Here is a 72,089-nt window from a genome sequence, read left to right as displayed (position 1 = left end):
GAAAATTTAAACTTTACATTTTCCGTCGGTCTTATTACACGATGTAACTACAGAAGAGTCGAGTTTTAAATAGGAAAAATATCGAAACTCTTTGGTCATTTTTTTGAGAGAGATGCTAATGGTCTTGTCCGGTTATGCTAAAAGTGGTACCGCCAGACCCGGAGATCGGCTGAATGGATTTGAAAACTGTAAAACTCAACTGTTTAACTCTGGGGGAGTTGTAAAATGAGCCTATTTCCAAAAAAAGTGGAGTATCCCTTTAAGGAGCACATTGGTTTGTTTTGTTATTTGATTTTTCAATATGGGTTACATAGCTGAACGTGGACTAGTCTAGATGTTGCAATGAGTTTGAATGACACATCACTATGAATAGGATAGGCTACCTGATCAAATTGAATGCCTTGTTGCTTGATTTTAGTGTTCTGTTTTTTTGTGATTGACTCTGTACCTTCAAATAAAACTTTTTTCAATTATTCCTTAAAAAGGTTGTTTAAAATAAATAAGAATTTTTAATAAAACTTGTTGTGAGCTTATTGGGAACAGGGGTGTGCTTAAAGGGTACAAAACGTACCCATTAAGCACAGCCAGACTTTTTATATTTAATGATGTACATCTTAATTGAAATACTTTTGTCATTTAAAATAAAATGAAATATTATAGTGTGAGAGATTAATATTTTATTTTAAAATAACTTCTTGTACTAAAACCAATATCTTGTGCACTAAAAATGTCTCAATGTAGATTTTGGTGAGCTTAATAGGTACGTTTACCCTAGTAATTATATTACTATGTATGTACCAATACTAATGCTCGGACACCCTCGGTCTCTCTCGCGCGCAGTTCGCTTCGCTTTTGTCCAGTCCGGCGCCTCATACAACTGGACAGCGAGTCAGCGACAACTACAGCAGCGGCGGAGGAGGTCGTTTGACGCACACAGAGGGATTTGATGAAATTTTTTTTTTTTTAAATATCGATACTAGAGGTTGAAATATCGATACACTATCGTGAAAAAAAAGATCGCGATAGTTAGCTGTATCGATATTTTTGCACAGCCCTATTTTACATTTAGGAACTTAACAGTATTTTGCATTCAAGGAACATTTGATCGGTTTATGCATTCTGGGAATCAAACCCATGCTGGTGTTGTTAAAGCCTGCTCTACTCTATGAGTGACAGAAGTGTTTATCTCTAGCCTTGCTCAGTGACTGATATTGTAAGTGTGTCGCAGTAAAGGTGACGTCAGCTCGTTTACACAAACTAAGAGCCGAATTAAAATCATTTTTTGCAGCATGCAAGGCTCAACTTGTATTCGACCCAGAGCAATCTGTCGGACCTGTTCTTTATCAAATGAAATCAGACTCTAACATCACTATTGTAAATATTACGATATGAAATAGCACCCAAACAAGTTTCTCAGACTGAGTACTCGCCTTTGGTTTGATAAGTTTGGGTTTAAAATACACTAAATATTCAGAAGTATTATCTATCTCACTGCACTGACACCATCAGATGAGGACAACACTGAATTAATTTTGTAATTGAACTTTGCACTGTTATTGAACTGAATTGAGCTGAATAATGACTTCACCGTCTTCGCTAGAGCTTTACAGCTGAATATAAGTCATTTCATAACTGAACTTTGCACTGCTACTGAACTGAACTAAATCAGCATTGAATCAGAATTGAGCTGAATAATGAATTCTGAAGAGCTGATTTTAGCTGAATCAAGTTCATTTCATAAATGAGGAACTTTGCACTGTTATTGAACTGAACTGAATCAACATTGAACTGAATTGAGCTGAATTATAACTCTGTCTTTTTAGAGCTGCTTTAGTTGAATTGATTCACTTCATAACTAACAAACTTTTACAACATTCACACTGTTATTGAACTGAACTGAATCAACATAGAACTGAATTGAGCTGAACAATGAGTCTATAATCTTTTTAGAGCTGCTTTACGGGTGAAACTTTGTTTGTTTCATAAGTGATGCATTCTGCAACATTAACACCGTTTATCACTGTGAAGACGCTCTGAAACAATCTGTATTGTATAAGCGCTATATATATATAAATGTGACTTTACACACCTTAAAGTTGTAGGTGGACAGTGGCCTCTTCTGCGCCTCCATCTTCGGCTGTTCTGGGATCAGTTTTGCTCCCCCGTTCTCTCTGTACGCGCTGTAGAGACACGACACGGGTCTCTGGGTGGATTTATCGTCCATTCTAGCGACGCCGAGCCGTTCGTGAACAGTTCTAGGCGCGAGTAAAATGTCCCGAGGCATGAGCATCGGTTGCTCCCTGAACATCGTCGCCTCGTGAATCGATTTGGATCTCGTCCGTGAGTCGTTTGGGTCTAACGTGAAGCTCTTCTTGTGGTCAGGCTGAGGACTTCCACTCTCACTCTGGACCTGTCGGGATCGGGAGCGCCAGTCCAACACCGGCTGACCGCTTCCCAGATTCGCCTCGTTCAGTTCCTGATACTCGTACGTCTCTCCTTCCACTACCTCTCCCAGACGGCCCAGAGACTGAGCTCGTTTCCGCAAAGACGGGCTGGTTCTCCTCAAGGAGTTGGAGCTGGTGACCGAGAGTCGACTCATCTCCGCGATCGCTGCAGAAATGTAGTCCTCGTGTCCGATGAAACTGCCACGCACGATGCTCTGGAAGAGAGAGGAAACACGCCATCAAAACTGACTCTGAAAGACTGAACTGACTTGATCTGAATAATGACGACACTATTGTCTTTTTTTAGCTGAATCGAATTCGTTTGATAATTGAACTTTGCACTGCTGTCGAACTGAATTGAATCGAATTGAACAGAATTGAGCTGAATCAAATTTGTTTCGTGATTCATGAACTTTGCAGTGTTGACGGTTATTGAACTGAACTGAATCAACATTGAACTGAATCAAATTTGAACTGAATTGAGCTGAATCAAATTTGTTTCGTAATTCATGAACTTTGTAATGTTGACGTTATTGAACTGAATCAACATTGTAGAGCTGCTTTACAGCTAAAGTTTTATTAGTTTCATAATTGATGAATTGTACGACATTAAAACAGTATTTTCCTGTTTCTCACTGTGAAGCTGCTTTGAAACGATCGGTATTGTATAAAGCGCTGTATGAATAAATGTGACTTAATTCATGTTCCTTGTGACCCAATTCTTTCATCTTGTTTCAATCTAAAATACATCACATCACATCCACTTATCCGGCAGAACAGGTTGTAGACAGCGTTTAATGTTGGCTTTATTATACATCATTGACTGGTAAATTGGACAAATCATTTAATTTAATCTCTTAGTAGTCAGTTGCATTGATGAGCCTTTGTATAACAAAATATGTTCTAAGAAAGTTTTGCTAACATTCTCATTGAGTTATAAAAACATAATTTCTGAAGGTTTTCTGAACATTCAAAATGTCCATCATTTTTAAAACATTTCAAAACATATTTTTATTGGTTATGTGAATGTTAAGTGAACATTACATTTTGCAAACATTATGGGAATGTTACTTTTAATTTAATTAAATGTAATTTTAATTTTAAATAATCATTTTTGACAAAAAAAAATTACATTTTCTTTTTTTTAAAGAATTTGTTACTTCATCGTAATTGTACGAAACTTGGTAAACTTTCTATGTGAATAAACAAAAATAAAAAAATCATCATTTTCATTGATTTTCTCATAGTTTTAGAATAAAATGTGTTTTAGAAAAAAAAATATTTTCACAGCAATAAATGTAAAATTCTATAACTTTTTAAGTTCACTTTTTAAAACGTTTTTCACTACAGCAATAATCTGCCAAGTTTCGTCTTTAAAAAGAGACCAAACTTTCAAGATTTACGACAGTTAAAGTTGGAAATTTCATTTCCGGGTCTATGCTCAAAAAGTCAATAAACGGATAATAAATACTGCAGAAATATAAGTACCATAAAATCCCATAAAAACGTCATGCCTTTGAAGATTACAGTTGTTAGATCTTAATATACATGCAATTCTTCATTTTTAGGGATCATTTTAAAGAATTATATTCTATAAACTCCAGAATTGTCTTCATTAAGGATATATTTTAAAAGTTTTTTAGAGTTCTAAGTTTTTCCCCTCAAAAAATGATGCTGTGAAATGATTTGCTTTTCACCCCATTCTAACTGACGTTTCCATACATGCAAATACGCCGAAATCTCATATTAACCAGGAGATAGCAGATATTTTCACAACAAGACCAATATTCAGGACCATTTGCATCTCATTTGCTTTTTCAGGATCTCAGACATTCGCCCTAAGTCATTTGGTGGGATGATGCAGCTCCTCCTAGAGCCGATCATTAAATAACAGCAGCGTCGAGCAGGTTTATCAGGTCAACATTAGCGAACAGAACGGCTTAATGTCACTTTCTTAAAGCGTTTGAATGGAGCAGCGGATACGTGAGAACTCTGGGGAAAAGTAACAGAGACGAGGGTTTAGATATAAACATTGAGACAGAACCTGTTTACCAGACATGTGATTATTAACCGGAGCCGCAAACATTAACGAGAAACAAACTTCCTCAGGGAAAACATGTTCTGCTGAAAACCACTTTTAAAGAAATTACAGCAGATGCTGCAAAGAACGTGTCTCAGTCTAATTTCACAGCAAAATCAAGAGACATTATATATTTTGCCTGATATTTTTGCTTAATTGTCTTAAAATATTGTCGATAAGTTTTGCAAACAAAGCTATAATTGTCTTTATGCAATAATTGAATTTTTTTTCTTTTGACTTTGGAGTGAAATGAGATCTGGCCATGAGAATCAACGACCTAGTAACTGTATATAATAACTGCATAATAATGATACAAATAGAACGATATTAATGAAATATCTATGCAGTGAAATGTTTTGCAAAATAATATCAACTATATCATTTCTTGGCTGATATTTTTGTCACTAAGTTTGGCAAATAATTAATGCAAAAAAAAAATGTTCAAGCATCAATTTTGGATTACACACACACGTGATATGTAGGCCTATGCATGTATGTATGTATATGTATGTATGTATGTATGTATGTATATGTAGGCATGTATGCATATATATATATATATATATATATATATATATATATATATAACTAACGTGCACACACACACACACACACACACACACGTGATATTCTGTAATATTTTTTCTGATATTCACCTACCTAGTAACTATTTACAATAATTGCATAATAATGTTAAAAATTGAAATATCTATGCAGCGCTGTAATATGAAATGCATATTTTTTTTACTTATATTTTTGCCTAATTGTCATAAAAAGTCACCAAGTTTTGCAAATAATGCAAAAATATATATAATGTAATTTAACCATTAATTAATTAATTACATATATTTATATACATATATATTAATTATATATAATATAATTGCTGTGTGTATAATTCAAACTACTCTATAGTTTATCTATATATATATAAACATGTTAATTAATTATGACTAAATGTCAAAAACATATAATAAAATAGCTCTGATACTCTGATATTGTGAAACACGTCTTGTCTTGAGCACGCTTCACTTTACCTTCTTTGGTTTGAGATAGATCTGCGTGATTCTGGACGGGTCCACCACAGGTTTGGGTCTCTTGAGTGTTTCTATGATGCTCTGCCATTGGGGCGGCAGACCGACGAAACATCCCTGAACCGGGTCGAAGGACGTGTGCACCCTGTGCTCGAAGTTCTTGGGTGTGGAGATCTCCAGCCTCCTCTTCTTCTTCTTCTTCCTCAGGAACATCCCGACAGCCTGTGGGAAACAAGAGTTGGTCCCATCGTGAAACGACACGCTCAGTTTCTCCAGCAATGCCATCGCATTCACAACATGCACTACATGTCCAACTGAAGAGAGAGAGAAAAAAAAAGAAGAAAAAAAAGACTCAAAAGGGGGCGGGGACAGGTGTGACACGTGCTGTCAATCGGACACCTGAGGACACGCCCCCTTTCTAGCTCTTTCAAACCTGACACCGTGAGCGTCCTGTTACACGGACTCTGAAGTGAGACGGTTGTAGATCGAGTCTTTACTAATGCATATTCAGTGAACCACCGGAACCAAACTACGAGTGACAGGCTCAATATTCCTGCAGGTCATACTGAGGTCATATCAGCCAATGAACGCGACCACAGAAAACAATGTCCTGACTTTGGGTACATTGGATTTCCCAAGCCTGAATCTATTTAGCCCTATATAACCCTGTATTATTTATGATACACACATTTCTAAGGTTTCACACACTCTCCGACAGTCCTTCTGTGTCTGATTGATAGTTTAGACTCTTTTATCAAGTAAAAGTCTTTTAGCTTTCCTTCAGCTCGAGCTTCACGTGTCTTTCTGTGTCGAATCTGCACTGATTTGTATCAAGTAAATGCATAAGAATAACTTATAGATTGTTAGTAATATTTCATCTGGACTGAAGCAGCTTCGGTTTACTTGATTATCCATCATCATTTATTAGAAAAATCATGAGTATCAAATATGATCATCAGGCTTTTGAGGAGGGTTTATTTGTTCATCTGTCAATCATCATTGCATTACATTGCATCATATGTTTTGATCATAAAACTAAGCATTTAAATATAATCTTACTAAGACATTATTGGCAGATATTTACATGCATTTAATGCAAGTATCTGCTACACTGTTATCACTGATTTACATTACAAGCATCAGAATTTCATATTAGTATATGTCCATATAAATATCAGCATCTGCACCAGATTGCATATTTTTGCTCAGTTTGGGCCTCTGAATACTTCTTTTCCCTCCGTATCCGTATACCATATGAGCTATAAAATGATCAAATATGATACAAAACATTTTTGTTTTTGTTTGACTAATATATCAAATGTGAGGCTTTACAGGGTTAATATCTCTGTCGTTTTTGGTAGACATTAGTTCTCTGTTCTACATTAACTCGATCAATCACTTCACCAGCGTGGATGAACATATTGATCTGATCACCGTTCGACTATTATTCCTCAGTAATAGTTATGTCCCCCGGTGACCATCAACATCTGTCCTGATGCATGAAGTGAATGGAAACAAATTTATAAACCTCATGCAGAATGTGTACAAACATAAGATATAAAAGATGTTATTTTTATGTAGTAGTGCACTGTAAAAAATGGCCGTTTGTGAAAATAAATGCTTTTACGGCCAACACCGATTATCGGCCGATACATCGGTGCATCTTAAGTAAAATCCTCTTCAGTTATCTTAACATAAATCACACAGTTAAAAACTGTAAATGGTTGAACATCACAATATATGTAACTTTATCATAAAATACTGTCAAATTTGCAAAATGCAAGAAAAAACTATGAATTACTGTATAATTTATGGTGAAAAGGACATTACCAGAAGTCCCAGCATGACTCATAACATACGATTATATTTTATTTAAATAGTTTAATCTTATTTTTGATATCAGTAATGTACATTAGGGTGTTTTGAGTCATTCTGTTAATGTTTATTGCTTTATTTAAGAGTCATTTGTGCTACTCTGATAACACATTTTCATGTGTTTTACAACCTGCATTATTATGAAAAGCTATCATGTGTGTCAGTTATCTTTCATATCAAATACCCTAATCAGAGCAGAACTAAATAAAAACGAAACGCATTATTATTATGATCCCTCTCCTTTCTTAAAAATGATCAGCTTTTTGCAGGTTCTTCAAGGGTTTTGCAAACATATGCAGTTAATAAACTACAAATGCACAAACAGAAGCCAGTGGATTTCCATAAATGACAGTGTGTGTCTGTAAACTCCTCCTGTATGAGCTGTCAATCAATATTTGCCCAGTAGAGAACATTAAACAGTGAGCAATAAATACGCAAAATAACCAGATAAGACGTCATGAACACATGACAATCAATTTCATTTTTTTTTTATCCATTTTGTTATCCGTAAAAAAATATCTCCAGCCACTGTTATCAAACAAAATGTGAAGCATGTATTTCTTTATGTTTATTAGACACTGTTTTCAACTAAAAACTGAAAAATGTACGTAGTTTGGACGTTAATTTACACGACAACAGCGGTTTTAAAACGGGTTTCAAAGTGCAAGTTTTTGGAAACAACACCGATATCATGTGTGTGAAGTACAGAAACAGTGGCATTGTGCTTGTTACGTGTTCAGTCTATATTCTTTACAGAGTGACATCGCCATCTACTGGCCTGGCATGAATAATACACTGCTTTTTAATCGTTCTCACGGATCAGTGTGAATGGAGATGGTTTTCACAACGTTATCGTCTGTACGTGAAAATCCAAAGGAAAATCGCTTTAGTTTTTAGTAACATTCACTGATGCTCTAGAACAGGGGTGCCCAACCCTGCTCCTGCCGATCGACTGTCCTACACAGTTCATCTCCAACCCTAATCAAACACACCTGAAGCAACCAATTAAGGTCTTCAGGATCGCTTGAAAATTAAAGGCAGGTGTGTTTGATTAGGGTTGGAGATGAACTGTGCAGGAGCAGGATTGGGCAGCCCTGCTTTAGAAGGAAACTCCATGCATTAAGAGCAGGGGGTGAAAACTTTTTGAATTATAGGTAAATTATAATTAATTTGTCTTCTGGGAAACATGTACGTATCTTCTGTTGCTTCCAAAGGGCCGTACTAAATTAAAAAATATACATATTTAAACAAAATAAGAAAAATTTGGACATCTTCATCCTGTTCAAAAGTTTTCACCCCTCGCTTCAGGAACATCAGTGAACGTTTTAATAGTTGTGTTTGAGACCCTCAGTTGTCCTCAGTGTGAAAAGATAGTCACTGCTGGGAAGGGTTCAAATGTTTAACTTCTCAGGACAAACAAGGGGACTCGAGAACAACCATCACCAAAGATGAGGAGACCGTCGTGGATCATCCAGATAACGACACACAGGATTAAGACACAAGGGTTCATAAACTTTTGAACGGGATCATCTTTATAAATATCTATTTTTATCTTGTGGACTATATGTAAACATCTTTTATGTACAATATCTTATTCAGGACAGTACTAAATAAAAAAAGCATGCATTTTATATGATTCCTCTTATTTTGTCAAAATTATTCACATTTTCACAGGTTCTGCAAATATAAACACACACCCGTTCATCTGCTCGTTAACACACATATCTCATCAGCCAATCACACGGCAGCGTGTAGAAACGGTGAAGACGATCTCAAACTGAGCATCAGAATGAGGAAGACTGAGTATTTAACTGAGTATTTCAGAAACTGTTGATCTACCGGGATTTTCACCCACAAGAATGACCAGAACAAGAGACAATACCCAGTGCATGAAAGTGCCTTGTTGATGTCAGAAATCTGAGGACAATGATCAGACTATTCATTACAACACACACACACACTGGGTCAGCCGATAGAAAGGCAACAGTAACTCAGATAAGCGCTAGTTATAACCGAGGTCTGCAGAAGAGCATCCCTGAACACACAACAAACCAATATACCTATATCAAAAACACCAGTATTTCAACAAATCAAAAACAATACAAAGTAAAACTGAAGCCTGTTTTCATAGTCTGACCTGTGCAGTTGTGTGTGATTTCCCTCAGTTCAGCTCATTCATCTCCTCTACCAGTGGACCCTGATCAGGACAGAAACACAACATATGAGTGAGAAGAAGAAGTCCTCCATCCCGAGTCAGAGTCCGGCGTCGCTGTGCTGTTTGTTCAGCGGGTGTGGAGAGAAACACATGACAGATGAGGAGCGTTCGCACACGCTGAAGAAATGCTGCTACTCCTACACTGCCTTGGGTTCCTGCAACACGTCGAGACACGATCGCTCTGAAAGAGCCTTTAAATCTCAACATGCCATGATGGATCAGATACCAGAGCTTACAGAAAACATTTAGGGCCTTTTGATTCAGAAAACCCTAACTCAAGGGGTTTGCAGATATCTGAACTTTATGCCTTCGGCCAAAATGCATGTCAGTATACAACATTAGACAGGTCGGGATTGGGAACACCCATTTTTGCCATGTTTACTCAAATTGTGTAAGAAATCAGGAAGTCAGTATTATTTAACAAGTCATATCCTTTATAACATGGTTGAGAAACAGTATGTGCAAAGATTGTGTCATTTATAATTATGGGGCATTGAGATTTCTGTGTTGAAATGCTCATTAAATTATGGAAGCTTGTTTCTGGCATGGAATAAAAAAATATTGCAACTGACTTTTTATCTCATAATTACTTTTCTTCTAGAATTTGCGAGTGTATATCTGGCAATTCTGGGAAATAAGTCAAAACTGCGAGTTTGTATGTCTTATTTCTTTCAATTCTGACTTTTTTTCCTCAGAACTGTGCGATATAAACTTGCAACTGAGAAAAAAAGTCTGAATTATGAGATATCAACTCAAATCTCAAGAAATAAAATTGCAAGTTATAAACTCATAATTGCAAGGAAAAGAGGGAATTGTAAAATATAAAGTCATAATTGCAAGAAATAAAGTCATAATTGCAAGTTATAAAGGCATTATTGAGATATATAATGTCATAATTGTGAGATATAAAGTCATAATTTCGAGTTATAAGGTTAGAATTGCGAGAAAAAGACAGAATTCAACTCAGAAATGAACTCAGAATTGTGAGAAATAAAGTTGGAAATGCAAGCAATAAACTCAATTGCGAGATAAAGTCAGAATTGCGAGAAATAAAGTTGGAAAATTGTGAGAAATTAATTGCAAGAAGATTTTTTTTTTAACTACATGCAAAAACATGTAAATCGAAAATATATCTATTTTTATGTCATATTATTCACCATATTCTTAAAAAATAAAATTAGCTGGAACGTACAGTAAAAACTTGTGTGTTTAGCAGATTTATCCAGAGCAACTTTCAAAAAGAGGAACAAAAGCAGTTTGTGAAAGAGCTAACAATATTCGTAATATGAAATGCCTGGTTTATAAACTCAATCCTGCTTTCCTCTACAAACGTGCGTTTCTGACTCTCTCTTGATGAAGAATGGCACACTGAGATCTAATGTTCCTGATCGAGTAGAGCTGCAGAAACGAATCATTCAAACGAGTGAAGACTCTGTCCGTCACATCACCAGAGATACGCCCTGGAACTCGTCTCAGAGATATTTACACTCACCAAACGGGTTCAGGACTTCATTATGTGCTTTATAACGGTTATCCATTCAGATGGGTGCTTACTTTATATCAAACCCTAAAATATTGATGCAACATTGGGAAAATAAGATTTTAAAATGGACATAAGTTGCAGAATTTGAGTTTTGAAAATCACTTGACTAGTTGAATTTGCAATATGTGAAGTTCCAATAACAAGAAGCATTTTTTTTTCACTCTCGCAATTCAGACTTTTTCAGAATTTGACTTTTGAAAATCACTTGACTATGACAATATGTGAATTTGCAATAACAAGAAGTTTTTTTTTTCCATTCATATATTTCTCATAATAGTGAATTAATTGTCAACAATCAGAGATTTTAAGATGCAATTGCACTACAGTTACTCCATATGTGGAAAATATAATCTTACATCCAATATAGGTTATAAGTAATAAAGTTATGTAAAGAAGGTTTAAAATTCACCTTATGTTTTCCTCTCTTCATCAAGTTCATGCCAGATCCATGTCCAGGAATGTCATGCTCTGTTTAGACAAGTAAAAGATCAGCCTTAACAAAACCACTACATCCTTATGCATTATTATTCACGTTGGGTTTGTGCAGCCTGATCAAGACTCGCACCACAGAAACGAAACAAGCAAACGAATGTTTCAATGCTTGCATTTACTGTTATTTACCATCACTTACAGCTCAGACTTATTTACTCTAATCTCATTAAAGCATCCAGGTCACCTCAGAATCAAAAGAAATGAAAAAATAAATTAGATTTTGCAAGAAAATTCTGTCTTTTAGGACCATTTTCATTTATGCATATACAATTATTTCAGTATTTTTATTTTACTTGAGTTTTTGTCCTTCTATGATAATAACATAAACATTTTCATTACTAAACATCTATTAATGTCTTGTATTGCATAAATGCATAAAGCACTAATGCTTACAATTGTATGGACGCTTGTTTCTGCCACTGAATAATAATTAAAAAAAGGTAATTGCAACTCTTCATCTTACAATTCAGACTTTTTGTCTTGCAATTCTGACTTTTTAAAATTTGAATTCTGACTTCTCACTTCTTGCAACTTACAAAGTTATAAAGTTATGAAAAGAAGGTTTAAAATTCACCTTAGGTTTGCAATCCTAACTTTTTTTAATCGAAATTCTGACATTTTATAGCAATTCTGACTTCTGATTTTTTTCTATCACAATTCTGACTTTTTTTCTTGCAATTGCGAGTTTATATCACGCAATTCTGAGGGGGGGAAAAGTCAATTGCGTAAACACAGTCAATATTTTAACACTGAGTCTGAAAAACTAGTGTGACCAACTTTCAAAAAAATAATAATAAATAAATAAATAAATAAATAAATAAATAAATAAATAAATAAATAATATATATATATATATATATATATATATATATATATATATATATATATATATATATATATAGTCTAAAATGTTCATGCAACAGGCCACTTATTGTAAAGTGTTACCAGTTATGTATTTATTTTGTTTTTGAGGTGAAATATGACCCAGACCTAATTAAGAAAGAGAAATTAAAGCACCTTTGTTGCACTGAAACAAATATCTGCCCCTGAGGTAAGAAAAATAATATTGTTCTCCTTTTTTGGATAACAATTATCCTGTGGTGAAGTCTACAGAAAAAAAAAAATGTAATTTCTACATGAAAAATTTAGTTCAGGCAACAATGTAATTTTTTTTTTACCAGTTTAAAAAAAAGAAAAAGAAAAAATCACTAAATTAAGCTTGCAGAAATCAAAGCATATTATATCAACATTATTAAATTAAGTAAGACCTACTCAACTTTTCTGATACTGGTGTTCCCGTTATGCACTGGGGCATAAATACTTTTAAATTTTCTTTGTTAATTTTACTTAACCTAGTTAAGCAGAGTTTACTTAATTCCATATGTGAAATTAACTTTAAAAAATCTCAGTGCAAAAACTTAAAAACTAAATTAGCGAAATTAAAACTAAGAAAAGCGAAATTAAAACTAAGTAAATATTAGGCTACTTGTTTTCCAGTGTGTTTTAAGCATAAACTCACTTAATTTTGATCAAACTTCAATATGTTCAGACAGTCATTTTGCTTCTCCAGTAAATGCATCTTGATGTTAGAATATCTAGATATTTGCATATGGAAAACAAGACAAAAATACTGAGGAAGAACATCCGTTTTTGCAGCGTGATCCTTCAGGATTGGAAGTGAATGAACCGGAAAGACGAGGACGAAGCCTCACCGTTTTCTTCAACCACATGATCTTCAAGAGCTCGTTCTCCTCAACTCTCCAGCCCTCAAAACCCCACGCTTACTTTCTTCTGTCAGCAACAAAGTCCAACACCATCCAGAGATCTTAACTTAGACCAGACAGAGAGAGAGAATCAAAGAAAGAGCGTTGAATCTGTCTTACCTGGAGCTGAGGATCGCCGTGACGCTCATGAAGGTCTCTCTCTCTCTCTCTCTCTCTCTCTCTCTCTCTCTCTCTCTCTCTCTCTCTCTCTCTCTCTCTCTCTCTCACACACACACACACACACACGGTTTCTCCCATCATCAGCATGTAGGTCTGCGTGCTGCTGCATGTTCGCAGGTTTTGGGAGCGTCTCTCGGCGATGTGAGTCACCGACAGACGTGTCGTGCTGTTCTCCTCATGTGGGTCAGATCCACATCAGACTCGCTTCATGAGGAGTAAAGCCGCTCTAAAGCCCGTTCACACCGGAGTCGATAACGAGACAGAGTTCACGACACAACTATACAGATAGTTGATGATATATCATCAAAAGCGAAGCAATTTTCAACTGTTTTCATAAGTTGGTCAAAACTTCCGTCGTTAACAACACAGTTCAAGTCAAGTCACCGCTATTTATACCGCGCTTTTTACAATACAGAGTGTTTCAAAGCGGCTTTACAGAGATAACAGGAAAATAATGCAACAAAGTTTGTTTCCAGAAGAAAGTAGCGTAATAATTCAGTGATGGTTCATTTTTATTGTAAAAAAGTTATTAATTTAGTTAATTTATATATATATATATATATATATATATATAGCGGCTCTGGAGAAAACCGTGATGTCATCGTCCAGCTCAGTTCAGTTCTCATATAATGCTGTCAATGCAGGAGATCATATTGTTGAATATAAATAACACTGAATACACTTCAAGGGAACTTGCGTCCATGGTTGGCTAACGATGCTTTTGGGGAAACGCCAGAACAATTATTTTTCCTCAGCTAATAACAGCCAATCAGAATCCATCCTGCTCAGTCCCACTGAAGTGCCTTGAAATGTTATTCAGGGTGTTGATGTAATTCACACTGAAACAGGAAGATGGGCCAGGCCTATCAATCAGCTCCTCCCCCTTTTTAAAACAGCCAATCGCGTTTGGTTTACATCACAGCTCGGCCTGAGCTGTTGAGTTCAGTAAAGCCGCAGTTTCCTCCCAATCTCAAACCGTTTCTCCTCTTATCTCCTCCATATTGCTTTAAAATACAGCATTCTGTTCACCATGTAGAAAACAGTAAATGTTGACTTAGAACAAGTGACTGATTTCAGCCCTTCACACTTTATTTACAATGTAGGGGGCGGAGCTTCAGATTCTAGAGAGCATTTGATTGGACAGGAAATCCGATGAGAAGCTGAAGTGCAGAGTGACGTCAGAATCGTTGATCCATATTGGCGGAAGTGAGTTTTAAATGCTTAACATCTGAATGTGAATTTTGTCAGATACACTTATTGGAGAAGCAAAATGAAGAGTCTAAGCGTAAAACAAGAAGAAATATCTGCCGATGGGGTCAGAAAGAGAAGGCATGTAGTGAGAATATCCCTTATTTCGCATGATATCGGGACAATATGGAGGAAGAAACAGCGCAAACTGAGAGAAAATATGCAATCTGGTGCAGATGCTGATATTTATATGATACTGATGCATATAAATATCAATATCTGCCATTAATGTCTTAGTAAGATGATATTTAAATGCTTAGTTTTATTATCAAACCTTTAGTTTTAAAACATATAATGCAATGCAATACAATGATTGAGAGATGAACAAATTTCCTCTAAAGCCTGAACTATGAATCAGACGACAGAAGCGTGGAGTGGATAAGTGTAAGAGGCCTTAGACACGAGTGTATCACATATAAAACAGTAGCTTTAGGGTTAAACATTTTAACCTCGTGTTTGGATTATTTCGTCAGTCCGACTCCCTTTCCCAGACAACTAAAGGAAGTCGACTCATGAAGAATTCCAGGACCACTGAAGAATCTGCGACACGCCCTGGATGTGCAAACGTGTCAGCCGGAGATCTGCACCGACACGCAGATGATGATGAAGATGATGATGTGGGCTAAGATGATGATGATGATGATGATGAAGATGATGTGGGCTAAGATGATGATGATGATGATGAAGATGATGATGAAGATGATGTGGGCTAAGATGATGATGATGAAGATGATGTGGGCTAAGATGATGATGATGATGAAGATGATGAGGGTCCAAGAGTGAACCAGACGGCGTATTCACTGCTTCATCTCCAGACATGAAACTTAACCTTCTGAATCTGTGTACGACTGAATCTCCTAAAACTCAGCACTCATGCGGCGCATTGCATCTTGGGAGGTCGAGGTTTGGCTGGTGAGCCGGGTCCAGCGACAAATGTTTAGCCATTAACAATGATTTAAATGTATTTAAAATATTTTATGCAAACATATCAGTCGTAAAAATGTAAATAGCCGTTTGCCAATCATCAGAATTGTGAGATATAACTTCTGAAACTCAAAATTGTAAGAAAACGTGTCAGAATCACGAGATATAAACACAATTTTGACTAGTTGAGATCTAATGTTCCTGACTACTATTATTTTGCCTCCACTCACTCAGCTCAGAGATCTACTGGTTGACGATCACACGTTGATCTGATTGGTTCTATGAATATGCAAATGAGCCCCGCCTCCGCTCACTCACTCAGCTCAGAGATCCATTGGTTGACGATCACACGTTGATCAGGGGTGCGTTTCCCGAAAGCATCGTTGGCCAACTATGGTCGCAAGTTCATCGCAATGTCCATTGAACTCTATTGGTAACGACGGAACTTGCGACCATAGTTGGCCAACGATGCTTTCGGGAAACGCACCCGATTGGTTCTATGAATATGCAAATGAGCCCCGCCTCCGCTCACTCACTCAGCTCAGAGATCCACTGGTTGACGATCACACGTTGATCTGATTGGTTCTATGAATATGCAAATGAGCCCCGCCTCCACTCACTCACTCTCTCAGCTCAGAGATCTAATGTTCCTGACTACTATTATTTTGCCTCCACTCACTCACTCAGCTCAGAGATCTACTGGTTGACGATCACACGTTGATCTGATTGGTTCTATGAATATGCAAATGAGCCCCGCCTCCGCTCACTCACTCAGCTCAGAGATCCATTGGTTGACGATCACACGTTGATCTGATTGGTTCTATGAATATGCAAATGAGCCCCGCCTCCGCTCACTCACTCAGCTCAGAGATCCACTGGTTGACGATCACACGTTGATCTGATTGGTTCTATGAATATGCAAATGAGCCCCGCCTCCACTCACTCACTCTCTCAGCTCAGAGATCCACTGGTTGACGATCACACGTTGATCTGATTGGTTCTATGAATATGCAAATGAGCCCCGCCTCCACTCACTCACTCACTCAGCTCAGAGATCCACTGGTTGACGATCACACGTTGATCTGATTGGTTACAAGGTAGTTTGTGACGTCAGAAACACCAGCGATTTCAAAGCGTGTTTTTGAGACTGTCTTTGGTTCACTGCAGTTTTAAAGGAGGAAATACTCAGCAATGCTGTCGACTTATGAATTTACACATGGTTTGTCTTAAAGCGTATTAAAAACACCACATAGACACATAAACAAATGTTTTTGTTTTTTTCAAGGAAACAACGTTTAAATATGTAAATTTGGTGATCAACGATGGGGTGATCTAAGACGGGGACTTTGATGAATGAGATATTGTCACTTGCACCATTCTACAAAAAGTGAAATATTACATAAACTCATTTAAACATCAAACATTAGAGCATTAAACATTAACAGATCTGAGCGATGTAATGATCACCATTATTATTATGTCCACAGAATAATGTTGATTAAATCGATGCAACCATGCGTTATAGTTCACAAGTGTTCCTGAACTTCAGTAAAGTAGAGAAGACCTCACTCACCGCCGCCGATCTGAGCATTCACCTCGTGTGTTCCTCGAGTCTACACTGAACAACTCCTCCAGGAGTCATTTCACTAGCAAAACAGCTCTGGATGTCAATCATTAACATACAGTGTGTGTGTGTGTGTGTGTGTTCATCCAATAGGGTTCAGCAGCTCTGATGCTTTTGTTCTCTGGACTAGAATTATTATACACAGCTTTACAATCCAAAGATCAAGTTTGCCTTATAAAAACAGCATAGTAAACGCTAATCATATTCTAGCATGTTCATAAAACATTGAAGAATGTCCATAACACATTCACTACAGGAGCAATATAGCCTAGAAATCTAGACGCACCCTAGCGGCAGCAAAATGTATTTCGCAGCCAGGTACGTCTAGCAACTCTCAATAAACCTTCTCGCTGCAAAAACCCAGATTGGGTCAGGCCAATCACGTTGTGTATAGAGTAGGCGGGGGCGGGCTTAACATACACGACAGAGTTGCGACGGTTACCTGGCTGCTGCCACTTGAAAACAAAGAATGGCGGCTGCTGATGGAGAACAACGGTCTTTCGAATCGGCTTTGGCCGCGACTCTGGAGGACTTGGAGTTAAGTTTTTCTTTGAGAAAAGAGCAAAGAACGGCACTTAAGTCATTCTTAAAAAAAGGAAGATGTGTTCGTCGTTTTGCCGGCCAGATATGGCAAAATTGGAATCTATCAACTAAGCTCTGCTGTTGGGAAAACGCTCTGGTTGGTTGAAGCGCTGTCCTATTGCGTGCAGAGGGAATTTGAAAGAATTCTATTGCGTGCAGAGGGAATTTTATCCCGCCCCTCGGATTGAGCCGTGACTATGGTGAGTTTCCAGACCTAACATCTTGATGTAGGTCTGGCTTGCCAGGCTAGGAGCAATAGATATTACAGTTTAGATTAAAGGAGAACTCCGGTCAATTTTAACATTGAACTCATTTTTTTGTACATTTGGAGTGCTGTCAATACAGAGAACAACTACAAAAATCGGTGTTGCCTACACCGTGTTATCCTCTTTTTAAAATTTGCACCCTGTTGACTTCAGTGGGGCAAGTACTAAACCTGCTTTTAGCCTCTTAACATCCTTGATGTGTCATTACAAGTGCACAGGTCATATGAGTGATTCCTTCTGAGAGAACACGGGTCAATCTGACTGCAGTAGATGTGAAAGATAGGGATACAAATGATGTTATTTAAGCCAGCACAAATACCTGTGTTTACATCCTGTTTTTCGGGTGAAGTCCAAAGTAGTCGATTGCCGAGTTCACGCGCATAGGTTTAGTTACCTATGATCACGCGCGTGAACTCGAACCGATTTTTGTCGTTGTTCTCTGTACTGACAGCACTCCAAATGTACAAAAAAATGAGCTCAATGTTAAAATTGACCGGAGTTCTCCTTTAAAGGATCTCAAGCTGAAGCTGAAGACGTTACTGTAGTTTTACACATTAAAGCAACACCATGTAAGTTTTGCTCTCGGGGTCCCCCTACAGTTGGGAAACAGTATTGTCTTCTACGACTGTCGTAAATCTGTCATGGTTACACCAGGGGACACACGTGCATTTGTTGACAAGCCGATATCCCCGAACTCTGCAGGAGGAGTTCTCTCGTCTCGGGCAGACTGCCTGCGCTGCGTGTGAAACGTCTTCATCCCAGGTACAGTGGCATATATTTCAGCATGTCATATGAATATAATTTCATGGGTTTTATTTTTTTAAACGCCAAAAGATCACGTAGCTCACGTTTACAAGCCAGCGTCATTATAGTAGCCTATTGGCTACTGTTTTACAGAATGGATATGCTAATTCAATTCAATGTTTGTGTGGTAGGTAATAGCCATATATCGTCAATACTATATCATCAAGCTACCATAGCTACTCACACACACACACACACACCAGACAACTTCTCTATTTACAGATATGACGAGACGCGGGCGAGTGACGCAAGTAGGGCTGCACAATATATGGAAATGATGGAAATATCGTGATATGAATATCGCAACGGCTCGCAGTAACTGGAGTCATGAACAAAAGACGAAGAGAAAATCACTCACTCTCGGCTGAATCACTTCTGTCGCTTTAATAAGAATCAGGATATATATTTAATTCATACAGTGAAAACTAAGCAGAGTTTATTTTTACATTTGATTATTCAGTTTCTGTTGTTTAATAACCCTGATGTAGGATGACCCCTGACCCCTGAGGTTTACACTGATGTTACAGTAACACTTCTTACGCTACAGTAAAACACTGATGTTCAGAAGTTTAGGGATCTTTTACTGTCACAAAAAGAATGAATAATAAGGTTATATAATTTTATTCATAATAATAAGTAATACGTTTTTTACACACTTTAAGCATTATCGTATCGTATATCGCATTATTGACTGAGTTATGGCATTTTTCTTCAAACCATCCTGACCGGTGTAAAATACACACAGATAACAGGCTTACCGTAGTGAACCAGGGTCAGACAAACACACGTGTACTGACTCACTTAAATTCAGTTAATTTTAAACAAACAAAAAAAGTTACATAGTGTACCTTAATGTAAAGTGTTATTAAAAAATGCAAATATGAAAAGAGTTTGAATGAACTGAATAATTACAAATGCTCTAAGGTGATTCACTCAGAGGAGATTATAAACCCAGAATGCATCAGCTATGCACTATTGTGAAGATTAGAATGTTGATTTACAGGTTTTCAATGCATGAGTCAAATAACGGCGATCCACTGAACACAGGTGTACATGTTCACAACTTATCACAACATGTCACAATAGTGGAAGGTTCATACTTTTAGTATAAAATGTTTTATATAGTGTCATATACCATTAATTCACTATAAAACAACATATCGCATCTTAAGCCACTATTTTATATATATATATAAAAAATATGCCTCAATCACTGAGATTTTCTTTATTATGAATTAAAAAAACACCCAAGCCTACATTATGAAAATAGTTTATTAACGTGTATAAAGAACAATATATAACATTAATTCCACATTTTCACACGGAGTGAAAAGAACATAGCCTTATTTTACAATAAACCCAATATTCATAAGCTGTCGCTCACATGACTGATGAGGTCGGACAACACCAGTGGAGAAGACTTCTGCTCAGGATTCAGAGTCATGTGGAAGAAGTCCTTCCATACGGAGTTCACAGGAGCGCTGAGGGAAACGACCAATCAAACACACTTATGGCAAACATCTACACTGGAATACAGTAAAACTAAACTAGAACACAGATTCTCATGTGCATATCTTAAAGGGTTATTATAAAGATGTGCAAATACGTCACTCTAAATATTTGGTAACACTTTATGATAAGGTTTTATTTGATAATATGAGTTAACAATGAAAAATACTTATAAATCACTTTAGAAGAGCAACATTATGCATTATTAAAATATAGAGTTGTATCTGTTTCTTTTTTTAATAATCACTGTTGTTATTATTAATGGACCTGATCAAACATGTCATCAAACTATCAATGAAAAGTTGTATTTTTATTAACTAACTAAATAAGTATTGTAACAATTGTATTGCTCATTATTAATGCTATATAAATTATTAATAATAATAAGTAATTGGACCATATTTTAAAACGTTACCAAATATTTTTGTTGTGATGAGATTTGTGTTTTTGCATTATGATGATGTAACATTTTAAATTCTTTCATTTTTTTAAATCATAAATCAACATTTTAGATGCGCGCGCACACACACACACACTGCTCTCTTTTGTCCGAGTGGTAAAGTATGACCTGGACATGTTTGTGTTCCTCCATATTAATAGTTAACGTTGCTCGCACCTCTGGTCAGATCCAGATGATTCCTCCACACTCCAGGCCGAGTTCTCCTGCGTTACTCTCATTGGCCGGTTAAACAGCAGAGTGTGCACGATTTCTGCAAGGCCAATCAGATCGACCTGTTGCAAGAGCAGAAATAATCACAGAAATTATAAGCAACAATTAGTGCTTTTTACACATTTCATGCATTTGTCTGTTCATTAATGATTAGCTAGATAAATGAACAAACTGGTGCAAACCCTAAACCATAAGCCGTCAGCTTAAGTGGTTTAAAGATTATGTTTGTTCTTCTTCTTGATTATTTCTAATAAACAGACACACATAAATCCCGTGTCAGATCTAGGCAGGTGGAGCTGGGGAGGGGGAGGGGTTCAGAGAGTCTGTTAGCACTGCAGGACTAGCTGAAAGCTAACACTGAACCCGACTGTTTAAATGTTAAGCAAGCAATCCCATTGGCTGCAGGATCAGCAGAGCCAATCAGCTGTGCCATAGTTGAAACACACATGGTTTAAAACTTTACACACATCCCAGCATGACAAAACTTACAGTATTTACTAGTTGCCATATCAACACTATATAGAGAAAAGAAATGCACCAAAATTAAAGAAATCTTTGGAAGATATCGCTGAACATTTAACTATAGCAAAAGTAAATTTCTTAAGTACATTTTTCATCTCTGTTTTTTGTGTTTATATAAAATTAGACAAATCTGATATTATTTTAATCTTATGTGTGTTATTTAACAGTTGATATGGCTCTTTAATGCTGATCTCGCCGGGTTTAAACCCCAGGTGTGCAGGCGGGGCATGTTGTCACACTGCGTTACAATGAGCCTCTATTAGAACTATGCTATTCTATTCTATACTCTCATGAATTCTATTGAGAAGCCATGAGAATAAGGTGAATAAAGACTAAAGTTTATTGTATTTTATTTAGAAAATATTTTAGTTTGTCTTGTATATTTTTTGGGATTAGATCAGATAACATTTTAATCTGTCATATGGTCACCTTTGGGGCATGTTGTCACATTTCACTTCCATTCTTTCAGGGTAAATCAAGAAAAAAAAAAGCATACACTGTATTAATGAAGCAAAACCACATAATTGTACAAATTAATGTGGGGAAAAAAAATACCCTGAACCCAAAGTGGATTTACACAAACTGAGAGTCAAAAGTGTTGATATATTTGGAAAGAGGAGTGTGAATGTACCTGATAAGGCGAGGCAGAAGCTGGCAGGAGACCCTGCTGTATGTACTCCTGTGCCGACGGAAGGTCTTGTGCAGTTTTCACGTCACTCTGGAGCTGCAGATCCACTGCGTTTGAGAAATCTAGAGCTGTGATGCCACTGCGGCCACACACACAGGAAGAGCGGCTTGGAAACGGGTATCAATACTAAAGGTATGCTTGCGTGTGCATGTGCTTTACTCATGTACCTGCGGTAAGAGTACAGGCTTTCTGGCTTCAGGCCTCCATGGACCACCTGACAGGAATGAATCCGCTTCACCAACTCTAGTAACAGAAGGACTAAGCGTGAAACATCCGTTCTAGCAATGGGCTCAGCGAGGAGATCCTAACGGTGGAAAGATGAAAACAGAAATGTTTCATTGAGTTTACATCTCAGAATTGTGTGATATAAAGTCAGAATTGCGTGTTATAAAGTCAGAATTGTGAGATATAAAGTCAGAATTGCGTGTTATAAAGTCAGAATTGTGAGATATAAAGTCAGAATTGCGTGTTATAAAGTCAGAATTGTGAGATATAAAGTCAGAATTGTGTGATATAAAGTCAGAATTGTGAGATATAAAGTCAGAATTGCGAGATATAAAGTCAGAATTGTGAGATATAAAGTCAGAATTGCGTGTTATAAAGTCAGAATTGTGAGATATAAAGTCAGAATTGCGAGATATAAAGTCAGAATTGTGAGATATAAAGTCAGAATTGCGTGTTATAAAGTCAGAATTGTGAGATATAAAGTCAGAATTGTGTGATATAAAGTCAGAATTGCGAGATATAAAGTCAGAATTGCGAGATATAAAGTCAGAATTGTGTGATATAAAGTCAGAATTGTGAGATATAAAGTCAGAATTGCGTGTTATAGTCAGAATTGCGAGATATAAAGTCAGAATTGTGTGATATAAAGTCAGAATTGCGAGATATAAAGTCAGAATTGCGAGATATAAAGTCAGAATTGTGAGATATAAAGTCAGAATTGCGTGTTATAAAGTCAGAATTGTGAGATATAAAGTCAGAATTGCGTGTTATAGTCAGAATTGCGAGATATAAAGTCAGAATTGTGTGATATAAAGTCAGAATTGCGTGTTATAAAGTCAGAATTGTGAGATATAAAGTCAGAATTGTGTGATATAAAGTCAGAATTGTGTGATATAAAGTCAGAATTGTGAGATATAAAGTCAGAATTGCGTGTTATAGTCAGAATTGTGTGATATAAAGTCAGAATTGCGTGTTATAGTCAGAATTGTGTGTTATAAAGTCAGAATTGCGAGATATAAAGTCAGAATTGTGTGATATAAAGTCAGAATTGTGAGATATAAAGTCAGAATTGCGTGTTATAAAGTCAGAATTGTGTGATATAAAGTCAGAATTGCGTGTTATAGTCAGAATTGCGAGATATAAAGTCAGAATTGTGAGATATAAAGTCAGAATTGTGAGATATAAAGTCAGAATTGTGTGATATAAAGTCAGAATTGTGAGATATAAAGTCAGAATTGCGAGATATAAAGTCAGAATTGTGAGATATAAAGTCAGAATTGTGTGATATAAAGTCAGAATTGCGTGTTATAGTCAGAATTGCGAGATATAAAGTCAGAATTGTGTGATATAAAGTCAGAATTGTGAGATATAAAGTCAGAATTGTGTGATATAAAGTCAGAATTGTGAGATATAAAGTCAGAATTGCGAGATATAAAGTCAGAATTGTGAGATATAAAGTCAGAATTGTGTGATATAAAGTCAGAATTGTGAGATATAAAGTCAGAATTGTGAGATATAAAGTCAGAATTGTGAGATATAAAGTCAGAATTGTGTGATATAAAGTCAGAATTGCGTGTTATAGTCAGAATTGCGAGATATAAAGTCAGAATTGCGAGATATAAAGTCAGAATTGTGTGATATAAAGTCAGAATTGTGAGATATAAAGTCAGAATTGTGTGATATAAAGTCAGAATTGTGAGATATAAAGTCAGAATTGCGAGATATAAAGTCAGAATTGTGAGATATAAAGTCAGAATTGTGTGATATAAAGTCAGAATTGTGAGATATAAAGTCAGAATTGCGAGATATAAAGTCAGAATTGTGAGATATAAAGTCAGAATTGCGAGATATAAAGTCAGAATTGCGAGATATAAAGTCAGAATTGTGTGATATAAAGTCAGAATTGTGAGATATAAAGTCAGAATTGTGTGATATAAAGTCAGAATTGTGAGATATAAAGTCAGAATTGCGAGATATAAAGTCAGAATTGCGAGATATAAAGTCAGAATTGTGTGATATAAAGTCAGAATTGCGTGTTATAGTCAGAATTGCGAGATATAAAGTCAGAATTGTGAGATATAAAGTCAGAATTATCTTTTAAAATGTTTTATTCTGTGGCGGAAACAAGCTTCCGTACATGCGGAGGTTTACGAGGAAAAGAAAAACGGATTGACGAGACGTGCCTCAATGGTCTCTCCGTGAGGAATCCTCCAGAGAGTCATGCAGCCGTTCTCGAACACGTAGCAGGAGATCTGGACGAGACGATCCTGCTGGTCATGTGACAGTCGAGCTCGGAGCTGCGAGCTGATGAAGAAATCCCACGGCACTGAGGAAGAGTCCAGCTGAACCGGGAAAACAGGGAAGCGTACAGTACAGGAGGAGGAAATATGGAAACATCAGAGTTAGTCACAAAAACATGACAAATAAATATATAAGAAATTAGTGTTTATATAATGTTTTATATATATATATATATATATATATATATATATATATATATATTAGTGCTGTCAAATCGATTAATTAGAGAGAGAGAGAGAGAGAGAGAGAGAGAGAGAAAGAGAGAAGAGAGAGAGAGAGAGAGAGAGAGAGAGAGAGAGAGAGAGAGAGAGAGAGAGAGAGAGAGAGAGAGAGAGAGAGAGAGAGAGGAAGAGCAGTGTAAATCTAAAAGTTAAAGGTTATCACGAACATAATATATCAAAAAAGTATAAATATACAAGAGTGTGAATATATATATATCAACCAGTGGATCTCTGAGCTGAGTGAGTGAGTGGAGGCGGGGCTCATTTGCATATTCATAGAACCGGGTATACTAAACGATATTTTAAGGCATAAAGACTTTTTTCAAGGAAAAAACATTTAAATGTGTCATTTTGGTGATCAAAGATGAGTTTTAAGGGATAAAATGATTGACTACAGGAGGACTTTAATAAATACTATAATACTATATAAACAATACTAAAATTGCACTTTAAATATATATTAATAAATAAATAAGTGTCTGTTTATCTGTAAATCTCATTTGCCATCATTGAGTAGTCTACTACCCTGCCAGTCGAGTGTTGATATAGTGTCGCACCTTCAGAAGGACGGTGGCATCGCTGGAGGAGTAAACGCTGAAGTCTTTCTTCTTCTCGCGGTAAACCAACGTCTCTCCGTCTGGAAGTGTGTGGAATATTCTATTAAACATTATTTTGACAATATCACTGCACCTGTGCATGAGTTTTCCATATACCAAGATTTAAGTCCCCGCTGGTGTCAGGAAGAAGTTCAGTTTTACGGTGGAAGCTGGAAAAGGTCGTCACATCTGCTTGCTGACACAGCCTGGACCTCACCCCTGGACCGCAGACGTCCTCTGGTTCAGTGACTGACACTATGAGCACAAATACAAACATGTTACATCACAAAACATATTTTGGGCGGGGGAAAAATGACCAGATAATGTAAGATGTGTGTGCGTGGGATCCAGTAATGAAACAAGTGACGCCTTTGTGAACGAGTCATTGAATCATTCATTCATATATATATATATATATATATATATATCAAAAACAAAAATACATTTTAGGTTTCTTTCTTGTGTGTGTTTATATATATATATATATATATATATATATATATATATACAGGGTTCCCGCGGATCCTTAAAAAGTCTTAAATTAGATTTTTTAGTCTTGTGTATATATATACAGACACATACACACACACACACACACACACACACACACACACACACACACACACACACACACACACATACACACAAGAACGGACCTAAAATGTATTTGTTTGTTTGTTTAAGATCTAAACAAAACCCAATAGACTAGAGATGGAGGATTCTGGATAAATTTAATAATTTTTGAATCATTGATTCTCCCATGATTCTGAACAGATAATTAGACAAAAAAAACATGCAATTTACTAATAGGTTCTTCTGACTAAATGTTAATTGCTGCAGTCTATTTAAAAATGTATATTTGACTTGAATTGTTTTTAAAAATCGGTTTGAGTGAATGATTCAATGACTTCACTTGTTTCATTACTGGATGAATCAGTGTTTTTAAACAAATCTCTTGAATGAATGATTCAATGACTCGCTCATAAAGACTTCACTTGCTTCATTACTGGATGAATCAGTGTTTTTAAACGAATCTCTTGAGTGAATGATTCAATGACTCGCTCATAAAGACTTCACTTGCTTCATTACTGGATGAATCAGTGTTTTTAAACGAATATCTTGAGTGAATGATTCAATGACTCACTCATAAAGACTTCACTTGCTTCATTACTGGATGAATCAGTGTTTTTAAACGAATATCTTGAATGAATGATTCAATGACTCACTCATAAAGATGTCACTTGTTTCATTACTGGATGAATAAGTGTTTGAGCGAATCTCTTGAGTGAATGATTCAATGATTCACACGTTTTAACAGTCTCTTGTCTCCACCTACTGGTGTAACGATGTAATGATACAATCTTTATTTGAAGCATCAAGTTACTTTCAAAGGTGATTTTTCCTTCGATTGCGATCTTTTAACAATTAATTGAGCAGCTCTAAAACAGATCTCGTTTCACTAAGAGACCATATAAACTCTAAACTGTGAGCTTTATTTCCCACCGTTCTCCAGCACAGTCTCCAGTCCCTCCACAGCTCGGCTGATCTCCGTGTCATTAGTGCGTTTCATGGGATCTTGGGAAAAGTTAGCGAAGGAAGTGCCGTCCAAGTCCTGACTGATCTCTAGGATAGGACTGTAAACACAAAGCATGGACAAACCAAAGTCTGAGTGAGATTCTAATCAAGATTAGTCATAATTAGCCATTAAAAATACAGTAATATGAAATCAGATGTAACAGTGTGGCGCACTAGCAACACAAGCTCACGGGTTTGATTTGCAGAACGCATGAACTGATGAAAATGTGTGCCTTCAATGCAATGTAAGTCACTATGGATAAAAGCATCTGCAAAATGCATAAATGTAAAAAATGTAAATGTAATGCAAGACATGTATTTACGTGGGCTGGGCATCATGTTAATATATATTGTGGCGACTATACAAATTTTTTTAATTTTGCCATGTGGTTTATATCACAGCATGAAAATATGATCCGCATTTGCGTGATAATACGATCATTAAATTTCTGTAGTATCTCATTATCATGAAATAAAAATTCTCGTATTGTGAAATAAGATTTTGGCCATTTCATCCACCCCTAGTATTTACTTTCTTAAATAAAAAAAAAATGTCCCTCGTCTTATAGTGTTTTATAAATGTCATTGTCTGATAGTGGATTTCTTAACTTCATCCACTTCTGAAATGCAAAAATGTGTTTATTACAGTATAGGGACTGAGTATAGATTATTGGAGAACGTTTTACAAGAAAATACTGTTCTGGTCCTTCTAGTGTTACTTGAAGTTTCTTTGTAATTATTTATGAAAAATGTTTCTACATCAATTTTTTTTTTTTTCATTTCAAGACATTTTTAAGACAATTCTGAACATTTCCAGACAGTTCTATGGCAGTGAACGCAGTGAACGAACACGCTGATGCGTCATCTTTGAGTGCCCAGGGTTTGACAGATACTGTAAAATGAAACACTTTTTTGGTTTTCAAGGACTGAGATCACACTTATCAAACAATATCTTTATCATCTTTTAAATAAATAAAAACGTAAATAGATGAAAAATAAACTAATAAAACAAAATGCTACAAATAATAAAATGCAGCACATGCAATGACGGTGGAAACTTTAACCATTGAAAGGACGCAATGACAAAGATATCGCTTTCCTTATTCAATCTGATAATCAATTTCCATGAATATATGATTGAGCTGAAGAATGAAAGCAATGATTGCTTTCTATGAGCAATATCGCACTCATAGCCATGAGAAATGCCTCCATATACTATATGTATCAGACGGGCTGCAGCGTTAGTTGTGTGAAAAGATTGTTTTATCAATAAAATTAAACATTAATTTTACATATCTTGTCTTTCAATAATTCATGCACTTTTCAAGTACTTCTTCTTAAATATGTCTGTTTTCAAGGGTTTTCAGGACTTAGCCCTCTGGGGTCTGAGCTGTTTTCTGGGCCCTGGAGGTGTTCTGACATGCTCTGACATTTGTGCTTATTTCTGTTACTTGTGACATTTTCATGGCTAAAGTCTGATTACACTGTATTCAGCACAAACTCTGCTACAATAATATGTCAGCAGCATGTGTGTAAAAGTTTGTAGTATAATGACATTTATGCGTGGTTTGTGAAAATACAAAAAAAAAAAAAGATCTCACTGAAATAAGGCCATGAAACCCCTACTGATTATTTCTTCACAAGACTTTTGAAAATTGTATGACGTAGCCTAGAATATTTGCTCCAAAACTATGTGAAAATCACCCTGACTGCTCATTCAGATAAGACAATATATTGATTTAAAATTTGTACGACATGTTTTGAGTGAGAAAGCTCTATGCGGGAGCTCATTAATATGTAAGCTTTTCACACCTGAGAAAGACAAAGACCCTCCCCTAACGGCCCTATTAGGAGCTATCAGGCCCTGTCATTCTGAGCAACCTTGCACAATACTGTAAATGAGGAGATTTAAAAAAGAATGGCTTTTTGATTGTTTGGATTTATTTACAACACAACATAATCCAAAGATACAAAACAAATGACAAAAAAGCACTTATTGAAAACAATGATCCAAAGACAGAGACCTTTGTGCCATTCCTAAAAACTTTGTATATACCTTTCATTTCCAAGGTGTTTGATTTTCACTTTACCATGTTCATGTTCACTGAAGACCTCAGTGGCATCTGGGCCCTGAAAAACAAAAGTGAACATACTGATATCAAGAGAAAGGCCTGCACGATTTTGGGAATAAATTTTAGATTTTTCTGGTTAAAATTGATTTTTAAAATTCACAGAATACACACACACACACAAATGTTTCCAACAATATATAATATAATGAACACCAGGTTTGTTGTGCCTTGTAGGCATAGGCTATGTGCAGTGCTGCATAAAATAATAATAACAATAACCATAGCAGCCTATAAATCTTCCAAAAGATTTCAGTAACAACTAAGCTAGAGAAAAATATATTGATTATCATATGTTACTTCAAATGTTTCCATTCGTTATGATGATATGAAATGAGATAATAGTAAAAACATGAAGCCATAATGTTTGGTGCGTTCTGCTTTTCAAACGCGATCGCGTTCCAAAATATGAAACATTACGGTTACCATATACATATCTACGTTTGAGCAGATATCCACAAACACAGTAACAGTAAACACGGGTCTAAATATTATAATATTCACCATATATCTAGCAACAGTTCAACTGCAATGTGACATTTATGCAACAATAACAAACTAATATGTAAGAATTTCTTACCTTACATCTTTCTTGTCTTCAAATATCGTTCTTCTTCTTTTGAGGTAATTCCAATGTAAGCTCACGGCGCGTCTTTCAAACTCGACGAAAAGCAGAGACTTGTGAAGTTTTTTCATGCTTTGTTTTTGAGGTAACGAGCGCGTTCGCGTTCCATGTGGAGATTTGCATGTGAATATCTTTTGCGCGCGTGGGCGTGGTCAAATTAAAAATAATGAGCAAGCGTTTGAGAAGCTGGAAATCTTGTTGGTTTTATACAAATTACTTAAACAGAGAATATTTGTTTTCAGTTTGAATCCGATCATTTAAAAGTACACACTTAAATGTTTATAAAGGTATATGGCTCATAAATGTGTGACAAGTATTCGCTGAGTTTTGTTTCAGTTTATAGACGTGCTGCGACAGAGAGGCAGAACGCACACCCTGTTTATTTTCTTTATTTTACAAAAGCACAACGTTTTGATTGTAAGTGGACACATACAAAAGTAGAAATATCACAGATTCTTTTTTTTATATTTCTTTTTTCTGTATGACCATAAATGACGGAGTAATTTAAGTTTATAGTGCTACAATGTGACGAAAATCCAGCAAAACGCGCCGGCGCGTTTGTCGACCCCAGAAGGTTAAATTTCAAAAACTCAAATTCAAGCACTTCAAGCACCTGTCCAAACCCTGGAGTACCTGAGCTTGTTCTCCTCAGGGCTCATGGCCGAGCTCGGTGCTCTAGTGGACTCTGGGTTCTCCGGGGGTTTCTGCCTCTCCACTCCACCGAATGGAGTTGAAGCGAGTTGAGTGGCACGAGCAAACTCACACGTGTCGTCTGGACTCCGGCACAGAGTCTTATTCCAGTGGCCGTTGACGATGGCTTCCTCACAGCGAGAGATGGACGAGTCCTGCTAATGACCGTGATTACTGACAGGAGCACTTCAATCACAAACACTGAGAAGAAACTGAGAGGAGTAGTTCACTTTAAAAAGAACATTAGCCCATGACAGATGCACGTTTTTGAGCTTCAATCTGTTGGTAGCGATTCACTGCCATTATAAAGCTTGGAAGAGTCAGGACATTTATTAATATAACTCTGAGTGTGTTCGTCTGAAAGAAGAATGTCATATACACCCAGGATGAGTTCAGGGAGAGTAAATCATGGGCTAATGTTCGTTTTAAAGTGAGCTATCCCTGTAGGAACGCTGATCTCACTCTGTCAGCGGAGGGTTCTGCTCTTGACTTCGGCACTTTCAGACTCGAGGTCGGCATCTTCAGAGACACACGGTTTGCCGAAGATGATCTGAAATTGCAGAGAAAACATCTTGATTAAATGAAAGAGTGGACAGAGCGGCCATGGAAGGAAAAGAAAGAATAAAACACAAACACAAAAAACTAAAAGGGACTGACAAAAAGAACAAACAAAAGAACTAGAAAGAGAGAGGAAAAAGGAGATTGAAGAAAGAAAGAAAGAACAAAAAATTAAAGAAAGAACAAACAATATAAAGACAGAATGCAAAAAAGAATGAATGATAAAAAGGAATGATAAAATAACGATAGAAGTGAAAAAAGATAAAAAAGAAATAATAAACAATAAAAAAAAGAACGAACGATAAAAAAGAATGATAAACAGATGACAAGATAGAATGATAGAATGGAAGAACAATATAAAAGAGCGATACAAGAAAGATCAACGATAAAATAAGAAAGAACGATGAATAGAACAATAGAACTAGAAGAAAGAAAGAAAGAAAGAAAGAAAGAAAGAAAGAAAGAAAGAAAGAAAGAAAGAAAGAAAGAAAGAAAGAAAGAAAGAAAGAAAGAAAGAAAGAAAGAAAGAAAGAAAGAAAGAAAGAAAGAAAGGCCAGCTGGTGTCCTCACGGTCTGTGTGTCTGTCTGTTCTCATCAGAAGAGCTGAATGCTTTTGCTGTGGCCGTTTTCTGCTGTCGAGAGTCACTTCCACCTGAACACACACACACACACACACACACACACACACGTTTAGCACAGGAATTTCACCTGAACACACACACACACACACACACACACACACACACACACACACACACAGTGTGTTACAGACAGGAGAGACTCACTCTGATGCGTGTGCTCCTCCCGACTCACTGCACTCCTCCTGAACACAACAGAAAAACCATCAGCAAAAATACCAGAGAAACATTTAAATGCAAATACCTCAAACACAACTCAACACAACACAACACAACACAACTCAACACAAACCAACACAACCCAACACAACACAACTCAACAACACAACCCAACTCAACAACCCAACACAACTCAACACAACCCAACACAACCCAACTCAACAACACAACCCAACACAACCCAACACAACTCAACACAATACAACACAACTCAACCCAACTCAACCCAACACAACTCAACCCAACCCAACTCAACACAACACAACACAACACAACACAACACAACTCAACCCAACTTAACTCAACCAAACTCAATACAACCCAACAACACAACTCAACCCAACACAACCCAACTAAACTCAACTCAATAAAACACAACCCAACAACCCAACCCAACACAACACAACACAACACAACACAAACCAACTCAACTCAACTCAACTCAACAACACAACTCAACAACACAACCCAACACAACTCAACACAACTCAATACAACCCAACAACACAACTCAACAACACAACCCAACCCAACACAACTCAACCCAACTCATCACAACACAACTCAACCCAACAACCCAACACAACACAACCCAACACAACCCAACACAACAACACAACTCAATACAACACAACTCAACCCAACACAACACAACACAACCCAACTCAACAACACAACACAACCCAACTCAACCCAACACAACACAACTCAACACAACTCAACTCAATACAACACAACCCAACAACACAACTCAACTCAACAACCCAACACAACCCAACACAACTCAACACAACACAACACAACAACACAACTCAACACAAACCAACTCAACTCAACTCAACAACACAACCCAACACAACTCAACACAACCCAACACAACACAACCCAACTCAACAACACAACCCAACACAACTCAACTCAATACAACACAACCCAACAACACAACTCAACTCAACAACACAACCCAACCCAACACAACTCAACCCAACTCATCACAACACAACACAACACAACACAACACAACACAACAACTAGGCCTGTCACGATAACAAATTTTGCTGGACGATAAATTGTCCAAGAAATTATCGCGATAAACGATAATATTGTCATACTGAGACCATTTTCATTTAATATAATTATAATGGCATAATAATGCAGGTACACCTTTTCAACGATCTATAAACTTTTATTTCTAAAGAATATTAAACATTGAAAACGGAAAACATTTTAAATATCCAAAAAAATGAACAAAACAACCAAAAACAATGAAAGCAATGGACTCTTAGTGTCTGTTAACAAAATAAATGTCTGTTAATAAAAAAAAAATGAAACAAAATTGCACTTCAAAAAATATTAAATATTAGGCTTTAGACATTATTAAATAGTGATACATTCCATAACAGGCAAAACTGACAGTTAGGACCTTTGTAAACAAATAAAAAAAGCCTCAACAAGCCATATCACCCAAATTTTGCACTGTTACTCCTGTTACTTTGTCAAGTGATTGTGTACTGTCGGGAAGACAGAGACGCACTTTATTGCGTGCATGCTACGCACTGAAAATACTTGGTTAGGATTAGGGGTGAGGAGTGCGTGCGTATTACACGCCATAAAGAGTGTATCATATGCACGCAAAAACTATTTTTGGCATATAAATGGCACGAGAAATAACATTTGTGGTATAGATATGCATTTTCATGTGATTGGGCTCGCTGTCGCAACTCACAACTAGCGTCTTCTCTCTCTCCCGGCAGTAGCCGCAAACAGTCCCGCGGCCGCCGGCGCTTTCCCATACAAAGACCATGTGACTGACAAGCGCCGCCTTCCCACACAAAGACCATGCAACTGACAACAAGAGGGTTCACTCCTCCTATACGCTAAAGAACCGAGCGAGAGTGGTCATCCAGTCTCTTTGGTAGAGAGAGAGAGACGAGGAAAACAAACAAGCATGCAAATGGAATTATCGCGGCCGGAAAAATTATCGAGCTCATTTTTTTTATCGTGCGATTAATCGACTTATCGACTATCGCGACAGGCCTAACAACAACACAACTCAATACAACACAACTCAACCCAACACAACACAACCCAACTCAACAACACAACCCAACACAACCCAACCCAACCCAACTCAACCCAACACAACACAACTCAACACAACTCAACAGAACTCAACTCAATACAACTCAACCCAACAACACAACTCAACTCAACAACACAACCCAACACAACTCAACCCAACTCAACACAACACAACTCAACCCAACAACCCAACACAACAACACAACCCAACACAACTCAATACAACACAACTAGGGATGCAAATTATCGATTAATTCATTAATCATTAGTTGATTGACCTTATCGATCGATTAACGATTAATTGATAAGCGGCTATTTTCCTGAGAATGTAAATTTCTCACGGTATCAATAGTGTCTTTAACATAAAAAGCAAAATATTGCTTATACTGAATAAAAATGCATGTTATATTGCTCAACTGATGTTTTATTGTAACAGTTGGGATACGGTACAGATAATGGAATTTATGTAGTTTAACAAAATAAATTATGCACAGAAAATTAAAATACATAAAAAAAATTTAAAAATAATTGTAAAAAAAAAATTGCATCACAATAAGTGTATTGTGATTGTCACTAACATTTTAGTAACTAAACTGAATTTTATTAGGTTTAGTGACAACATGTTACAATGTTTACATGGTACAATTTCTGGTAAGCTACGCTTTTTTATTATTTCAATTCAATTACCAGTATTGTGATTTTATTTAATATTGACTCGTTTGGATAAATATTAGGTAGGCTACACAAGATAGACATTAATTTTTCTCAAGAAAAAAAAACAACTCACCTAATGCTGTAAACATACAGAAAGCCCTATCAGCTGGTAGAAGCTATTATTTAAGGTTAAAAATAATTAAATATGATGCGTTTTTTATTATAATAACTTTATTTAATGATACAAGTAAAAATATAATAAATATGTAATATAGAACACATATTTAGCAAAATACTCTCTATAGCTATTTCTTTTCTTGCCAACTACGTGCTATAGCCTATATTATGTTCATTAAATGGCTTTCCTGAGGTAAATGTGAGATAATTGTTCTCCAGCTATGTTATTGACCTATTCACGCTGATGAAAAACACTGATTGATCGATATTATGTATGAGAAATATACATTTCGGTAAGTTGTACTGTATCTTTCAACAGTGTTCGTGTTATTTTTTTACTATTAGCTAGTAGCGTTTGAGATGATCGGTTCACGTGCGCTATGGGATCTGTCACATAACATTTACAAGCGCCAAAACGGTATTTATTGTTTGAATTTCGTAATAAAATTGACAGAATCTGAGAGCTGAGTTTTTATATATCATAGCTAACCTGGGGTGCGTTTCCCGAAAGCATCGTTGGCCAACTATGGTCGCAAGTTCCGTCGTTACCAATAGAGTTCAGTGGACATTGCGATGAACTTGCGACCATAGTTGGCCAACGATGCTTTCGGGAAATGCACCCCGCCTCTGTCTAGCTTCGCGATTTTTCTGTGCATGAGATAATGGATGTGTGGTGTGATGCGTGAGGGCTGGCAGCTCTGTTTCTGAAATGCTCCCACATTCCCCTCCGTTTTGACCGCCTCATGTTTGGTTTCTTTTTTGCCGCCTCAAGTTTGTGTCGGGTCTCTCGCCGCCCGCGAGAATCTCGTGCACGTTCGCAATGTTCAATTAACCGACAATAATTTTATTTAATCGAGTAAATTCTTGTCGACAATTAATCGATAATCGATTAACCGTTTACATCCCTAAACACAACTCAACCCAGCACAACACAACCCAACTCAACTCAACCCAACACAACTCAACACAACTCAACCCAACACAACTCAACCCAACACAACTCAACCCAACACAACTCAACCCAACACAACTCAACCCAACACAACTCAACCCAACACAACTCAACCCAACACAACTCAACCCAACACAACTCAACCCAACACAACTCAACCCAACAACATAACCCAACTCAACACAATCCAACTCAACACAACCCAAGCCAACACAACTCAACCCAACACAACTCAACATCCCAACACAACTCAACATCCCAACACAACTCAACAACACAACCCAACCCAACCCAACCCAACCCAACCCAACCCAACCCAATCCAACTCAACCCAACTCAACACAATCCAACTCAACACAACCCAACACAACCCAACTCAACCCAACACAACTCAACACAACTCAACCCAACGCAACACAACTCAACAACCCAACACAACTCAACAACACAACCCAACTCAACACAACCCAACTCAACCCAACTAGGGCTGCAACAACTAATCGATAAAATCGATAATAATCGATTATGAAAATCGTTGTCAACGAATGTCATTGTCGATTAGTTGGTCTGCTCACGTCACGGGGAGCGTTGCTGATGACGTCACTTTCATGACAACGCAGTCACGCGAAATGGCAGAGAGTAATCGGAGAGAAACATCAGCACGGCAAGCAAAAACTGTATATTCTCATTATATGAAGATGTGAAAATGGTATAGTCTAGTTGAATTCAATGCTACTGTGTAAACAGCTTTGTTTACTAACTTCGGGACAGTCACACTAGATCTATTTTGTATCGAGCATCAGGTTGCGCAATCAGTTCGCTCGCAACATAAGTGATGGATTAAAATAGCGCTACCGCAGAAATAGGTTAAATTAAATGGGGTTTACAAAGTGAATGGGCGTATATATTGCCGTAAGATTATGCTTACACTCCTCTCATCGCCTGATTTATGAAGCTGTGCGTACCTTTGAAATCCAGGTGTACGCAATACCTGCCCTTGATAAATGCCGCAGCTGAAAACGAGCGTCATTAGAATAACACGCCCCTATATATTCAAGTCTCCGCTCCCCCCACGCCCTCATTTTACGCCATGGACACACGGAAGACGGCAAAAAAGAGAAACTTCTTTGAGAAAGAGAAAGCGAAACCAGGGAAGTGGAAAGAAACAAAATTGATTTCTAGATTTTTATTATTAATGACGCTTATTGTTATTTAGAAGAAGAATGTCGTTATTATTATTATTTGTATTATTATTATTATTATTATTATTTAAAAGAAGAAGAATGTCATTTTTATTATTTTGTCAGTCTGAATTATTTTTTTGGTCATTGAAAGCCTTTCATTACTGAACCTAGTCCGTGCACACCTGCCGGGCCTAACCCTGGCCTAACCATCGTTTCAAAGAATAGTACAACGGCGAGCGCGTCGAGTATAAACGCCTCGTCCGTTTGGGGAGGTGCGCGCGCAGTCTGCGGAGACTCGCGCTGCGGAGCCAGGCGAAAGTATAAACAAGGCTTGAAATGTCAGGTAAAGCGCACAGGCTCGCAACTGAAGGAATACATATGCCTACAAATCAAATGCTTTGGTAAAATCACACAAATTAAACATTGAAGTCCATGTTGCACAAAAATAAACACTTAAGTTTATAATTACTATGTTGTTGTTTTTTTACAGTGGGTCATAATCATATCTTTTAGTTTGTCAGTGCGTTTTGTGGTGTTAGGAATTGTTTTTTCTGCGCATTCCCGCACTCAACACGTGCGTACACCACCTCCTGAGCTGGCGTAGGATTTGAGCGTGCCATACGCCAACGTTCATATTGATAAATCTCAAAGTCACCGTGGTTTTGGGTGTACGCCAGGTGTACGCTGGAAATTTGGTGTACGCACTTTTGATAAATGAGGGCCAATGTGTGGCTTTTGCACTTTTTAAAGTACACTTTTACACATAAATAACCTGATTTAGGGTTTTATTTAGTTATAAACAAAAATCAAATTGAATTTAAAAAAAAACCTATCCGATTAATCGATTAATCGAAAAAATAATCGTCCGATTAATCGATTATCAAAATAATCGTTAGTTGCAGCCCTAAACCCAACACAACACAACTCAACAACATAACCCAACTCAACACAATCCAACTCAACCCAACTCAACACAATCCAACTCAACACAACCCAACACAACCCAAACCAACACAACTCAACCCAACACAACTCAACACAACTCAAAAACCCAACACAACACAACTCAACAACTCAACACAACTCAACTCAACAACACAACACAACTCGACACAACCCAACCCAACCCAACTCAACTCAACCCAACTCAACAACACAACCCAACTCAACAACACAACCCAACTCAACCCAAGACAACACAACTCAACACAACTCAACCCAACTCAACCCAACTCAACCCAACTCAACAACACAACCCAACTCATCCCAACACAACTCAACCCAACACAACTCAACCCAACACAACACAACTCATCCCAACACAACTCATCCCAACACAACTCATCCCAACACAACTCATCCCAACACAACTCATCCCAACACAACTCATCCCAACACAACTCATCCCAACACAACTCATCCCAACACAACTCATCCCAACACAAATCAACTCAGTCGGTTCCAGGAGGATTTTTTCCATTGGGATTTTAAAAAAAGGTCTTTCTTAAAGCATTATAAGATCTGACCTCTGAACCTCATGCCCTTCTTCCTGATCGCTGTAAATGACGAACGGAGCTCGTTTCACAACAGAGGCGGCAGGTTCAGACGCACCAGCAGAAGAAGAGCCGGCCTCCTCCTCGACGATCTAGACCAAGAATTAAAATCACACTGTTAAAACAGGAGCCAGACTTATGCTGGTGTGTGTCTGAAAGCTCCTCTTAAAAATGCAAAACATGTGTTTAAAGGGATAGTTCACCCAAAAATGAAAATTAGCCCATGATTTACTCACCCTGAAGTCATCCTAGGTGTAAGATATTGTGATGTATGATGAACACAGTCATATTAGTTATTTAGTTATATTAATAAATGCCCTGGCTCTTCCCAGCTTTATAACGGCAGTGAATGGCTGTTTATGTTTTGAAGTCCATCAAAGTATACGGCCGTCTGCCGGAAGATAGTTATTTTAGTCGATTAAGTTTTAAATGTGGATATTTTCTTTACACAAACGCATCGCTTCACTTCAGAAGGCCTTTATTAACCCCACAGAGCCCGTGGAGCACTTATGATGGACAGATGCACTTTTATGATGGACAGATGCACTTTGGTGGACTTCAAAAAATATATGGCCATTCACTGCCATTATAAAGCTTGGAAGAGCCAGGACATTTTGCAATTTAACTCTGTATTCGTCTTAAAGAATAATGTCACACCTAGGATGAGTTGAGGGAGAGTAAATCATGGGCTAATTTTCATTTTTGGGTGAACTATCCCTTTAAAGGGGACCTATTATGCCCCTTTTCACAAGATGTAAAATAAGTCTCTGATGTCCCCAGAGTGTGTGTGTGAATTTTTAGCTCAAAATACTAGGGCTGGACCCGAATATTCGAATATTCGTTCAGTGGGTTGGTAATCGATTTGAAAATTTGACATTCGAATATTCGTTTCTGTTTTTAGTTTTTTTTGCACACCTGGGTTCCCCCGCGAAACGGTTCTCATACGCGCTTGAATAAGGCCGGCGACACACTGGCTGCGTGGCATGTTCGTTTTTATTTCGGCTCCCATGTTACCAGGTTGGAGTTTGCACACTGCCTGCGTGAGACACGCGTCTAAGGTGCGGCTCGAGCCACGCGGGAAACACGTGCATGCTAGAAATAGAACCGACGCCTTTAGTGTTCCAGCAACGGGAGTGTTCTCTGGCTAGAGCGCAGAACAGCGGAGTTTGGACAGAAGTGCATGCCTGAGCTTGTGTTTTGGGCTAAGCTGTGTTGCTTTAACATTGTGGAAAATAGAATAATAGAAACAAAATGTATTAGCCTTTTTACCCGTTATTATCAATCTAAATTAATCTAATTTTTAATTCAACTTAATTTCGTTTTTCTTTATTTAAATTTCGTTTTTCTTTATTTAAATTTCGTTTTTTCTTTATTTAAATTTCGTTTGTCTTTATTTAAATTTCGTTTTTCTTTATTTAAATTTCATTTTTTCTTTATTTAAATTTCATTTTTTCTTTATTTAAATTTCGTTTTTCTTTACTTAAATTTCGTTTTTTCTTCATTTAAATTACGTTTTTCTTTATTTAAATTTAGTTTTTCTTTATTTAAATTTAGTTTTTCTTTATTTAAATCTACCCTTTACTGTGTCAGTAATTTGTTAGTCAGAAAAATATTAGACTACCTTAAAAGTATTGCTTAATTTTACAGACCTGTGTGTGTGTGTTTTATATCACTAGTGCAGTGTCCATTCTCGGAGCATATAACCATGTGAGGCGCGCCGCTTCCCACTCACGCTGTTCTGTAGTTTACTAAAAGTTTATTAATTCTGAATGTGTCGCGTCTCACGTGTCCATCTATATTGCACCAAATGCGACACTGCACTCCCTTGTGAAGTCGATTGGATGAACGGTTCTCAGAATAATAAAAATGCAAACGGACATACAGACACATAGAGATTCCTGCCTTTATTAGAGAGAAGAATATGTTCAGCCCCCTCTCTCCGAAGCTTTGAATATTCTACGTTCATTACTACCGAAGCTTTGAAGCTCAAAAAATGGTATTCGGATCAGCCCTACAAAATACCCAACAGATAATTTTTTACAGCATGTTTAAATTGTCACTTTTTGGTGCTCAGAAAAACGCGTGTGTTTTAGTGTGTATCCCTTTAAATGCAAATGAGCTGCTGCTGCCGGCACAGGGGGCGGAGCTTCATGAGCTCATGCTCAGTCTCAGGACAATTTCATCTCACGGAATGATGATAATATCAGAAACTCTCAGTAACGGCGTTCATTTCGACCCGGAGTCGGACAATAATGCCTACAGAGTCAGAGTGCTGTATAGAGATGGAACAGGTATAGTTTAGTTTAATTACGGTTATAACGTATTTGTCATCTGCTTGTATGTATCCATTATTAATAGCCTACAAGTCTGCTGTTTCGGACCAGGTCCGAATGATGATCAAACATATACTGAGTTTAATAAAGTTTATTGTACATCACACAAAAGATGAAGCGTCAGTTTTACTCCAGAAAATCACCGTGAGAGCTGAGTAAACACAGTAAGTTATAAGAAGTGCGTAAGTACATAAACGAATTTCGGTAGAGTTGAGGGAGCATTTTCTTTGAAAACTAAATAATTCCACCTCGTCTTCAGCGGCAGCCTCAGATTTCGGGAGTAAATAGAGCGAGCTGTGTGGATTAATACATCCAGCCACACAACACCTACAACGCTGGGAGACATCAGTGCAGCAATGGCGGATGTGTACAACTCGCTGTGAACTCGATCAGGGCGGGGCTATGCTAAACCGCAGTGTCTGTCAACACTCGTGGGCGGGGCCTGTGAATTTAGTGACGTCACTAAAGCCGCATTCTGAAGACAGGTCGTTGGGAGACACTGCTGATGATTTATGGGGATTAATAAAAAAGGAGTGAGTGGATTTTTATCACTATTGGCTGGTTGTGTACACACACTGCCAACACACATTTATGTCCAAACAGCATGCAAAAGTGAATTTGCATAATCGGTCCCCTTTAAAGGGATCTTCACCTGAAACTTCAAGTTCTTTCATCATTTCCTGTCCCTCATATGTGGTCAGGTATTGAGTGTAAGGCTGTACCTGCTGTGGAGCTGTGCTGATCCTCTGCTGAATGAGTCTCTGCTTCTGCTCGATCTGAAGCTGCAGTTCCTGCTTTACTTTTTTGATGTGTGAGGCCTTTTCTGCACAGGTAAAAATGTAAAATCAAATTAAAATGCTATACGGTCTAATCAAGGCTTATTATAGTTAACTAAAACCATAAAAGACACGTGTTCCTTGAAATAAAATAAACACTAATTCAAATGAGATTATATATATATAAGTCTTAAACGTATTTGATTTCAGCTAATAGCTAAAGCTACATTTCTCATTGAAATTTAGTTTGACTTAAAGGGTAACTAAACCCTAAAACAACTTTTTTTAGGTAATGATCTGTAAGACTGGGGCTTTATTAGTGCTGCTCATTGATTCAAGTAATTTTTTTGACATTTGGGTTTAAAGTGTTTTAATTGTACAATATATGGTGTAAAAACGTCTGAGTGCTGCCCTCTTCAGGTTGAACAGTGGCTACTGCAGGTGAATTTTCCTATTGGATGTTTGCGGTGGCAGGTGACTCAGAGGGAACACGCTAACCACGCCCTTGCCTACTGCCCACTTTTCCAGCATTTTTCAAATATTGCCAGTGGGTGGAGTCAGGCACTGGCCGGGGGTTTAGTTACCCTTAATTTAGTAATATCTAATACTGATTTTTTTTTTTTTACAAAACTATATAGACACATTTAACACACACACACACACACACTCTCATGTGTGCAACCAGCATGCGTGCGTGCTCTGGGTGTGTTTTTGTGAGGGATATACTCGATAATGTCATATTGCATATCATTAAAAAAAACAATTACGGTATTATCGTGGACGACATACAGAATATCGCACAGCCCTAATTGTTATATATTGTATTGTCAACTCAACTCAAACATTTTTAAATAAACACTGGACTGTTTTAGGGCTGGAGAATATGATGATATATATTACATTAATATAAGTGATCACCTGGATTTAGACCTATACTGTATTTATATTTAAAGCGTTCTCAGGCAAATTTGCTTTATGCATTTCCCTGGCGTCGAAATCAGGATCATATAAATGTCAGGAAACAGGATTCCTGCTGCATGTCAGTATCCATGATCACTGGATCTGTGGTGAGTTGTAAGGAACTCTATATCGAATCCAACCTTTAGTTTAAACTGATAATCGTTCGTTTTACTGGTGTTTTCAGTTTCTCCTGTTCCGCCAGCAGCTCTTCCGCCACTCAGTCCGGCTGAGCGAGTGTGTTCCCGCACATCCTCTATTCGACTTCAGACGCAGCGCATGGGTTCAGTTAAAGCATTTCTGATTCCACACTTGATTAAAGGCCGCCTCAAACACACCGAACATCAGACATGCTGTAAAACACACGTACCGCCCAGAGCCCTGTAGTAGCGCTGCGCACGGAGCTCTTCCAGGCTGAACTCCGCGTCCCCCTGGTACACCTGGTCTTTGCAGTACATGACCTGCACGTGATCCTCCTGCTGGGAAGCCTGTTCTTCTGGAGTCGGGATCCTCTGGGACGGGAGCGCAGTCTCCGCCGGAGCGCTGTGGTGGAAACGCGAAGTCTCACGATTACACAAGTTAAAATAAAACAGTCACAGAACAATATATGGGATGAACCGAAGTACTAGTTACAGTCCAACAACAACAACAAAATTTTCTAAGAACATTTTGCTAACATTCCCTTTAAGTTATAAAAACGTTTTTTTTTTTCGGAATGTTCTCTGAAAGTTTTTTTCTTGGTTATGCAAACATTAAAGCCCCCCTGTGGTGAAACACCAGCTTTTAATGTTGTTTATGTGTCTATGTGGTGTTTTTAATCTGCTTTAAGACAAACCATGTGTAAATTCATAAGTCGACACCATTGCTGAGTATTTCCTCCTTAAAACTGCAGTGAACCAAAGACAGTCTCAAAAACACGCTTTGAAATCGCTGGTGTTTCTGACGTCACAAACTACCTTGTAACCAATCAGATCAACGTGTGATCGTCAACCAGTGGATCTCTGAGCTGAGGGAGTGAGTGGAGGCGGGGCTCATTTGCATATTCATAGAACCAATCAGATCAACGTGTGATCGTCAACCTGTGGATCTCTGAGTTGGGTGAGTGAGTGGAGGCGGGGCTTATTTGCATATTCATAGAACAGCGCATACTAAATGAGGCAAGGGTGTCGAGTTACATTCAATATGTTAAGGCATTTCTTTCAAGGAAAAACTTTTAAATATGTCATTTTGGTTTTCAAAGATGAGTTTTAAGGGATAAGATGATTGACTACAGGGGGACTTTAAAGGAACATTCCGTTTAACATTTTGCAATATGCTACGTTTGAATTAGAGGTCGACCGATCGATCAGTTTTGCCGATTAATCGGCACCGATAACTGGAAGAGGCAAAATAAAAACCATCACTGGCGCCTCGTGGAGTTTGTTTTGACGCCGCACAAAGCGGGACACTTCAGATGAGGATTTAAACCGGAGAATGAAACGGTATAATATACAGTACACTACCGTACGTGTTTTCATATCATTATAAAGTTATTAATTTGTTGACTAGATCTTGCACTAGCAGAGTAAGAACAGCGCGTTTGCCATCGAAGCTGAGAAGACGCTAACAATTAATACCTCAAAAACACGCCAGCTGATCGCTTTAATGCATCCGTTGAGCAGGAAGATATATAGAGCTAGTGACATGAGAAAGCAATGAGTATTGACATGCCGACTGAAACATACAGACAAATCATGAGGTCGATTTAGTTTTGTGTTTATCGTCACTCTAACATATTTTGATTAGATAATCATCAAGTGTTCTAAAATAGAAGCAAATAAAGTGTGAGAGTATACAGTATACACACACGTGTCTGATTCCAACGCTCTGGCCCTTGTGTAGTTATAAAGGTGGACATTTTTTAAGCATTAATGTTTGGATTTATATGACATAGGCTAGTAGGCTAACACTTTACATTAACATTAACACTTGTAACATTAACTTTGGTTAATAAACGTATTGTTAATTTGTTGATTTCAATATTCACTAATACATTTTTACATTTTAAAGTCGTGTCTTAGTTAATACATTAGTACATAGTTAATACATAAATATTTTTTAATCGATAGATCGGTTATCGGTAAAATCCACTATCGGTCGACCTCTATTTTAAATGTTCTTTGAACATTCTGAAACAAGTAGTAATATTTATAATAAATAAATAAATAATAGAAGAACGTTTAACATGAATACTGTATAAATAAGCCCTTTGACTTCTGTGCAAAAAATAAATAAAAGCATGCTGTTGTAAATTAAAATGTTATTTGTTAATAAAGGAATTCAAAATAGGAGCCGTGAACACAATTATTTAGATATAATATAAAATACTCATGATTAAAAATTATTTAATATAAACTTATTCTTAATCTTATTTGGTTTCGGCAGGTTAGACTACAACGATGTAGACTTCACCACAATGAGCCGTGTGTGTGTGTGTGTGTGTGTGTGTGTGTGTGTGTGTGTGTGTGTGTGTGTGTGTGTGTGTGTGTGTGTGTGACAAACGACCCAAAACAAAACAACACTCATTAAAAATCACTTAAGTTACAATAAAAACATCACGAACAAGTGGATCTTTCATTGCTTAACTTACCTCCAAATGTGAGACGAAAGTTCATCCATCTTCATGCGTTTTGATTGCTCAAACCCTAAAGCCATCTATCCTGTGCGATGTTTCCTGTGATATAATAAACACAGTAACGTTAGCATATGCAACGAAGGTTATTTGTAATCGGAATACTAAAATTATTATGTATATAACACGAGTAGGATGGGTTGGTATTCATGACAGCTGGCCTCACAGCGACAGACACTAACAAATCATTTTCAAATCAACAAAACATTATATTTGCGAGTCGTATACATTTACAAGTTGCAAAAATCATGACTGTACCTCCGAAAATCATCAAATATATCTGTTTCGGCGAAGTTTGCTAGCATTAAACACTGACAGCAGAGGTGTGTGTGTCTGTTGTGCATTCGAGGTTCAATTTCAAATGTTACCACGTGACTGTGACGTACGAAGTAACTGACGTTCCTCCTCGGCTCGACGTCACATAATAACGTACTTGGGAATTTAACATTTATTTTTTCGCGGTATATATGCGTATATTTCATTTTATAAACTATTTCTAAACAATATGTCATTGTATTATAAAAACGTAAAGGCAAAAGGCAACTCCTTTATCTTTTCTTGTTTTCTACGGAAGCCTTGTGCATATACTGCCCTCTTCTGTTTTGCAGTGAAATCAGGAGTTAGATTATTATGTTTATATAACGTTTTAAACGAATTCAAACGTTATTTAATTGAGTGATAACAGTATCAGAGAGATAAAATACGGTCATCCCAGCAGTTTATATTTTAATTCAATTGAGAGAATTCATTGATAGACCGATTTTGATCATTTAAACAGCACTGGTTTAATAATTGTGACTATATCATTTAGTCAAGGAAATGTTGTTGTTTTTCGGTTCACACGTAGGCTATGTGCATCTTAAATGCTGGAGTTACTTCCATATAAAAGCTACAAAAGAAAAACCGTTTAACTTGGAATATACAGTAACTAGGAATATTAATAACTAACTTTTACCAAAAGTAATTTTATCCTTTTATTTTTATTTTGCAAAGGTAAAATTATATTAAATATATTAACATCAATTCAATAAACAATGAACATCACAAAATGTAAAATTTAATGTTAAAAAAGTAGAACAATAAGAAGAGTCGAGTCTATATTTATAGTAAAGTGATCCATTTATTGTAGTGTTTAAATGGGACGAGCAATATTTCAGGGTTTCAATCACTAGACAAACATGTTTACATCATTGTGCTTGAGAGTGACTTTTAAAGTTATTCTGGATCTGTTCATGTCAGTGATTATGAGGCCTGAGGTGAGCAAGTTTACAGTAAATAAAGCCCAATGATTAGATGATAGCAATCCCTTGATGAAATATTCAACAAACATTAATGTTAACTGAGGTCAGTTTGAGTTACACTTAATTCACCCTGATACTCCAGAAGTGTAGATGGAGATGTGAGATTAGAAGAGCACCCCTAACACAACTTTTGGGTAATCGGGTAAACCACTATACTCTAATTATATTTCTACTTGAATTGTACCAAAGGGAGAAAATCTCTTTTTTTGCTAGCAAACCCATCCGATGAAAAAATATTTCCTCTCACTGTATCTCTTACATCAAAATCACTATGACTCGGCTGAGTCAAGAACACGTGCAGCCAAGAGGGGAACAAGTTCAACTTTACCAAGAGCAGTGTGGTTTATTGCAACTTCAGCATCTCTGTAATTGATATATGTATAGTTTGAATCAATTTCTAGCAAAGAATACATACGGCCAAGATCTCCCTCCAAGGTCAGCTGGTCACTAATGTCAAACCCAAACCTGGAATATTCATTATCAATGTACCCATTTCCAGTAGTCTTCAGATTGGATTTCAGACCATCAGCGTTCACAAAGATGTTAGCTTGATTATCCATTTTTCCCTTAAGTTCAGTAGACTCAGGCAATGTAGAATCTGTGGTTACTTGGGTTGCAGACTCAATAGAGATAAAGGAAAGAGTTGCATCCAGCTTCAAGGTATTCTCAGCATCTCCATGTCCAGCAGCCTCTGAATCTGGACGATCAAAAGTGTACTTGATCTTTAAGTTTGATGCTGCCTTTGGATGGGCCTTGGTGTCCGCAGAGAGTTGATGAGTGGCATAAATAGTGAAGCTTGTCAGATTTATCTTACAGCCTCATAGATGTCTTCCAGAGTCAAGGTACTCTCATGATTACCGCCAATGTGGGCATTCTCCAAAGACAAAGAAGAGGCCAGTTTCAATCCACTTTTTGTGGTCAGGCTAGTGGTTCCATTAAGCTTGGCCTTCAGTCCCTGAAACACGGAGGCAGTTGTGGCAGGCACACGCATCCTGTAATCCTTCGGATAAATACCTGCATTAGCATTGAGGTTAAGAAAAGGACTTGAAAGACACCTCAGAGACTAGGTTACCCAATGAAGGAACAACGAGACCCAAATCAATAATAGGAGCAAACCAGCTCTTCTGGTAGACAAGTTTGGCACTTAGATTAACGGGCTGGTCGTTTGTGGTAAAGTCATACCATAGGCCAGTATTATCATTCAAGTTGAGGGTTCCAGAACAAATCCAGACAAATTAAATGCGTAAGTGCTCACCATGTTATGGTTCTATCACTTATTACAGTATATATTCTTGTATTTTAATAATGTCATAATTGCTTAATGTCAGAGCCACCTCAGGATCCACTAGAACAGGGGTGGGCAAACTTTTTGGCTCAAGGGCCACACTGGGTTTTAAAATTTGATAGAGGGCCGGCCCAGTAGCAGATTATGAAGCACAATCTCATGAAAGTGCGTATCTATACCACAAATTTTATTTCTCGTGCCATTTATATGGCAAAAAGGTTTTTTTTTTTTTTCGTGCATATGCTGCACTGTAAACCTCTTGGTTAGGATTAGGGGTGCGGAGTGCGTGCCTATTACATGCCATAAAGTGCGTATCATATGCACGCGAAATTTGCATATCATAAGCACTACAAATACAATTCGTGGTAACTTATTCGCACTTTCCTGAGATCGGGCTGAGCAACCACATTTACGTTGTGGCAACGTCTGCGCGAAATTCAACAACTGAGAGACGATATTCTGACAATACTTTTTTATGTTAGATATCCCCCATTTAGCATGTTATGTCTTGATGTTAATTTTTAATTAGTCAGATGTTAGATAGCCTATACTTTTTAAATATTGTTTATTCTTATTATTATTTCATGGGCCTAACAGTAAATTAGAAACAAAATACCTGCAAGTGTACACTTAGAAGAGTAAAAATGACAGAAGGTTACGTTAATTCACCTTTATCAAAACTGCATGGCAATTTGCACTTCCAAAAGTCATTTGTGAAAAAAAAAACGAAATAAACGAATACAAATTTATTTTAAGAATAATAAATTAAAACATAAAAAGCAAAGGTAGATCAGAACATTTAATGAAAAAAAAAAAAAACGGGTTCTGTAGCACTAACGTTACATGGCAGACACGAGCGTAGTCGAAAGCCGGGCGATAACGGAATCAGTCAGGATACATGCACAAATCCAGAGGAGCTAAATAACTAATATTTAAAATAACTAAAAATAAATAGCAGACAAATCAAAGGAAAAACTAAGGTGTGCAAGTGGTTACCAAACATTTGTTTCTCTGTGAGCTTCCAAAAAAGGAAAAAACATTAACGTGCAACCAGTCTGGCTTAAGTCGCTGTCTGTTTGGTTTCCATGGTGACGCGTCATTGCTTGTTACGTGACGCACCGCAGCCACAACAGCGCTGAATGAATGATGATCAGCTTTTATGTCATTTTTCCTTTTTTACATTTGTTAGCTATGGCATGCATGCAATAACTGATATTCCGATTGTCAAATATATGCAACGCAATATATAAGGCAAAGTATTGCAAGAAAAAAGGCAAAATTAATGCGATTTTAAGACAATTTTTTAAATACTCGTTACACATTAACCCGGCAGAAGAGCCGGCCCTGGGGTTGGATGTGAATGACCCACTGTGGAGATCGTCCCTGGGGCCAGCTCTTTCTCAGACCCATGGGGACCAATAACAGCAACTCCTTCATTATGTCACGATCCACACACAGGAAACAAGGGAGAAGATCCAATTGCAGTAAGTATTTATTTGGGAAATCCGTATCAGTGGTCAAGTCCAGGCATGGGTCAAAATGGGCCAGGTCCATGGAGGGGAACAAGGACAGGGGGTGATGGCTTAACTGGTGGCCAGGGCGGAGACGACAGTCCATCTGGAGGCCAGGGCGTCCATATACATCATCATCAGACTCTCCATCGGGCGGAGACTCTCCCTCGGGCGGCCAGGGCGGAGACTCTCCCTCGGGCGGCCAGGGCGGAGACTCTCCCTCGGGCGGCCAGGGCGGAGACTCTCCCTCGGGCGGCCAGGGCGGAGACTCTCCCTCGGGCGGCCAGGGCGGAGACTCTCCCTCGGGCGGCCAGGGCGGAGACTCTCCCTCGGGCGGCCAGGGCGGAGACTCTCCCTCGGGCGGCCAGGGCGGAGACTCTCCCTCGGGCGGCCAGGGTGGAGACTCTCCCTCGGGCGGCCAGGGCGGAGACTCTCCCTCGGGCGGCCAGGGCGGAGACTCTCCATCGGGCGGCCAGGGCGGAGACTCTCCATCGGGCGGCCAGGGCGGAGACTCTCCCTCGGGCGGCCAGGGCGGAGACTCTCCCTCGGGCGGCCAGGGCGGAGACTCTCCCTCGGGCGGCCAGGGCGGAGACCCTCCCTCGGGCGGCCAGGGCGGAGACTCTCCCTCGGGCGGCCAGGGCGGAGACTCTCCCTCGGGCGGCCAGGGCGGAGACTCTCCCTCGGGCGGCCAGGGCGGAGACGACCCGTCAGGATCCGGAACAGACACCGGCTCAGGAACAGACACCGGCCATCTTGTCCGGAGACACTGACTCGGCCATCTTGTCTGGAGACACAGGCTTGGTGGCTGCCATCTTGTCCGGAGACACTGGCTCGGCCATCTTGTCCGGAGACACTGGCTCGGCCATCTTGTCCGGAGACACAGGCTTGGTGGCTGCCATCTTGTCCGGAGACACTGACTCGGCCATCTTGTCCAGAGACACTGACTCGGCCATCTTGTCCGGAGACACTGACTTAGCCCATCTTGTCCGGAGACACTGACTTAGCCCATCTTGTCTGGAGACACTGACTCAGCCATCTTGTCTGGAGACACTGACTCGGCCATCTTGTCTGGAGACACTGACTCGGCCATCTTGTCCGGAGACACTGACTTAGCCCATCTTGTCCGGAGACATTGACTCGGCCATCTTGTCCGGAGACACAGGCTTGGTGGCTGCCATCTTGTCTGGAGACACTGGCTCGGCCATCTTGTCCGGAGACACTGACTCGGCCATCTTGTCTGGAGACACTGACTCGGCCATCTTGTCCAGAGACACTGACTCGGCCATCTTGTCCGGAGACACTGACTTAGCCCATCTTGTCCGGAGACACTGACTCGGCCATCTTGTCCGGAGACACTGGCTCGGCCATCTTGTCCGGAGACACTGGCTCGGCCATCTTGTCCGGAGACACTGGCTCGGCCATCTTGTCCGGAGACACTGACTCGGCCATCTTGTCCAGAGACACTGACTCGGCCATCTTGTCCGGAGACACTGACTTAGCCCATCTTGTCCGGAGACACTGACTCGGCCATCTTGTCCAGAGACACTGACTCGGCCATCTTGTCCGGAGACACTGACTTAGCCCATCTTGTCTGGAGACACTGGCTCAGCCATCTTGTCCGGAGACACTGACTCGGCCATCTTGTCTGGAGACACTGACTCGGCCATCTTGTCCAGAGACACTGACTCGGCCATCTTGTCCGGAGACACTGACTTAGCCCATCTTGTCCGGAGACACTGACTCGGCCATCTTGTCTGGAGACACTGACTCAGCCATCTTGTCTGGAGACACTGACTCGGCCATCTTGTCTGGAGACACTGACTCAGCCATCTTGTCTGGAGACACTGACTCGGCCATCTTGTCTGGAGACACTGACTCGGCCATCTTGTCCGGAGACACTGACTCAGCCCATCTTGTCCGGAGACACTGACTCGGCCATCTTGTCCAGAGACACTGACTCGGCCATCTTGTCCGGAGACACTGACTTAGCCCATCTTGTCTGGAGACACTGGCTCAGCCATCTTGTCCGGAGACACTGACTCGGCCATCTTGTCTGGAGACACTGACTCGGCCATCTTGTCCAGAGACACTGACTCGGCCATCTTGTCCGGAGACACTGACTTAGCCCATCTTGTCCGGAGACACTGACTCGGCCATCTTGTCTGGAGACACTGACTCAGCCATCTTGTCTGGAGACACTGACTCGGCCATCTTGTCTGGAGACACTGACTCAGCCATCTTGTCTGGAGACACTGACTCGGCCATCTTGTCTGGAGACACTGACTCGGCCATCTTGTCCGGAGACACTGACTTAGCCCATCTTGTCCGGAGACACTGACTCGGCCATCTTGTCCAGAGACACTGACTCGGCCATCTTGTCCGGAGACACTGACTTAGCCCATCTTGTCTGGAGACACTGGCTCAGCCATCTTGTCCGGAGACACTGACTCGGCCATCTTGTCTGGAGACACTGACTCGGCCATCTTGTCCAGAGACACTGACTCGGCCATCTTGTCCGGAGACACTGACTTAGCCCATCTTGTCCGGAGACACTGACTCGGCCATCTTGTCTGGAGACACTGACTCAGCCATCTTGTCTGGAGACACTGACTCGGCCATCTTGTCTGGAGACACTGACTCGGCCATCTTGTCTGGAGACACTGACTCGGCCATCTTGTCCGGAGACACTGACTTAGCCCATCTTGTCCGGAGACACTGACTCGGCCATCTTGTCCGAGACACTGACTCGGCCATCTTGTCCGAGACACTGACTCGGCCATCTTGCTGTCCCGGGATTACTATCCCCGAACTATGTGGTGGATGGAGCCAGATGTCTCCGACAAAACTCGTCGGCAGAAAGCGCAGATAGATCTTACACTACGTTAAGCATACAGATTAGTCAGATTACCTGCTCAGCCAAAGCAAAACTTCATTTACAAAACACAGTCGCATACAAATGCTTCCCTTACCTGTCTCAAATGTCCATACTGAACTCTCCAGAAAGCACACAGACAGCACCGACAGTGTATAAGCAGCTTCAGCGATCTTTTACGAGCAACAGCTGACACTGCACTCCAGCAAAAAGCAGCAGGGCACCTGGGTGACGTCACGGCCCCGGATAGTGACGCACACTAAGTAACCCATGCTCTTATACGCACCGGATGCCAGGCCATTGGCCAAACCATAACAAGTAGGAGGGGTCATAATCCTTCCTGCTACAATCTATATAAACAGAGTCTACAACAGAAAATTGAGTATTTTGACCTGAAAAAAATAAAATTAAGGGGAGAAATAGAACTTGACACCTTAAAGAAGAAAACACTGGCACTAGAGATTGAGTTGCTTCAAAAGGAACTTCAGAGTAAGTGCTAATACACTATTTCACACAGAGTTCTATTGTTGACCTCAGTGGCTTTTCTTGACAAAGAATAAATTAAATAAAACAAGGAACTAAGCATGTTGTCTTGTCTTTTATTATTAATTTAATGAAGGTTTTTGTTTGTAAAAACAAAACAAAAATGGTGTTCCACAATTCTGTCTGTGCAGATCTGCCACTAGGTTGGTCCAAGTGCACTGGCTGGAGGTCATCATCAGGCTGGAGGTCATCAGCAGGTTGGAGGTCATCATCAGGCTGGAGGTCATCATCAGGTTGGAGGTCATCATCAGGTTAGAGGTCATCAACAGGTTGGAGGTCATCATCAGGCTGGAGGTCATCATCAGGCTGGAGGTCATCATCAGGTTGGAGGTCATCATCAGGCTGGAGGTCATCAGGCTGGAGGTCATCATCAGGCTGGAGGTCATCATCAGGCTGGAGGTCATCATCAGGCTGGAGGTCATCATCAGGCTGGAGGTCATCAACAGGTTGGAGGTCATCATCAGGCTGGAGGTCATCATCAGGTTGGAGGTCATTATCAGGTTGGAGGTCATCATCAGGCTGGAGGTCATCATCAGGCTGGAGGTCATCATCAGGCTGGAGGTCATTATCAGGTTGGAGGTCATCATCAGGCTGGAGGTCATCAACAGGTTGGAGGTCATCATCAGGCTGGAGGTCATCATCAGGTTGGAGGTCATTATCAGGTTGGAGGTCATCATCAGGTTGGAGGTCATCATCAGGCTGGAGGTCATCATCAGGCTGGAGGTCATCAACAGGTTGGAGGTCATCATCAGGCTGGAGGTCATCATCAGGCTGGAGGTCATCAACAGGCTGGAGGTCATCAACAGGCTGGAGGTCATCATCAGGCTGGAGGTCATCATCAGGCTGGAGGTCATCATCACGCTGCACCTCCACCACAGGGGTCCTCTCCTTTCTGATGGTGGCAATGTTGTGGAGTATGGCACATGCAATAATCTCACAGGCCCTGTCAGGTGCAACCCTCAAACTTTTCAGACACTGAAATCTTCCCAGTACCTAATGGAAAAATGCAGTTTTGTTAGGCTCAGAATAAATGTATGTACAGTGAGCTTGATATTAAATTTTTCCTTGGAGTTATGCACAGAACCAGGCCATTTTGCTTCCACATTTGTGATGTAGGACATGGAGTCACACACCATATAAGATATTTTTAATCAGTCAACTGCATACTTTTTGATTACATTACTTTTTTTTTATTATTTGATATTACTAATCTAGAATATTAAGTATCGTAATAGTAATTTACCTGCACATTTACACTGTGAAATCCCTTTCGGTTCACAAAATCCCCTTCATAGGGGCCTTGATGGGGACGTGTGTGCAGTCCATGCGCGTAATTTGCACGGGGGTTACGGGGGTTATGACCCCCCCAAAAATCTGATCCAGCTAATATAACCCCCCCCCCCCCCCCATATTAAAATAAATATGAAATATTCCGAATGAATACTTTTGTTCGTTTTCTTTATTTCATTTGCCAGCAAGAAAGATAGTATCATATTTTAAATAATCTGTAATGTACTTCCCGCCCACCGCACCGCCGACTACTTGGTATTACCCAACCCGCTTTCTCTACCAAGTTTGTTCACTATATTGCGCAGTCGCTGGGATGAATGGTTGGAGAAAGCTGACGGTGCATGCTAACGGATGGAAAGATGAAAAAGGACACTGAAAGGCAGCCAGACAACGATTTTTCATTGTTGGTCGACACCATTTTTTACAGTCTATGGTCGACACCAGCCAAAAAGAGGAAAAATCCTGACCAAACGGAGGTGCGTTTCTCAAAGTGTGAGGCGCGGGCGCGTGCGCGGCCCACTGCTGGGGGGGAATAGAGACATGACAAATGGGGCGCGACAAACAGGTTTTGTGCCCATCTTTTTAATTCCTTTATTTATTGACCATACACTCAAAACAAAACAAAGACACATTTAAATGTAAGCCTTGCTGAACCTTTTTACACGTAAGTTTAAAAGTAGTAGCTAGGCTATCACTTTATGGTTCCCATGGAGACGCGTCATTCATTGCTTGTCACACCGCAGCCACAATAGCGCTGAATGAATGACTGATGATCTGCTTTTATTTCTTTTTATTCAAAATTTCACAAATTTGTTAGCTATAGCAGGATATATCTGATATTCCGATTGTCAAATATGTGCAAGTGGATGTGTTTTGTTGTTTAAACACCTTTATAACGATCGCGTTAGTTGTATGCGCAACGTATTTTAGGTAAGTTATCTTAAAATACCTAAAAACAAAAATACGTAAATTATTAGGAATTTACCACCTCCGGCTCAATTTGAGATTATTATCATTATTTTTATTTTTTTATAATTTTTTTGTTCTTTTTGCAGTTTGCAAAGTGACAAAATGAATCAAAGCACAACTAGTCCACACTTTCCCAGTTTCTGAATTTGATGTTATCAGAGGCTAAATGCAAACACAATTTTTTTTTATCTACTTTTGAGTCTTATTTCATGCAAAGTGATAATATAATTGCACTTTCATTTTCTCTCTTTGAAAGTTTTTAATGCTGTTATTTGATGTTAAGTTTTTAAAATGTGATGTTAATAAAATACATTTTAACAGATAAACTTAAAGATTTTGTTAGTGGATGGTGAGTTTTGGTGATGCCCACCAATATGTGAAATCTGTTCAGAATAAAGGTGCAAGCTGCACTCCAGTGTGCCACCCTATATTGTAATATTGAGAGTTGAATTGTGCATAATACATTTGCTGCATGTAGGTGCCAATACAGTGATGCAATTGATTAATCTTTAAGTTTTTTTTTTTTTTTAGTTTTTTTTTTATAAGATATTGAACACACAAAAAATCAATTAATTGGAAGCTGCCACTGCTGGCTAGTGCTTAAACACTGTGTCATTATGGCATAAATAGTCAAGTGAACAACTGCATTTACGTTAAGTAGCCTAAATCAGTAAAAGTATCACAATGTATTTCTAAAACAGGAACGGCAAATTACCTTTTACACAAGAAAATTATTCAATAAATAAATTAATAAATATGCAGCGAGTTTAACCCCCCCAATGGTAGACCCAAAGTTACGCCCTTGGTGCAGTCTATGGTACCAATCACGTTGGGGAAGCCTGAGGAACGTGATTGGCTCAATAGCACCCCCTACATTATTGCCCCAGCTCTACGTTTCACGTACAGGTATACAATTTGGTAAATACATGTAATGACCCAATGCCTACAAAAAGTCTCTTGGAACGTAGCCCTAAACACAACAGGAAGTCAGCTATTTTGAATTTCCTCTCAGATTTTGTGCAGTTTTTGCCATTTCCAGACGTTGTACTTTAACAAACTCCTCCTACAGTTTTGATCTGATCCTCTTAAAATTTGGTGAGTGTAATCTTAATGCCTTTGCGACGTTAAATTGAAAAGATCTTGAGTTTTCGTTGAATGGCGTGTCCTCGGCGGCCTGACAAATGTAGATGTGCACACCCAGTTTCAGCCTTTGTGATATATGCATCATCATATAAGTTCTATTAAAATTGCTTGCAGCTCTGATGTTGCTAGGCAACCACAAACAGCCTGCAGTAACTCAGGCATACAATGTCCAATCTGCCCCAAACTTCACTTGTTTGAAGAGTCCTGTCCTGAACACATGACCATGCTCATATTCGGTTATAGTAATAGCGCCACCTGCTGGTAGCAGGAAGTGTGGCAAATACAAATTAACTTAACATTGTCCTCTTATATTTACATACTGGCCACGTGCTGCGTTTTCCTAAAGGCGCCGGGTGGCTGTGGCACGGGTGCGAGGGCCCTTTTCATTGCTGCTTGCAGCTTTAATTAACAATTATAATGTACCTGCAATAGCAAAAAAATTCTGCTTCACAACCTGTGGTCTTAAGTGGCTTGGAAATACCACAAACCCCCCTAAAAACTGCTTGAGTGCCAGATAAACTTTGCGAATGGCATGACAGACAGCACTTTTCCCCAAGTTTTCCGCATCTCCAATAGTGTAAAGGAAAGAGCCACTCGCAAAGAATCTCAATACAATGCAAAGAGTTTGTGCCGTTGTTAAAGGGATAGTTTACCCAAAAATGACAATTCTGTCAGTAATTACTCACCCTCATGTTGTTCCAACCCCGTAAGACCTTTGTTCATCTTCGGAACACAAATTAAGATATTTTTGATTAAATCTGAGAGCTGTCTCACTCCTCAGACTTCTAAGGGACTGAAACTTGCTGGCCCAGAAAAGTTATTAAAGAGATTGTTAATATAGTCCAAGTGACTACAGTGGCTTAATCTTAAGTTTATCAAGCGACGAGAATACTTTTTGTGCGCTAACAAAAACAGAAATAACGACTTTATTTCACTATTCATTCAGCCTCGAGTGAGTTAACGTAGTGTTTTTGCGCAGCGCGTCAGTGTTGCACGTCACCACGTGGGCTCACTATTGGCCGACACTGGTCATGTGTGTGACGCGCTGCGCAAAAACACTACGTTAACTCACTCGAGGCCCAGAGAGAAGGAAATGAATAGTGGAATAAAGTCGTTATTTTTGTTTTGTTTTTGCGCATGTTACGTCTTCCCCTTAATCTAGGGGTAAATAGGGAACGACGAACAAAGAAAAAGTGGAGAGACTTTGAGAATCTCCAGCTCTCCAGTCCCAGAGTCACAGAAGAAGGAATGAATGAACCAACAAGTTTATTCTCTCATGGCGTGTCTGCCTTTTATTTAACGTCAGCAGGCGTTATAAAAAGACAGATATAAAGTAGAGAAACATATTACAAAATAAATTCAAACAAAAGTATTACCTCGGGAGGAGGGCCCAAGTCAAAAGAAAACAAAACAATACCTCTAACTACAAAGGGGATAACATTAACTTACCTATACAAAACAAAAAGCAAAACAAAACATATAACTTCCCTCACTCCCTAACTAATCCATAAACAGGAGAAAAGTAATGGGTATCCTTTCCCCCCTACGTTACCCATAAAAACTTGTCTAATCATAAATAACAAAAGCTACAAAGGCACATTCTCACACACATTGTGAACATACACCACAGAGCGCAACTCGCTCGTCTGGACTTGGAGAGCGGAACAATCTCAAACGCCGCGCTGTCTCTCCCCTTCCTCAGCGCTCTCTCTGCGGTCTTATATTAGACTCCTCAGGACACGCACCAATCAGTGCGCGAGCAGCGCTCACAGGTAACGAGCACAGGTGGTAGCCATCAATCCTACTAATCAGACACACAATTAGAGAGAGAGAGAGAGAGAAACACATATGCACTGGCAAATAACACTCTTGATATACAATACACAAATGAATACGTCCTTGGACGTAACACCCCCACCAATACATTTTTCCTATATTCCCCCAATTTTAGGAAAAACAAAAACAACCTTTCTTATGGTTCAGCACACACTACTCTGGACAGTGCGTCCGCGACAACATTTTCAGTGCCTTTCAAATGTCTAATATCCAGATTGTATTCCTGTACAATTAATGCCCATCGCATCAAACGCTGGTTGGCATTACACATACGGGAAAGAAACGTCAGAGGGTTATGGTCGGTGAATACAATAATGGGCACACTACTACCTCCCAAATAAACTTCAAAGTGCTGGAGCGCCAGCACTAAAGCAAGAGCTTCCTTCTCAATTGTGCTGTAGTTACTTTGGCACTTTGAAAACTTTTTGGAAAAATAGCATACAGGATGATCAATATTCATATGGTCCTCCTGTAACAATACTGCTCCTGCCCCAGATGAACTCGCATCCACATGCAGCTTAAATGGACGGTAGAAATCCGGAGCCTTAAGAACGGGGGCATGACACAAAAGATCTTTAGCAGACAAAAAAGCATGCTCGCACTCATTAGACCATACAAATGTTCTCTTATCACTGAGTAGATCAGTAAGTGGGGTCACAACACTGGAGAAATTTTGACAGAAACTTCTATAATACCCACACATTCCAAGGAAACGTCTCAACTCACGTTTATTAGATGGAGATGGATAGGTTGTTATTGCAGAAACCTTCGCTTCTATTGGTCTCACACTTCCTTGACCCACCTTCTTTCCCAAGTATGTCACCTCTGCTTTCGCAAATTCACACTTTGCGAGATTTACAGTCAGAGAAGCGTCTGACAATCGAGTAAACAATAACTCAAGATTAGTCATATGTTCTGTCCAACTGTCTGAATAGAGCACCACATCATCTATGTATGCATCACACTTCGGTACATCAGATAAAACCTTCTGCATAAGTCTTTGAAACGTTGCAGGAGCATTTCGCATCCCGAAAGCAAGGACAGTATATTGAAGAAAGTTATCGGGTGTAGCAAAGGCGGAAATTTCTGAAGCCCGTGGCGTAAGAGGCACCTGCCAGTACCCTTTTAACAGATCTATCTTCGTCACATATTTGGCTGCTCCCACCCTATCGATACAGTCTTCAATACGAGGCAGTGGGAACGAGTCAGGTGTTGAAAGACTATTAACTTTCCTATAATCCGTACAAAAGCGATATGTGGAGTCTGATTTGGGTACTAGCAAGCATGGGGAGCTCCATGGACTCTGACTTGGCACGGCTAACCCATTTTTCAATAGATATTCTACCTCGCACTTCATAATTTCCCGTTTTTTTGGATTCACCCTATACGGATGTTGTTTCACCGGGGATGCACTTCCCACTTCAATGTCATGACATAAGACAGATGTTCTACTAGGCACATCCAAAATGCTGGAATTCTTCAGATGAGGAGTAGAAGATTGGGCAACACCATCGTCTTCTACAGCACAAGAGGCAGTTATAGTGACCACTGAAGAAACCAATGGCACGTCTACAGACAGAGCATTTTTCGGTTCCCTCTCCACATATGCCTTAAGCATGTTCACATGGCAAACTCTAGTTTTTCGCCGACGATCAGGAGTTTGAATAACGTAATCAGTTTCACTGAGCTTTTGCTCTATGACATATGGTCCTGAAAATTTGGCTTGCAAAGCATCACCAGGCACTGGTAAAAGCACAAGAACAGAGTCACCGACCTGCAGATTCCTCCGAACACTCTTTTTGTCAAACTGCTGCTTCATTTTCAACTGAACAACAGATAGATGGGCCTTAGCTACATCACAAGCTTTATGAAGTCTCTCTCTGAAAGAACTCACATAATCCAAGAGAGATACAGAAGAAGGATTTTTCATCAACAAATGTTCATACAGCAGTTTTAGCGGACCCCTCACGGTGTGCCCAAACACCAGTTCGGCGGGACTAAACCCCAAGGACTCCTGAACCGCTTCTCTGGCAGCGAATAACAGAAAAGGCAACCCCTCCACCCAGTCCTTTCCCGTCTGCAAACAATATGCACGGATCATTGTTTTAAGGGTTTGATGGAACCTTTCTAAGGCTCCTTGGGACTCAGGGTGATAAGGACTAGATACTCGGTGCTCAATTCCTAATTCCTTCAAAACTTGTGAGAAAGTTTTAGAAGTAAAATTAGTTCCTTGATCGCTCTGTATTACTCGCGGTAGACCAAACGTGGTAAAAAACTTAACCAAGTCCTTTACTACCGTCTGTGCTTTCAACGAACGCAAGGGAATGGCCTCAGGGAATCTAGTAGCTGCACACATGATTGTTAGCACATACTGATGTCCTGATTTGGACTTGGGCAGCGGACCCACACAATCAACAATAAGCCGTTCAAATGGTTCTTCTATTACCGGTATGGGATACAGAGGGGCCACGGGCACCTTCTGATTAGGCTTTCCAATACGCTGACACACATCACAAGAACGACAAAAGTTAACAACGGATGATCGAAGACCGGGCCAAAAGTAGTATTTAGAAATGCGGCGAACAGTTTTTGTCACTCCTAAATGACCTGCCATGGGATTTTCATGTGCCAATCTTAAAACTGGAGCACGATAGCTGACAGGCAAGACAATTTGAAACGTCTCCTGCAAACCTTTTTCATCATAAAGCGGTTTCCATTTACGCATTAACACATCATTCTCCCAAAAATAACCTACTTTAGCGTCCGCTCTGTCTTTCACGTTGACCGCTGCCTTAACACACTCTGCCAAGGAAACATCAGATTTTTGCTCAACTGCTAACTTCTCCTTTCCAACATTAAAAGGAACTTCAAGAATCAGTGAAGTGTCTGTCACTTTACTTACTTCACCTGACTCTGTCTCTTCAGTCTTGGATTCTGTGTTCAAAAACAAATCAGAGAGATTAACGACATCTTGAAACTTTTGAACTTGAGCCCGTGTCACTGCACATGCAGGAAAAGCAGAAGGGAACTGAACACCTAGGTCAGGCTGCTCTTTAACCATGGGTTTATGCATCACTACCAGACTAGGAAAAACTTTGCCCCCAGCAAGGTCATTTCCCAGAATAATATGTACTCCAGCAACAGGCAACTGCTTACGAACACCTAACTTAACAATGCCAGAGACAAAATCCGATTTTAAGTCCACTTCATGTAGAGGCACCTGTACACAGCCCATTTCTATACCTCGTACTAACACATCAGCACCGGTATACGATTTTTCAGAAAAAGGCAAAACACTCTCTAATATAAATGACTGACAAGAACCCGTATCTCGCAAGATTGACACCGGTGTAAACTGAAGATCAGAGATTGAAACCTGCCCATTCAAAATAAATGGTTCATAACCAGACACATCAGCCTCTCTCACCCCTGGCAGCATCTGCGTAAGCGCAACACTTTTTGTTTTCACATTCTTTTTATTCCATTCCCTACACTCCGAAATTAAATGTCCAGGATCCAGGCAGTAAAAACAAGCCCGCCTGTCTCCCTGACGCGCCGAATTACGACCAGTCATTTTTGGACGCACATCGTTTTTCCGCGAACGAGAAAAACTTTGAGAAGGGAACTCTTCCCTTACAAACTTATCGGCGGATGAAGAAAAATTCGGAGTTGGTAACTCTTGCAAGAAAAACTTACGATGCGTGAGCACAAATTCATCAGCGGATACAGCAGCCTCGGCAAGCGTGGTTATCTTCTGCTCATTTAAGTGCTGCACAACTTTTTCTGGAATACTCTTTTTAAAATCCTCTAACAAAACCAATTCGCAAAGTTGTTCAAAGGTGTCAGTTTTGCTAGACAGGCACCATTTTTCAAACAACGCTCTCTTCTCTCTTCCAAACTCAACATACGTTTGCCTGGATGTCTTCGCATGAGATCGAAACCTCTGGCGATACGCCTCGGGAACTAACTCGTATACACGAAGCACTGTCATCTTTACCACATCATAATCAAGCGAATCCTCCAAACTTAACGCTGAAATAACTTCCTGTGCCTTACCCACGAGACTACATTGAAGTAACAACGCCCACATATCTTTCGGCCAATTGAGCTTACCAGCTATTCGCTCAAAGGCTACAAAATAAGCATCCACTTCAGCTTCTCTAAAAGGAGGCACGAGTTTAACATATTTGCTAATGTCAAACGCAGAAACAGTAGAAGCATGATCAGGGCTAACTGGCGAAACTGGGGAAGCTATAGAGGGTGGTCGAGAACGAGGTACGGGCACCGGCTTTTTTAACGCTTCAAGATCTAATTTACGCAATTGAACTTCACGCTCCTTCTCCGCCTCTATAACCCGCAGCCTAATAATTTGAGACTCACATTCTTGTTTTTTTATTTCTAAGTCTAATTCTCTAAGTCTAATCTCCAACCTGGGATCATACCGCACCTGCTCAGAATCTGAAAAAAAAATATAGGTGCCACATCCTGATATTTCTCCTTATCTGAACCCTCTACCAAAATACCATCCTCTACTAGCTTGTCATACAACTCTTTTTTTATAACCTGTTTAGTAGCCTCTCTCATCACCCGAATACTAAAAAAATCTGCGATCGACAATAGATCTTTTTTTCTACAACGTTCAAAAACTTCTGTGGTAGGAGAAAGAGTGAAAGCTGTCAAATCAAACTCCATTTCTCCTACCACAAGAAGTCTCTTTCCCCTCCCCTATTACGAAGACATCACAGACAACACAAAGAGAGAAGAGAATAAATTATCTTACCGCTATGTTTTCTTCACTTGAAAAGCTTTCAACTATATGTCGCACAAACGGACGAGCCCCCAATTGTTACGTCTTCCCCTTAATCTAGGGGTAAATAGGGAACGACGAACAAAGAAAAAGTGGAGAGACTTTGAGAATCTCCAGCTCTCCAGTCCCAGAGTCACAGAAGAAGGAATGAATGAACCAACAAGTTTATTCTCTCATGGCGTGTCTGCCTTTTATTTAACGTCAGCAGGCGTTATAAAAAGACAGATATAAAGTAGAGAAACATATTACAAAATAAATTCAAACAAAAGTATTACCTCGGGAGGAGGGCCCAAGTCAAAAGAAAACAAAACAATACCTCTAACTACAAAGGGGATAACATTAACTTACCTATACAAAACAAAAAGCAAAACAAAACATATAACTTCCCTCACTCCCTAACTAATCCATAAACAGGAGAAAAGTAATGGGTATCCTTTCCCCCCTGCCTTTTGTATAGGCAGACACGCCATGAGAGAATAAACTTGTTGGTTCATTCATTCCTTCTTCTGTGACTCTGGGACTGGAGAGCTGGAGATTCTCAAAGTCTCTCCACTTTTTCTTTGCTCTCTCTGCGGTCTTATATTAGACTCCTCAGGACACGCACCAATCAGTGCGCGAGCAGCGCTCACAGGTAACGAGCACAGGTGGTAGCCATCAATCCTACTAATCAGACACACAATTAGAGAGAGAGAGAGAGAGAAACACATATGCACTGGCAAATAACACTCTTGATATACAATACACAAATGAATACGTCCTTGGACGTAACAGCGCACAAAAAGTATTCTCGTCGCTTGATAAACTTAAGATTAAGCCACTGTAGTCACTTAGACTATATTAACGATCTCTTTAATAACTTTTCTGGGCCAGCAAGTTTCAGTCCCTTAGAAGTCTATGGTGGAGTGAGACAGCTCTCAGATTTAATCAAAAATATCTTAATTTGTGTTCCGAAGATGAACGAAGGTCTTACGGGGTTGGAACAACATGAGGGCGAGTAATTACTGACAGAATTTTCATTTTTGGGTGAACTATCCCTTTAAAGCCCGACTACGACGAGTCGAACATTTAACGTGTGGTTCCAACAAATTAATAATGTATATGACACCCTCACGAGAAAAATTATATCTCTCAATAAGTAGATTATCGCGCTGCGCTAAAGGATCCTGTCTATCTCGCAAAACGCAATTAATTCGAAAAGCTCTGCGAATTATTCTGGCACCTTCAGCAACAGGTTCCTGTCGTAAAAATGGACAAGACATGGCTGTGAAAGACTTCCCGTATCACCTCCGCTTATAAAGCTGGGATCTAATCCTGTTAACATGAAATAAGCCTGCTCGCAAGCACGTTTAAGTTTATGGACCTGTTGCTATGACAGCAAGTCCAGGATGAGCGTCGAAGAACCAAACAATCCAAGATCATGCCAAATCGCCAACAATCAAATCCAGCTTAGTGAGTTAGCTTACGTACGAAGAACGGACCCCTGCTTTCATTTAAGCATTAATCCCTTAAGTGTTGAATCCCAACTAGGTAGCTGTCCAAGGCCTTGTTTACACCTGGTACTAAGAAGCATTTTTGTAAGTCGGATCACAACTGGACTGTGGTAAATGAAGGTGTAAAAAAGGGGCTAATTATTATTTTTATTAAGCTTTTCTATTTTTGGCCACTTCCAGAGGTAGTCCAACACATTCGACCAAATTGCTTTCATAGAGTAGATGCTCATGTGGTTGAATGTGTTCGAACAGCCGCAAAATGGTATACTCTACCGCTGACCTAGTATGTAAACATTTTAAGAAGTGCGCTAGCAGGTGTGATTTAAACTGTCTTAACTATACAGACCTGTTGCCATGAGAAAACTATGATGTGTTTCAAAGGAAAAAAACAATCCAGAATAGCTAAAACATCTAATATAAAAAAGGCTGAATTCAGAATGGCAGAAATAGTACTAGCATACTATTCTGAATTCAGCTCAATGTGGTTTTATGTATGTTCAAAAGGGAAAAAATTGACTTAAGAAACAATAGAATCACCTAGTTGCATAAACTCCCACTCGTGCAAGTCTGGAGAATCATGACTGTTAATGAAGAGGGAGGGATTATCATTAATTAGCCAAAGTCAGTAGAGTACAAAAAGACCAAAGGGCAGCACCTCAGCAGTGTGACTAGCTGTTGAACAATGGCAAGAAGTTGGTGTGCAGCTCAGTCTCTGGCACTTTGTGTTTGGCTCTGTGCTCTCAGTGATGCTGTTCCGAAGTGGAGTGGTCTGCCCCAGAATCCTCAAGCTCTGATGTTCCAGCAAACTGACCAGCGGTTTCAACAGCCAGTTCAACAGCAAGCTAGTCAACAGTTTCTGCAGCAGGTTCAACAGCAAGCTAGTCAACAGTTTCCTCAGTCAGGTCAACAGCAAGCTAGTCAACAGTTTCCTCAGTCAGGTCAACAGCAAGCTAGTCAACAGTTTCCTCAGTCAGGTCAACAGCAAGCTAGTCAATGGTTTCCTCAGTCAGGTCAACAGCAAGCTAGTCAACGGTTTCCTCAGTCAGGTCAACAGCAAGCTAATCAACTGTTTCCTCAGTCAGGTCAACAGTTTCCTCAGTCAGGTCAACAGTTTCCTCAGTCAGGTCAACAGTTTCCTCATTCAGTTCAACAGCAAGCTAGTCAACGGTTTCCTCAGTCAGGTCAACAGTTTCCTCAGTCAGGTCAACAGCAAGCTAGTCAACAGTTTCCTCAGTCAGGTCAACAGCAAGCTAGTCAACAGTTTCCTCAGTCAGGTCAACAGCAAGCTAGTCAATGGTTTCCTCAGTCAGGTCAACAGCAAGCTAGTCAACAGTTTCCTCAGTCAGGTCAACAGCAAGCTAGTCAATGGTTTCCTCAGTCAGGTCAACAGCAAGCTAGTCAACAGTTTCCTCAGTCAGGTCAACAGCAAGCTAGTCAACGGGTTCCTCAGTCAGGTCAACAGCAAGCTAGTCAACAGTTTCTTCAGTCAGGTCAACTGCAAGCTAGTCAACAGCTTCTTCAGTCAGGTCAACTGCAAGCTAGTCAACAGTTTCCTCAGCAGTTTCAGCCTAAGCAGCCAGTGGCACAGGCAGAGCCCCTTGACAAATGTACTGTAGCTGATTATGAGCAGATCCAATGTGGACCACCTGGTATCAGTGGTGCTGAGTGTGCTGCTATCAACTGCTGCTTTGATGGACAGCAGTGTTACTATGGGAAGGCAGGTAAGAGTGTAGTCAGTGTAGAGGCGTTCATGTTAAACTGATTTTCCGCAATAACCTGCTCTTGTAACTCGTTCCAGTGACTGTCCAGTGTATAAGAGATGGTCAGTTTGTGGTAGTGGTGGCTAGAGATGTTACTCTGCCTCGATTGAGCCTGGATTCAGTCCGTCTCCTGAGTGGAAGTGATCCAGCTTGCAGTCCTGTGGGATCCACACCTTTCTTTGCTATATACCAGTTCCCTGTCACTGCATGTGGCACAAGCATGATGGTGAGTAGCTGCTTGTGGTTTTGTTCTGCATGGCTTAGAATGGATTTGATGCCAACAATGTTACTATTGCAGGAGGACAGTGGATATGTGGTGTATGAAAACAGAATGACCTCCTCATATGAAGTGGGTATCGGACCACTTGGTTCCATTACAAGGGACAGCCATTTTGAGTAAGTGACGTATGCTTTATCATAAATGTTAATATTTGACAAATGCTACAAGCTCACTGTTTGTTGTCCAGGCTTCTCTTCCAGTGTAGGTACTCTGGTAGCTCTGTGGAAGCTCTGGTTGTGGAGGTCAACACCGTTCCTCCACCTCCACCAGTAGCTGCTCCTGGACCCCTCAGGGTGGAGCTTAGACTGGCAAATGGTCAATGTGTCACCAAAGGCTGTGCAGAAGGTAAATGTATGTCCCAAGTATGCCTAAAGCCTTTCTAAAGCTCCAGTTTCTAGTTAAACGCTGCATTCTTCCTCAGGGGACGAGGCATACACGTCTTACTACAGTGACGCTGATTATCCAGTTACAAAAGTCCTGCGGGAGCCTGTGTATGTTGAGGTGCACATTTTGGAGAGGACCGACCCCAACATTGTCCTGATGCTGGGACATTGCTGGGCGACATCAACCCCCAGTCCACTCAGTCTACCCCAATGGGATCTTCTGGTTGATGGGTGAGTAAGGCCAGTCTTTACCCATCTAGTGTGGTGTAAGGCATTTCTGACTGCCTCTTTGCCTTTCAGATGCCCTTACCAGGATGATCGCTACCTGACCACATTGGTTCCAGTGGCTGGATCATCTGGTCTTCAGTTCCCAACCCACTACAAGCGCTTTGTTGTGAAGATGTTCACATTTGTAGATCCAGCATCACTGGCTCCTCTGCAGGAAACCGTATGCTCTGCAGCCTTACCTCAACCCTTAATAGTGCTTTTTACAGTGAATTCTATAGCTAAACCCTTTCCCCCTCTGTTAGATCTTCATCCACTGTAGTACAGCGGTGTGCCATCCCTCCTCTGGCTCCTGTGAGCAAAGCTGCACTAGGAAAAGTGAGTGCTTGCTGTAGGTTGACTTCAGGAACTGAATTTATTTAAATGCCCCTCATGCCTCTACCACTTTTTACAGGAAGAAACGTGCACGTCAAGACCATCTCTAGTGGGCAAACTGTGGTGTCTAGTGGACAAGTTAACCTGGTCAAGTGAATTTCAGTGTTTTAATAAACCTCATGAAACTCAACATGTTTCTCTTTGGTATTCATTTCTGTCTGGAGTTGGATCTTTCATGACTGTTCTCAGTTTGACTTCTGCACTACTAAACCTTTTTCTCTTGTGCATTAAGATTCTTGTCTTGACCTAAACAAGCCAAGTTTCTGCCTAGGCCTTTTAACTTTACTATTTGCCAAGTTCTAGTTAACTTGGGGCCCCTGTTCATATTTCACACATCAAGGTTTTAGCTTCTGTCTGTTTGAGGCTTTACATATTACTTTATGGCTGGACTAGCATAACTGCATATATTGATGCCCAAACCCCTCTGAGGTCACTCGTTTTTGTCACGCAAGTATAGAATCATATCTTGGGATAAAGGATGAGTGCAGGTTGATATTGATTTTTATTTTTTTTATTTTCAGGCTAGTCCCAGTAATGTAGACCTGCTTTCATTGAAGCATTAATCCCTTAACTGTTGAGTCCCCAAAATGTTTTTTTTTCAGGTGTATGCAGATGATGCTGTAATCTTTATACATGTTAAGAACTACCAAGAGATAGCATCCACACTTGCGTCTGCAATGGCTCACATTGATGACTGGCTTACTAGGTCATGTCTATCTAAACACTAAAACAGTCTGTATGGTGTTTACTAAACAAAATATTAAAGGGGGGGTGAAATGCTATTTCATGCATACTGAGTTTTTTACACTGTTAAAGAGTTGGATTCCCATGCTAAACATGGACAAATTTTCAAAAATTAAATTGTACGTTTGAAGGAGTATTTCTGTTACAAAAATGCTCCTTCCGGTTTGTCACAAGTTTCGGAAAGTTTTTTTTCGAGTATGGGCATGTGTGACGTCAGATGTAGCGGAATTTCCTTATATGGGTCCTAAGGGCACTTCTCCGGTAAGATCGCGGGCGCGCGCGCACTCGTAGACCAGAGCAAGAGAGCGAAAGCAGTTCGCCATCAAAGCGCCCTGCCCGGCTTTTGGGAAGCCAATGTCACCAAAGAAGTGTGTTTTTGGTTGCCAGGGCAAGTCAACCCTGCACAGATTCCCAAAGAACCCAGCGTTAAGGCACCAGTGGATGAAGTTTGTTTTTACAGAGCATAAACGGAGTTATGTAGACTGTTTGTTCCCTGCATTTCGACGATGATTGTTTTATAAACAAAGCCCAGATCGACGGATTTGCAGATCGTCTAATGCTTAAGGATCGAGCAGTCACAATGATAAAGGTTCGGTGAGTAAAACTGCTTCAAATGTCTCTGTGTGTTGTTAGCTCGGCGCGTTAGCACAGCTTTAGCTCCGCCCACACGGTCCGCCTCCAGCCGCTCGTTTTTTTACGGAAAGACTCGGTACAGCCTATCTTTCTTTTATAAATATAATAAAACTAAAGACTTTTTGGAGATATGAAGGATGCAATACTACTCTATAGATACTCAAGATTAACAGGAGATTGAGTGAAAATGAGCATTTCACCCCCCCCCCCCCTTTAATATATTGTTTTGCATAGGATTGTATCTTGGCACCTTTTTGTATTGTCACCTTGTGACAGTGATGGGTTTGCACTCCTCTGTCTATACTGGAAAACCATTTGGAAGCTTATCATAAAAATGAATGTTGCTTTAATTCTGTCTCTTATCTTTCTTCCTTATTTGATTCAGATGCTGGTGAAAAGGTTTGAGTCCTTTCAAAATTACGATTTTTGCTTCATCGCAGGATTTTCTCCAGACAAAAAATACATAAATCTTTCGTCTCAGGGGGACATGAGGGAGGGAAGCACGGTATTTCGAAAATACTACAGGTTTTCTACTGATACAAAGCTAAATGCTGAAGTATCCCTTTAAGAAGTGCGCTAGCAGGTGTGATTTAAACTTTCTTAACTATACAGGCCTGTTGCCATGAGAAAACTGTGTTTCAAAGAAAAAAAAACAATCCAGAATAGCTAAAACATCTAATATAAAAAAGGCTGAATTCAGAATGGCAGAAATAGTACTAGCATACTATTCTGAATTCAGCTCAATGTGGTTTTATGTATGTTCAAAATGGAAAAATTGACTTAAGAAACAATAGAATCACCTAGTTGCATAAACTCCCACTCGTGCAAGTCTGGAGAATCATGACTGTTAATGAAGAGGGAGGGATTATCATTAATTAGCCAAAGTCAGTAGAGTACAAAAAGACCAAAGGGCAGCACCTCAGCAGTGTGACTAGCTGTTGAACAATGGCAGGAAGTTGGTGTGCAGCTCAGTCTCTGGCACTTTGTGTTTGGCTCTGTGCTCTCAGTGATGCTGTTCCGAAGTGGAGTGGTCTGCCCCAGAATCCTCAAGCTCTGATGTTCCAGCAAACTGACCAGCGGTTTCAACAGCCAGTTCAACAGCAAGCTAGTCAACAGTTTCTGCAGCAGGTTCAACAGCAAGCTAGTCAACAGTTTCTGCAGCAGGTTCAACAGCAAGCTAGTCAATGGTTTCCTCAGTCAGGTCAACAGCAAGCTAGTCAACAGTTTCCTCAGTCAGGTCAACAGCAAGCTAGTCAATTGTTTCCTCAGTCAGTTCAACAGCAAGCTAGTCAATGGTTTCCTCAGTCAGGTCAACAGCAAGCTAGTCAACAGTTTCCTCAGTCAGGTCAACAGCAAGCTAGTCAACAGTTTCCTCAGTCAGGTCAACAGCAAGCTAGTCAATGGTTTCCTCAGTCAGGTCAACAGCAAGCTAGTCAACAGTTTCCTCAGTCAGGTCAACAGCAAGCTAGTCAACAGTTTCCTCAGTCAGGTCAACAGCAAGCTAGTCAATGGTTTCCTCAGTCAGGTCAACAGCAAGCTAGTCAACAGTTTCCTCAGTCAGGTCAACAGCAAGCTAGTCAACAGTTTCTTCAGTCAGGTCAACCGCAAGCTAGTCAACAGTTTCCTCAGTCAGGTCAACAGCAAGCTAGTCAACAGTTTCTTCAGTCAGGTCAACAGCAAGCTAGTCAACAGTTTCTTCAGTCAGGTCAACCGCAAGCTAGTCAACAGTTTCCTCAGCAGTTTCTGCCTAAGCAGCCAGTGGCACAGGCAGAGCCCCTTGACAAATGTACTGTAGCTGATTATGAGCAGATCCAATGTGGACCACCTGGTATCAGTGGTGCTGAGTGTGCTGCTATCAACTGCTGCTTTGATGGACAGCAGTGTTACTATGGGAAGGCAGGTAAGAGTGTAGTCAGTGTAGAGGCGTTCATGTTAAACTGATCCTCAGCAATAACCTGCTCTTGTAACTCGTTCCAGTGACTGTCCAGTGTATAAGAGATGGTCAGTTTGTGGTAGTGGTGGCTAGAGATGTTACTCTGCCTCGATTGAGCCTGGATTCAGTCCGTCTCCTGGGTGGAAGTGATCCAGCTTGCAGTCCTGTGGGATCCACACCTTTCTTTGCTATATACCAGTTCCCTGTCACTGCATGTGGCACAAGCATGATGGTGAGTAGCTGCTTGTGGTTTTGTTCTGCATGGCTTAGAATGAATTGGATGCCAACAATGTTACTATTTGCAGGAGGACAGTGGATATGTGGTGTATGAAAACAGAATGACCTCCTCATATGAAGTGGGTATCGGACCACTTGGTTCCATTACAAGGGACAGCCATTTTGAGTAAGTGACGTATGCTTTATCATAAACGTGAATCATTGACAAATGCTACAAGCTCACTGTTTGTTGTCCAGGCTTCTCTTCCAGTGTAGGTACTCTGGTAGCTCTGTGGAAGCTCTGGTTGTGGAGGTCAACACCGTTCCTCCACCTCCACCAGTAGCTGCTCCTGGACCCCTCAGGGTGGAGCTTAGACTGGCAAATGGTCAATGTGTCACCAAAGGCTGTGCAGAAGGTAAATGTATGTCCCAAGTATGCCTAAAGCCTTTCTAAAGCTCCAGTTTCTAGTTAAACGCTGCATTCTTCCTCAGGGGACGAGGCGTACACGTCTTACTACAGTGACGCTGATTATCCAGTTACAAAAGTCCTGCGGGAGCCTGTGTATGTTGAGGTGCACATTTTGGAGAGGACCGACCCCAACATTGTCCTGATGCTGGGACATTGCTGGGCGACATCAACCCCCAGTCCACTCAGTCTACCCCAATGGGATCTTCTGGTTGATGGGTGAGTAAGGCCAGTCTTTACCCATCTAGTGTGGTGTAAGGCATTTCTGACTGCCTCTTTGCCTTTCAGATGCCCTTACCAGGATGATCGCTACCTGACCACATTGGTTCCAGTGGCTGGATCATCTGGTCTTCAGTTCCCGACCCACTACAAGCGCTTTGTTGTGAAG

General features: G+C 39.7%; 4 protein-coding genes across 17 annotated transcripts in view; 2 read left to right on the top strand and 2 right to left on the bottom strand.

Moving 5' to 3' along the window:
• Positions 1-13,472, bottom strand: part of pak6b (p21 protein (Cdc42/Rac)-activated kinase 6b) — a 25,183-nt gene extending 11,711 nt beyond the window's left edge. The window contains exons 1-5 of the mRNA XM_081378355.1: positions 13,396-13,472; positions 11,601-11,659; positions 9,571-9,630; positions 5,562-5,780; positions 2,090-2,659 (exon numbers count right to left, since the gene is read on the bottom strand). Of these exons, the coding sequence (XP_081234481.1) occupies positions 2,090-2,659; positions 5,562-5,771 (780 nt within the window). The 5' untranslated portion in view covers positions 5,772-5,780; positions 9,571-9,630; positions 11,601-11,659; positions 13,396-13,472. The remainder of the gene's footprint in view (positions 1-2,089; positions 2,660-5,561; positions 5,781-9,570; positions 9,631-11,600; positions 11,660-13,395) is intronic.
• Positions 13,473-20,327: 6,855 nt separating this feature from the next.
• bub1ba (BUB1 mitotic checkpoint serine/threonine kinase Ba) lies at positions 20,328-46,378 on the bottom strand. 3 transcript variants are annotated; one of them, XM_081378369.1, is made up of 17 exons: positions 45,838-46,378; positions 45,538-45,621; positions 43,279-43,451; positions 41,898-41,998; positions 38,816-38,934; positions 32,169-32,206; positions 31,954-32,035; positions 31,288-31,375; positions 30,769-30,983; positions 27,310-27,440; positions 25,924-26,061; positions 25,768-25,847; positions 24,872-25,030; positions 22,631-22,767; positions 22,407-22,542; positions 21,200-21,315; positions 20,328-20,555 (listed from the first exon to the last, which is right to left on the bottom strand). In XM_081378369.1, exons 2-17 carry the CDS (start codon positions 45,600-45,602, stop codon positions 20,441-20,443), a joined length of 1,893 nt encoding a protein of 630 aa, XP_081234495.1. In that variant the 5' UTR covers positions 45,603-45,621; positions 45,838-46,378; the 3' UTR covers positions 20,328-20,440. The 3 variants fall into 3 exon arrangements, with proteins under 3 accessions (XP_081234495.1, XP_081234496.1, XP_081234497.1); XM_081378370.1 differs by having other exon boundaries at positions 30,769-30,980; XM_081378371.1 differs by having other exon boundaries at positions 30,769-30,980; positions 45,966-46,155.
• Positions 46,379-65,215: 18,837 nt separating this feature from the next.
• On the top strand, positions 65,216-67,861 carry LOC308698887 (zona pellucida sperm-binding protein 4-like). Of its 9 annotated transcripts, XM_081379335.1 has the most exons (10): positions 65,288-65,651; positions 65,709-66,008; positions 66,045-66,347; positions 66,425-66,612; positions 66,685-66,782; positions 66,854-67,011; positions 67,088-67,280; positions 67,350-67,497; positions 67,580-67,652; positions 67,729-67,859. In XM_081379335.1, exons 1-10 carry the CDS (start codon positions 65,309-65,311, stop codon positions 67,803-67,805), a joined length of 1,881 nt encoding a protein of 626 aa, XP_081235461.1. In that variant the 5' UTR covers positions 65,288-65,308; the 3' UTR covers positions 67,806-67,859. The 9 variants fall into 9 exon arrangements, with proteins under 9 accessions (XP_081235457.1, XP_081235461.1, XP_081235462.1 ...); XM_081379336.1 differs by having other exon boundaries at positions 65,808-66,347; positions 67,729-67,861; XM_081379337.1 differs by having other exon boundaries at positions 65,288-65,672; positions 65,829-66,347; positions 67,729-67,861.
• A 2,102-nt stretch (positions 67,862-69,963) lies between these two features.
• LOC308698920 (zona pellucida sperm-binding protein 4-like) overlaps positions 69,964-72,089 on the top strand; it is a 2,541-nt gene continuing 415 nt past the window's right edge. The window contains exons 1-8 of one of the 4 annotated variants that reach the window (XM_081379399.1): positions 69,987-70,214; positions 70,251-70,683; positions 70,720-70,986; positions 71,064-71,251; positions 71,325-71,422; positions 71,494-71,651; positions 71,728-71,920; positions 71,990-72,089. The exon at positions 71,990-72,089 is cut by the window's right edge and continues 48 nt beyond it. In XM_081379399.1, coding sequence (XP_081235525.1) covers positions 70,032-70,214; positions 70,251-70,683; positions 70,720-70,986; positions 71,064-71,251; positions 71,325-71,422; positions 71,494-71,651; positions 71,728-71,920; positions 71,990-72,089 — 1,620 coding nt within the window. In that variant the 5' untranslated portion in view covers positions 69,987-70,031. Of the gene's footprint in view, positions 70,987-71,063; positions 71,252-71,324; positions 71,423-71,493; positions 71,652-71,727; positions 71,921-71,989 lie in introns of all 4 variants that reach the window. The other 3 variants (XM_081379398.1, XM_081379397.1, XM_081379396.1) reach the window with 3 other exon arrangements.

The sequence above is a fragment of the Scardinius erythrophthalmus genome (assembly GCF_964197995.2).
Source record: "Scardinius erythrophthalmus genome assembly, chromosome: 11".
In the NCBI taxonomy this organism is placed as follows: Eukaryota; Metazoa; Chordata; class Actinopteri; order Cypriniformes; family Leuciscidae; genus Scardinius; species Scardinius erythrophthalmus.
Note: the sequence above shows the minus strand (reverse complement) of the source record. Positions and strands in the feature narration are given on the sequence as shown.

Excerpts from the sequence above, each read along its gene's own strand:
- LOC308698887 (XM_081379329.1), top strand. The coding sequence starts at position 65,309 with ATGGCAAGAAGTTGGTGTGCAGCTCAGTCTCTGGCACTTTGTGTTTGG. Across the intron at positions 67,498-67,579 it reads TGGCTCCTCTGCAGGAAACC|ATCTTCATCCACTGTAGTAC; the intron begins GTATGCTCTGCA and ends CCCCTCTGTTAG. Across the intron at positions 67,653-67,728 it reads GCAAAGCTGCACTAGGAAAA|GAAGAAACGTGCACGTCAAG; the intron begins GTGAGTGCTTGC and ends CACTTTTTACAG.
- bub1ba (XM_081378369.1), bottom strand. The coding sequence starts at position 45,602 with ATGGCTTTAGGGTTTGAGCAATCAAAACGCATGAAGATGGATGAACTT. Across the intron at positions 32,036-32,168 it reads GGAGGAGCACACGCATCAGA|GTGGAAGTGACTCTCGACAG; the intron begins GTGAGTCTCTCC and ends GTGTGTGTTCAG. Across the intron at positions 21,316-22,406 it reads CTTCTGCCTCGCCTTATCAG|GTCGATCTGATTGGCCTTGC; the intron begins GTACATTCACAC and ends CTCTTGCAACAG.